Genomic DNA, 72,089 nt, shown 5'->3' with positions numbered 1-72,089 from the left:
TCCCGCCAAATGGGGAGCATGACTGCACTCTGTCAGAGCTGACTGGTTTGTCACAAATGGGCAAACCCAGAAGAGGAGAGATGGATGGGTGAAAGGAAGTTGCAGAGCCTGGTGGTACCCTGGAGGCCAACAGTGAGTGCCAGTGTTTTTCCAGATATTGTGCCTCAGCAATGACTACGCAAGAAGTCCATTTATGAATGTATTAACAAGCTGATGTTGAGAAAGATGATATCATTATTTTCATAAATGTTTGGAATTCTCCAAAATGAATTTGTCATTTTCCTGCCCAGTCTCATAGATGGTAGAAGACTGGGAGTGTCAGGAACTGAAAAGGAAAATTTGAGGAATACTAAGAAGGAAATTAAAAATTAGACATAAATCATGGTAATGTTTTCTTACCATTAATGTATGAATTAAAGACACCTTGAAGTAGAAATAGTGAATTAAATCCTCTTACTTTAGAGCTATTGCCAATTAGTTATCTTACAAAAACTGACACAGCTTTGTCAGTGTGATTCTTTTAAGGGATAGCCACTTAAAGGTGTCTTATTTTGGGAAGGATGCTGCCCACCAGATCTAAAGCAGTGTCCTCTGTTCCACATACTGTCAAAGGCTGATTTTTCATCAGTATAAGTTGTGGTGGTGGTTTCACTTCATGCCTACCTTTCCTGAATCCTTTTATTGGAGAGTTTTACAGGTAGATACTAAAATCCTTTCCCCTTCATTTAGTTTATACCTATGACTTGCAACTTTCTGCTCAGGTACAACTAATTCTTCTGCATTTAGAATACATGAGACTGGTTCATATAAAAAATCTGCCAGATGCAAGCAGAGTGTATTCATCCTCAAATCCAGCAATTTTATAATTTGTTAAAGAACCTTCTGAGAAATAGTTTTGCATTATGAGGCTTCTAAATGCTCTGCTTCTAATGAATATGTGAAACACAACCTGCTGTATATACAGGCTTCATTTTGTATATGGGATGATATATATTGCAAAGGCAATTTAATCAAACATATATGACAGACAGATAAAGCAACTGCACTCCACAAAAAATAAAAACGTATCTTCTTTCTAGAGCATTTCTTCATTAGCTCCTTGATCTTTTTGCTTACTGGACTTCAGGTCACTCTTTAAATGTTAGAGAAATTTAAACTGAAATAATAAACTTAGTGTTTGAATAGCTATATTCTTTAAAAGCTGTGATCAAGCTGTCTGTTTAAAATAAATATGTTGCATGTAGATCTGTTTAATGTTTCACTAGTATATCATTTTAATACAGAGTAGCTCCTTTATAGGGAATTCAGCCTGTCACTGGATGTTTAAATTTTCAGTGTCTGTTGTCATGGCAATATGAATTGGCTCTGGTACCCACTATGCTCAACATAAGTTAATTTAAAGTCATAGCATCTTGTTTTTCCTTAGATTTATTGCAGTAAAAAATAGCTATACTTGAAATAGCATTAAAAATACAATAATTCTCAGCTAATTATTAACTTTATTTTCAGAATTAAATACATTGATCTTAATAAATAATATTTCCTTCATTTCTCGTGGAACTATACTTTTCAAATAATATAACTGGCACATTTAAACCATTCTTTACTTTTGAATTCTTGTGTTTTCAGTTGCAGTTTCAGTGCTTTCCAATCTGCCTGTTGGACTGGAAAGTGAATTGTTAGCATTCAAGATTTCCTCTGATTTCCTGGTTCTTTTTGCAGTATTGTCATGCTTCCATGAAAGCTGATAACTTATGTCTTATATTTAATTTTATCTTAATATGCTTTATGAAAAAAAAATCTGTAAAACAGAGCTATATGTATATCAAAAGGAAACAAGGAGAGTCATGTGTGTGATCCTTTGGGATTCTCATGGTTCTAAAGAGGATTAAGAAGAGATATAAAATGCATGTGGAAAGAGAGGGAAAATTGTTCCAGCAGGCATAACAAAAATATTTTTTCCTCTTGCTGTTTGTAAAGTCAGTCACTCACAGCCTAATCTATCCTCTAGATAAAACAAAATAGCTTATGATGCATGGTATTTGTCGAGTTCCTCAGTGCAGGAGACTCTCAATGACTCTGTTTTGCATAACATTGACATTTTAAGAAAATTCTGTGGTTTAACTTTCCTGATACAAGCAGATATTACATATTTTATTCCTTATGGCTTGTACAGTACAGTATATGTCTCAAAGGACTAATGTTGAAATAGTCCTTTGAAAGAGTGTTTCAGTTTTATTTTATGTTGAAAAAATTATTTAATGATTTTATAATTTGTGTGAAAAAAATGCCATCCTTTCTGAAAATGTAGGCATCTCAAAAAAAAATTCAATTTGAGTAAAGTGAGTGTTTTGTAGGTAATTAAAGCCTAATTTTTTACTATTTATTCTGGAAATCTTAAAAAAAGATCATGGTTCAGTACGAACAATCATCTTGTAGATACTGAGTTTTACATAATGAAACACTGCAAGAAACCATGCCGTTCACATTCTATTTAATTTCTGTGTGGAAAACACTGCTAATATTTAAGGCTTTAAAAAAATCACTGCTGAAATTCAGATCTTAATATCTAGTTGTGTCTCTGTGTCTCTCTAGCAGTTGTAACCTTGCCATATTGACACATGCTGTAATGAGATATTTAAGAACACAGAAATCTGCTGCAGCTCTGCATGACTCATTTGCACCACCCTAGCACATTCATTAATAACACAGCAGAGAGAGCAAATCTCAGTCCGAGGCTCTTGTGAGGATTTGGGTTGCTGCATTTTGTACAAAAATGTTAAGGGTTGCAATCTTTCCTCATTTGGATTAAATCTCCCAAACACCTCTATTTCCTAATAAGTATGTGGTCATTCATTGTGTTAAATCTTCTCTAATGAACTTCAAAGGAGAAAGGCTCAGATCGCCCTTCTCGTCTGACACTGATGAGACAATTACAGCACTATAAATGACTTCATTTTATAGTCTGCTTGATTCAAACTGGAAGTGAAATAGAATCTTCTCATTCCTGGATTACTGAGAGAGGTTCTCTTTTCAGTTCAGTGAGCAGTAAGTATCACGGAGTTCATGATAAAATTGTAGAATCACAATGGTGTGTTCTCACACAAATGTGGATTTAAATATCACATCAATAAATGTTTTCCATAACATAGAACTTTATTTTGAAGTTCAACAGAGACACCTGGTTGCTCAGTTGATGAACTCAGTTTGTCAAGTCCCTCTTTTCCTTGGTGAGAGAACCAGTTCTTTAACATTAGCCAGGTCTTGCAGTAGGAATTTACAGGCTCCCTCAACATGCCATATAATCCAGTATCTTTTACTTGTGCTGCATTACTTTTTAAGATATCTGTCTAATCTGGGATCTTTCAACTAATTAAGTTGAGATTTTCTTTAAACTGCTTAATAATCTTAAATTATCTTCCTCTGTTACAAGTAGATGTGCAGGTGTTGCATCTTTCAGATAGGCAGATTGTAATACTGAAACATTCCTTTTATTACAGATATGATTTTACTAAATTACTATTTTCATACAGCCAAAGTTCATTTTTGGGAGCCAGGATGATTTATCTAGCTCCTGGCAAATAGTGTATAGCTTATCACACAGCTTAGCTTCACCAAGGAGACAGTAAAAACAAATTAGTAATGAAATCTATTCCCTGGGAGAGAAGGCATACCATATGCCTCCAGCAGAATTTTTGCTATGACTTCTTTTCACCAGTGGAGAGCAGAGACCAAGGCTTTTCCAGAAATATGGAATGCTATTGCTAGGAATATATACTAGTTTTACTTTTTTTAATGACTGGCAAAATTTCTTTAAATAAACCATTCTGAATGTCTTTGCTATTACCCTAGGTAAACCTTTTGCCAACCACACGTGTATTTGAATCCATGCAGCTAAATCATATAGCAGAAAGCAAACTTTCAAGAACAATTTTCAGTTATTTGAAAAGTGAAGACTTGCCAAACTGTAGTTTAATGAGGTTTTTTTGATCTGTTACTGGGGACTTTGTAGAGATTGATGTTATATTTTTACACTCTTACAAAAGAAAAAAAAACAACTTATGCTCACTTAGCATGAGCATAAATACTGATGGTTTTGCCTTAGGTCAAGACTACTGACTTTTGTAGTGTTCCTAGTTTCTCCCACAATCACTGATATGTTTTATTTTTAATTACTGCTTAATATTGCTTCTTTCTGATATTTGAAGCACATCAGCTGCAGTGAAAAGGACAGTTCAAATTCAGATGTAAGACAGCCAATTTATTTGCTACAAATAAAGTAGTTTGCCTGACTGCAACAATTCCTTAAGAAATTCTTGAAATTTGTGTCTGAGTTTGCACTGATCTTTCTTGGACACTTGCTGATGAATCTCTAGTCTCGTGGCAAAGCTCATAATACATTCTCCTTAATCTTGAACTGTATTTTTTCTCCAAGAGTCAGTGAACACTCAGAGAACTAATAACACTTGCCGCTTGCTTTGTATTTTGACTTTTCATGGAAAGAAAAAAGAAGTGTCATCTTGAATTTAGTATGAGTTTCCTGGGTTAGTTTGTCTGGTACGGTTACAATTTTGTGAACAGTGCAGTCAGGAATGCATTTAATGCCCCAATGCATTGCATACTCTTAGGATAGTAGTCCAAGTTCTTTCAAACGTGATTTAGAACAAGATTTTGATCTTCTGTGAAATGAAAAAATCGCCATATAAAATATGAAGGAGAAAAAAAGTTTGTAGCTGTAAAATCAATAGAGGTAGGCAGGAGACTGGGGACTCCTTGTCTGTTTTGGAGTGACCTGCTGTGTGTTGCAATGATACCTGCCTGTGTTAATGTTTGACTTTCTGTGCATTGAGATTCAGGGTCTCATTTGAACTTTCCCTCCCCTATGTAATTAGCATTTATACCAGGAGAATGCATTTAACTTTTTTTCACTACAGGGTTAATTTTCCTCAGCTTTCTTTGAACTCAGTGAATCTGATTTTCATTTACATCAAGAACCTTTTAAGCCACTCCGTTAACTTATTTCCATTTTAAAGGGCTTTTGTACTGTCAGTATGATGGAAAAGGTCATAGTGCAAGTGAAAAATCAAGGTTAGTGAGGTTTTTATAGATCTTGTTTGTGTCTTTCAAAGCAATCATCAATAAGAAGGGAAAAATATTACCCCCAGTTACTTTTTTTCCTTCCAAATATTGAACCTCTCTTATTTTATATGACTTCGAAGCTGTAAAAACATGTTTTGAAAGCTATTAAAAACAGTTTCTGTACTTTCAAATTGAATGACATCTGTTAAAAAGCATCAGTTTATTTGAAGTAAAAGTTTCAAAATTAAGTTTTACTTATGTTACACATGGATTTCTGGCACCGGGAACAGTTTATATGGTGAAAATAAGTAAAAAAAGGAATACCCAGTTTTCAGTTTATATAATCTACTTTTTACCCTTACAATGGTGATTGATAAGTCTTGTATACTAAAGATGTGAAACTGGGCCCATTGAAGACTGTGCAGAACTCACACTGAATTCATAACAAGCACCTCTTTCTAACAGTTTCACAAAGCTGTATTTATCAAAAACCTGTTTAGTTTAATTGGAAGCATCTAAGGTAAATAATGCAACATTGCTTTCATGTGGAGATTGTTCCACAGTCTTGCAAATCCTCTGGTTAGGAAATTTTTCCCAGTGAGACAGCCTATATTTACCTTACAGTCACATTAAAATATTTCAGTTTCAGTCCTTTTAAAAGATTGATTAATGCAATGATATTGTCAATGACATTTACAGAAAACATGAAAACTTAAAGATTTTTGAAGAAAGTCTAAAAGAGGTACATGCCCACTTTTTATTCATATGCTTTAAAAGAAATATTTCAGTGGTAGGATCAGATCGGCAGATCAAACAACTTCTGGCTTCTTTGTCCCAGTTCTTTGCTGAGGTATTTGTTGGCTTCTTTGCTGCTATCATTATTCAGGCAAGCAGATTTACTAATACAGTCCATGACTAAAGCCTAGATTCTTGAATACTAGGCTTATCTATGGATAAAATGGAGATACTTCTTTCAGTAGAGACATCGCAATACAAATAGCTGTAAATCATATGGAAACATGCAGATATTTAACAAACAGTCTGGAATCTTGCTGGGATGTAACACAATTAGGTCCCTATTTACATTGGATCCTCTCAAGCATTTGACCTCAATAAATAACAAAGCAGACCCACGTGAGTAATTTTAAATAGTTAAATCAGATGGGCAGAAGCTCTATGCAGCTATATTGCAAGGCTGTAGATCAGAGCTGAAAATAGTACTAGGAAAATGACAAAAGCTTTTGTCAAAGAAAGGCAGCCTTTAGGATATCTTGTGGTCCACAGTCAGAGCCTTTTACTTCTATTTTAAGTAGAAAAGCCTTTCTCTGCAACAAATAGTATAGGGAGGAGTTTCCTTCCTGTGGGCATAGTCTGGTTAGCAGTAAACAATTGTCACTATGATGTATCCATGTTCAGTGACCTATTTCATTTTTTGAACTACCTGCTCCAACAGAAACAGTTGAAATGAAATTATATCCCAAGGATAATTGTCCACTCTTTGGAAACATTTGCATCTCAGTGTTTATGTTGAGTAATTGGCTTTCTTGGCTTTCATCCAGTATCAGGAGACTGTTATCCTGGGACAGAGTTGTATGATAATTACATTATTCCTTAATTAAAATATTGCATGGACTCCAAAGCTAAATGTTGTGTCTGTCCTATTTTCAGGCTGAACTGAGTGACCCTGTAATTCAAAGGGGCAGCTTCTGTACATCAGAACTGCTATCTGCTTCACTCTTGACATGGTGTCATTCACCATCCCAGTGGACCCAGTCCACGGTTTACCAAATGCATTGGAAATACTTCTGCCTATTTCACAAGGACAAGAACCAAATCCAACCTAAGGGAATTGAATTTGCTTTTCAGAGTGATTATGTTTTGTGCTTGCTTTTCATTTTCATATTGCTTTTGATAGTACAGAATATTTTGCCAGAAGAATAGCCGTCTCTCAATCTCACTCATCTATATAGAACAAAAGAATTGCATTCTGCCAAGTGTTTGATTAAAAGACTTACAATTAGCTTTTCTGTTTCCATTGGGGTGGAAACTGACAGTTGTGTCCTTGTCATGTTAAACAAAGCAGACATAACAATATTTATTACAGATTTGGTGATATGGGAGATCACATGGTCTAAGTAACTACATCATTTCCTATAACCTGCTACCTAAAAATGGTCTTTATTTGTAATACAAATTTTCTTAGTTGTTCTCAATATAATGCTAGTTATAAAATTTGTTACCATCTAAGATCAAGTATTTTCAAACAGAAAAAAACATTTACACAATCTTTAACACCGATTAAATTCAGAATAGACTCACAGCTGAAGAAGATGTTTTTTCATTCATAAATGTCTGTCATGGTTTAAGACCACCTGGCAGCTGAGCACCACACAGTGGAATGGGAAGGAGAATCAAAAGGAAAACTGATAGATTGAGATAGGAACAGTGTAATAACTGAAAAAAATTAAAATATAATTACAGTAATAAAGAAGAAGAAGAAGAAGAAGAAGAAGAAATCTAAGTGATGCGCAATACAATTGCTCACCACCCACTGGTCGATGCTCAGTGCATTCCCAAATCCCACCAGACTCCCTTCTGAGTGATTCCCCCAGTTTATATACCGGGCATGATGTTCTGTGCTGTTGGAATATTCCTTTGCCCCATTAGGTCACCTGTCCCAGCCATACTCCCTCCTAGCATCTTGTGCAGCTCCTCAGTGGCAGAGAATGGGCCACTGACAAGTCCTTGACTCAGGGTAAGCACTACTTAGCAACAGCCAAACCATCAGTGTTAATATGCGTATAATGTAATTAACATTATTCTCACACTGAATCCAAAACAGAGCACTGGATCAGCTACTCAGAAGAAATTAACTCTCCCTGATGAATCTAGGATAACATCAGACATCAATTGCCCTTTCTTATTCTATCTCTGTTTCCCACTTAGAATCCCTTGTTTTTTGCTGAAAGAAACATAAATTCCAGTGGTGAAATGCTGTAGTTACATATCTCCAAAGATATAAATGATTGTGAGAAATATTTGCTTACTCATGCAGAGATACTTGCAAGTGCATGAGTAATCAGTAAATAAATGTAATTCTGTGTTGTCATTTGGTGTATAAGGTTGTCTAAATATAGATGATATGTGCATTAGTTCAACTGAAAATGACACAGTTGTGTTAGTCACAAGCATCAGAAGCCTCCTGAATCTTCTGTCAGTCTCCTGATTTTTATTCTTTTCTTCTGCCTCTCATGCTGAGCCTTTTGTTTCTCGGTAGATATCCAAAGAATCAGCCACAAATATTCTCTTTTTCAGCATGAGCTATTTTATCCTTTTATCTAGGATACCGATTTTGAGGGCTTCTACTGAGATACTGTGCAGCAGATAGATCTGTTATTTGAAGTCTATCCTGTTCTTGATCCTTAATATCCAATGCAAGGTGTGGTGCTGGATTTTAGAACAATAGGCTTCTCAAACTGGATCCACCTTGCAGCAACCAGTACTGTCAAAGGTTTTACCTGATATTAAGTAAAGTTATCTAACAATAATAGGAATAACAAAAACAATGGCAACAAAACCAACAACAGCTGCAACAACAAAACAATGATAATGCCGATGATAATAATTATAAAAATCGTAAAAATTATACCCATAAACAGTAGGCGAATCTAAAAGGGGCAGAGGGCAATTCTTGGTAATTCCATTTTGTCTAAGAAAATGTAAACCAATGAAGAGCTCTCAGATATTTGGTAACAGTCCAAATGTCCTTTTACTTCTATATTAAAAAAAAAATAGTGCCTATTATATGAGATATTCTCAGTTTTCATTAATGCAGTTGACAAAAAGGCCAGAATTGCTGTCCCACAGAGCTAAGGAGAAGAGAAGCAGAGTATCTCAACACTATATAACTATAACAGCTCTAGCAATTGTAAAGAATATTAAAGGAGATGGCACAGGCTGTTCTTAAAACAGGTAACGGATGTCTGCTCTCAGGTGCCTGATTTATTAACAACACCAATACTACCTTTCTCCAAAAAGCCCTATTCTTTAAAGTTTACAAAGATATTTTTAGAGGACTTCCCTTATTATCCCTTTTCAAATGAGAGCAATGATTCTGCATATTCTCAGTTATAGATTAGAGTTTCTCCATCTCTGTTATATTTTTGTAGGATGGGTAACGACCAAGCCTGGCTTGGATGATCAGTCCCTGTTAACATTCTGCAACAGTCTGGACAATACAACTGGAGTGTTATAGTGGGAAAATCCCAAGTCCTGAGGTTTGGATAACCTCTGAAATATCAATACAGTTATTTAAACCAATTGAAATGGTTTCTGTTGCTCTAAGACTCTTTTGACTTCTCCTTTCTCTGTGCGCATTTCCTTCCCTCTCCTTAACTTTCAACAGTTTTCTTGGTCTTTTTTACTCACATGCTTACAGCAAGATTTCTGCTTTCCTAATACACCCCCCATAGAAATGGTCTTTGTGGCAGATGTTACTCTCGAAAGCGTTACTCTGTATCTGTTGCTACTGGTCACTGAGAGCCCAAGAAAGGCCCATTGAAAGACTTTTAAACTTTTAAAGGAAAAATACAGTGAAAATAACCCAGAGAAACTTTTTTTTTTTTTAAATATAAGATTCAGAGTCCAAAAATTTATATGGCTTTAGAAAATCTGGAACTGAATTCAAACTGCTCAGTTGAAACCTCTTTATGGTGAACTTGCTGTGGAGCAGGATGGAATGTTATGACAATCCTGCTGCTGCAGTTTCCTTTGAGTGTTTAGCCATATCCAATAACTTATCTCTTAAGGCAGTAGTGGTAACTGAAGCAGTGTAAATATGATAAATTTTAACATCATGGTTCTTTGCTCATATTTCTGGAACCAGTTTACTACAGAGCTCTCCAAGTATTTTGTTCAACTAATAATTTTCTTCATAATGCATTGTTAAATACAGAGTTTATTTTGAGAGCTTTAGCATTTAGTTAGAAAAATACATACAACTTCCCTCTTTCAAACTTTCCCTAAACCTGAGGACTACAAAAGCAATTCTTTAGCTGAGAGTCTCCAGCCATTACAAACTAATTGATGCCATCTTGTGGCATGTCAAGAAAATAGAAAAACAATCAATCCATAGTCTTTGTCACATCTTGTATAATTGTGCACCAAATATTTTTTCTTCTCTTACCTTTTCTCTACCACTACATGAATGACATTTTATTACAATTTGAAGTCTAGCTCAATTCTATGGTTGAAAAATGTTACTTTAAAATAATAATTTAAGGAATCTTCTGAAAATGAATAGTCTGTAATACTGCTTTTAATAATTTATAAATATTTGTAAGAATTTAATTATAATAAAGTTAAACCAGGAAATATAAACAGTTAATATTATGAAACTAGCTACAGCTTTCTTCCTTGACACTTTTAAGATAAAAATAAAATTATGGAAAGGCTCTGTTTGGTGTTTGCATCACTATGGTAGGACAAAGTATGGCAGAGACACACACTCAATATTCAGTAGAAGTACTTGTCTTTGATATTAACTGAAATTCCCAGTGCCCTTTAACTTCCATCTTCATATTAGAATGAAGTTGAGAATTTTTTCCTTGGAAAATTTCGTGTCTGTTTGGCCATCTCACCTATGACATGGTTTGATCACTGGAATTTGCAATGCTACCTAATGGACAGCATGAACTGATTTGGAACATTTATAGTATGTAATGAAATTTACCTTCCATCTGACATCTCAAAGTAGAATCAAAGTCCCACTGAATCATCACACTGTCAGAATTCCACCCTGATGTTTTTCATTGTGCATCACTTTAGTGACATCTTTGCAATAAGGTAAGTGGCAAAAGAATAGGTATTGAAATAGTGTATGTTTCCTTTAAGGGATATCTGGGAGCCATGAGACTCAGCAATACCATGAAGACCCTTATCCTAGGCTAGACTATTTTGTTCCATACTAAATTTATGGGAGAATATCATATATACGATTACCTATGGAACAGTTGCAAGAGAAATAGAGAAAGCCTGACCCTTCTGGTGGCAGGCTTGTGACACATTTTGGTTATGCATTTCCATCTTTTTAATCTTGTTTGTACTCCTTTAATCCAGTTTCAGTATCAAATCATACCCTAGTTGTTTCCAGGATATCCCTTAAAATTGTGCCCTGCTATTCCAAAGTAGCAGTGGAAAGACAAGCTCTGCATTATGCTCTTTCCTTTACAAATGCTTACAGGAATGTTGTGAGACAGAGGTAATATATAATCCCTCTGAGCCTAGTCAACATTTTGCTAGTTCCAGTAGCTTCCCAAAGAAAAGCAGCGGAAGCCTTAATTTTGTAAAGGGTACAAGGCAAGGGCAAGGGGGATGGCATTTTCATATTCCCTCTGGTCAGAGCTTTCTCCCCTGCCAAGAACACTCAATGTCTCTTTCACAACACTCCATATGACACAGGACCTTCCTTTCTGTAATTCTGTGGACCACTCCATCTTGTGAAAATCACTGCTCCTCCTGGTTTTCATTCTCTGTGAAGTCAAGTGACACAGTGTGAATCCATGACCTGAAATTGCCTAAAACACACAACAGCTAATTTGAAGAACATTTCAGGTCTTTGTGCTCACTTAGCTGTGTGTAGTAAATGGTTTCTGAATAGCTGATTGAGGTTGTCAATAGGAAATTTTCTAATCAGGCCCCTGCACCTAAAATGTACGTACTATCCCATCTTACTCCCAAGAATTTTAAAGCAGATTCTGACAGAGACTTAGACTGCTGCAAAGCGTCTGAATATCTAGTGATCCTTTTGTTCCTAGAATATGAAATTTTCTCTCCAAATTTACTTCTTAGTCTCAATATCTAAAGTGTTTAAATGGAAACTGAATAATTTAAACTTTATGGAGTATATATCTAGTGGTACTACAGTCACCAGAGGGAAGGAAAGACAGAATATATTTCTCAGCTGTTTTTTCAAACTGAAGGTCAAAGATGAATCCATATTGAATAGTTTTGCCTTTCTTTGCCCGTGCTGAAAAGTCCCATGCCTGAATGGGCTAAAAATAATTATGAAATAAGAATCAATGTAGCAAGCAGTTGCATGAAAAAAACAGGGATGATTACGAAAATGTGAGGATTATTTGTTCTTAATGTTTTTTGGCAAAAGCCTTCAATTTTTAGTTTCAAATAGCATCTTTCATTAAAAATTAGTCATAATTTCACACAACCATAGGGCTTTTAACTCTAGTCAGATGTCACATGATCTAACTGTGCTCTGAGTCATGTTAATTATACCTTTAGTATGTCTAACTAAGGTTTGCTTAATTTAGTCCTAAGGAACTCCAGTGCCAGAAACACTACAGCAATAGCAGGAAATCTGTTCTGGTTCCTTACAGTCTTCATTGTTGACCCATTTATCCCATTGTCTAGCCCAAAGCTTCCCTGTACTGAATGGACAGGTAGAACAGTTTTTCCCTTTTTTTTTAGGAAAAGCCTTTACAAATTTTAGTCCCCTTGATTTTTCTTTTCCTACAGCTGTTCAAGCTTCCCCTGTAGCTCACACTGTCTAGGCATTTGAACATCTCTGTAGCTCTCATCCTTATTGATTCACATGTCCCCTGAAGCATGGTGCCAAAATACCCTACCGGTGCCCAAATATCTCACTAATGCAGTATAGAAGGAAAAGTCCATTTAATGTCCTCAAATCTTCTGTTTCTTTCTGGTTTTGTTTTGTTTGGGGTTTTTTTTCAGCTATATGACAGGACTCGTCTGGTCAGCTCTGCAAACCACTACAAAGTCACATGGTGTTCTAGGAAACTGTTACACAAGCAATTGGCTCACATTCTGCATTTGTGCAGCTGCCAATTTCAGCCTACACTAAATTTGGCACTACAGGTTTTGTAGCTGGCTTTGGAATTTTGTCCTTTCAATATTTCTCCAAATCAGTTCTCCAGTATGTAAGACTATTGCACATTCTCACACAGTTATCCTATATACTAGAAGGTCTAGATCCTAGCTCTGTTACGTGTAATTATAATGATCATATTCTCTGCAAATCAAAGACAGTACAGAGTATTTTCAGAAAGTTAGAGGAAACCTGAAATACTACACTGTCTTTGAAAATAACCAATTTTCCCCCAGTTTTTCAGGTGCTGAGAAAAGAACCCTCAATTTAGATGAGTCTCCACATACAAATTTACAAAACTTCCTTCCTGACAGTTAGTTCTACTCATAACTAGCCTGCCTTATTAGCTGGAGCAAGCAGAGACTCTCTAAGATCTCTTTGGCTTCCACAAGTGGAGTCTCCTTTGCACTGCCAGGTTTCACTCTAACAATGCTAAAAGTCCCTGAATCTCTTCCCTATGAATTAAAAATCGGATACAGTACTGTTAAAGAGGTAGATAGTGCAATAATTTTGTGGTGTACTGCAAGTATGTTTGCAGAAGACCAGTTTTATTATTGCCTAATTATTTGCTATGCCGGGGTTCAGGGTTACAAAACTGGACAACCTCTGATAAAATTCTATAAGTGTGGGATATACCTTTAAATTTACTAAGCAAAACTGATGTGTCAGTCTTGTTTTAGTGATGCTGGAGTTTAGTGTAGGTTGTATAGAGGAAAAATAAGATTCAAAATAGCAAGTATCCTCTATGAACAAAACCGGGACACCTTGAGAACTTCTTAGAGGTTTTTAGATAATAATTGAAATCTCCTAAGTGTGGTAGAATTAAAATGGATTGTGAGGTTACACACATCTAAAGATACTATATTAAACCAAAACACAAATTTTGGAATAATGCAGTGGCTTCCTGACAATAATTTAGGAACAATGAATTTTGGGTGATGCCAGAATAACAGCATTGTCTCCTGTAAGACATAAGATATCCCTCAGCAGAAGAGAGGATCACATTTGTTCTGTGTCTGCAGACAATGAGGTGTTACATAGAATAGTCAATCACTTCAATCTCCTGGTAGTGATAGTTTGTGTTAGTATTCAATAGGAAAAGATCAATCCCTCCCATTTTACAACCGTGTTCCTTTTTGTCATTCTAACTTTTCAAACGTAGTCTATACTCCATAAAGCCAGCAGGTAACATTCATCACTTACCCTTTTGATGTCTTGGTCCACATAGTACCTCATGTGACAAGATCATGCAGCTGGAAGGCTGACACAGATTATATATTATAGTCTACAGTATAAAATAAGCAATAAGACAGGAAATTATGGATTATGCACTGTAATTCCTCATTTCAGTACAAAATAGAAACATTCAATTAAATGAAAGCTTTTGCTATTTACATTATCATTTCATGTCATATTTTCATTTTTCCACTTCAAAGCATGCTTATAGACTCCACATTAATAATATGAAAAAGAAAAATAAGCTATTCTGAAGAGAAAAAAAATATTCCCAATAAAGTCAGTAACTCGTTGAGAACTAGCTAAGGTTTTCTACCAAAACTCTTCTAACAGAAATATGAAATTGTGATTAAATATTTTTTTGTTGTAACAAACACTTATTTTTGCTGAGATATCTTCAAATAAATTTTGGCCTAAAAAGCAAATTTCTATGAGGGATTTTTCTTTTTTCTTTGGTAAAATATGAAAAAAATCTAGATTTAAGTTATTTCTATTCCAGCTAACTGCTAGGGAAAGACTACCTGCTAAAATCAGTTCCAGAAATGTAATGTGACCTGCTCCCTTTAATTCACAAAAAACTTCTAATTTTTTTTTAATGTGGTAGTTTAAGCTCAACCAGAAGACAGGCACCCACACAGCCACTCACTCATTCTTGCTCTTGTCCAGTGGGACGGGTGAAGGAATAGCAAGAACAAAAGCAAGAAAACCTATGGATCAAGATGAAGATCATTTGATAGGTGAAGGAAAGAGAAAGATAAAAAAGGAGTGATGAAATGGCAATAACTCACCGCCTCCCACAAGTAGACTGATGCTCAACCAGTCTTTGAGTGATGGATAACTTGGAAGCCAAAACCACCTTCTTCCTTATTCTATCTCCACCTTTCATTGCTGAGCCTGATATTAGTAGGGTATTGAAAATCGTTTTGGTCAGCTGGTGCCAGCTATCCTAGCTGTGCCCCTCCCAGTCTCTTGCTCATTCCCAGCCTGTTCACTGAGTGGAAAAAAGAAAAATTCTTGTCAGTGTGTAAGCACTGTTCAGAGACAGCCAAAGCATTGGTTGTTACTAACTCTGTTTTAATGACAAATTCAAACTGATGCAAATAATGATATGATAAAAGAAGCAAATTGTTCATAATAACATATTTCAAAATGTTCCATGTATCATATGGGTATTTAATTTATGGGTATCTAAAGTATTTAATACCTTAGATAATGATCACACTGACAGCTTCAACAATCTTTTTTATCTTCCTAAAGTAACGAGAAAAGCATCTTATTTCACTATGTGTTCCTGTCTGCAGCAGCTACCTGCAAATGATGTTTCTGTGTGACAAGACCCATATACAAACATGAAAAACAGCTTGTGGGTATTCTTCCTTAGTAGAAGGTATTGTTTCTGCTGATGATTCAGCTACCTTACCTTTCTGGACTGAGGTCTCCAAGCACTAGTCTTTGCTAGACAATGTTGAGGAGAATTAGGGGATACATAAAGATGTAGAGCTGAATGTTATCACCCATAAGTATAAAAATGTCTGTCCAAGTGTCTGTAGCAGACCTTTAACAAATTAATGAGTCTGTTAAATAAAAATTACAAGATGGACCCTTGTGAAATACTGAAGGTGTAAATGCCTACTAATACTCTTCATCAGTATTCTCAGAAAGGGAGCATATTCTCCCAGGATTAGCTAAGGCACTAAAGTTTCATGATGAGTACTAAATAGCTAATAGATAGATATAAATGAGTGTGATATGAGACTTTATTTCCTTACATATATCCAGACACCTAGGCAGGAAACTGGTCAACTAGAGATCTCTACCCTTACTTCATCACATTTTTGTCATATGAATGAAGTGGAAGATTTCAAGTAGATAGGCAGGTGGGAAAGGCCTCTGAGAAAAAGGTAGTTTTTCTGCTTTGATGCCACTAGTGCTGCATACTGACCTTTCCAAGGCAGTAAAGGTCCTTAACTTTATGGAAGGTCAAACTGCAATGTACACAGACTTTGCCAGTATTGTATTTGCACTGTGTAAACGTACTGCTTAGAATTTATTCCTAGCATTAATGTCTGTCTCCTTATAATGCAATCACATTCTGAAGCAATGAATGATTCTTAGTACTTGCAGTTATTGAATTACTCCCTGTGGTGGGGGGAGTGTCAAACCATGACACTCCCTCTAAGAATTGATTTTCTACAACAGATCGTCATAGCGATCTTCAGTAACGTGCTCATCATTTTGTACTTGAAAATTCACTGCTTTCTCTAATTTTATCCTTGAAAGATTGTTATTTAACTGTAAAAGTTGAAATGTTTTTTTCTTTGTGAGTCATCAAGATTAGGTTAGGTTCTTTTACAATAATACTATAAGGTATATATTCTGAAATGTTCACCTTACTATTCTTTTAAAAATTACGCTACTTTTGGTCGATTCTCTTTTTCTGCTTCTGTTTGCATAAATAGAAGAACACATAAAAGGAAGAGCAGAATTCATATGAAAGTATATGTAAATATTTGAGATTCTGTATTTCTAACTTCAGTTCTAAAATTATGAAAGTCATGTTAACAACAGACATTCCTTATTCACCTAACAATTATTATTCCTAGCATATAAATTTTCATTGTTTTTTAAGAGTCAGAAAGAATCCTGCAAATATAAACCTAGTATTTAAAATGTGTTTTCCTTGGTGTGTTTTATATTAGCTCACCAATATTTAGACTATGATATTTGCTAGCTTCTGAGATTTCAAATGCAGAGATATGGCATACAAGCAGAATTCTCTGTATCTCTTTAAGTAGACTACTCCAGCATTTTGTTCTTCTTGTGTTACCAAATTCTACCTCTTAGTCAGGTGAGGACTGAGAAAAATCCATAGGGATTGCTTTAGAATCTTCATATACTAATTACAAAGTTTACTTTTACAGTGTACTTTTATTGAACTACTTTCCTTGAGATTGAACTACTTTCCTTGAGATAGAAGTCATATATGCAATTTATCTACTTAAAAATATAAATGATTAAAAGAAAAGGAGTATGTTTCCATCTGGTGGGGAAGAGAAAAACAATCAAGTGGACCTATTCAGACAAAGGTGACAGTCTGACAGGCCAGAAAACAATCTTGTTAACAAGAGTTCCTTAGGACTAGAGTCAATAGACAAATAAACATAAGGACAGAAGATGAATTAATGACCCTTTCCTTGCAGTTTTGGATGAAAGTGAGAATGACAGTGTAACTGGGAATGGGAGCTAAGAGGGTTTGGGTGGAAAGATGGGGAATTTTCTTTTGACTCTGTAATGCGGACACACGGGAGAGTGTTTTGGAGAGACAAAACTAAGTGCAGGAATATAGTTTCCTAGTTCTGAACTGAAATCCTTTTTAAAGTACAAAAAATTTAGCAATACATCTTTTATAGTTTCCTTTTATCCAAAAAATAACCTGTCCTTCAGTAAATTAAATGGCTTCTGTTCTAATCCTGCCAGCAACAAGGAACAATTTATGATGGCAATAAAACTTCCTCAATGCATTATTGCTTAACAAAGCATTAATATTTTGCCAAAGGACTTGTAAGAAAACCAGTGGAGGAGTCTGAGCTTCCACACATCAGTAAAGAATGTAGACATTCAAATCAGAGGTGGGGCAGATCCAGCACTTAAACTTTTACTTGCTGGTAACCACAGTCTTCAAAATTCTCTAAGTAATCCTAAGTGACTTGCATTGTAAAGAGCTGTGTATTATCACTCCTTATACTAGGTGCCAATGTCCTGAGGTCACCAACAGCCCTGACTGTCCCTGCCTGGCCTGCCTGGGGCTCCACTCACCCACTCACAGCCCAGGACCCCATCTCAGCCCCTGGGACTGTCAGCCCCTGCCCACAGCCCTGCCCTGATGGTCCATGGGTTCCACCACAACTGTCCCCATTCCAGGGAGGAGCCCAATACCCTGGGCTGGGGCTTCCCATGGTGCCCTTTGCTCTTGGTTGGGGCTGTGGAATGGCTCTGGCTGCCAGGCCCTGCTTGGTACGATCCTCAGCTTCTGTCCCCTGGGAATCTGTCTTTTGCTGGGCATGGAGGAAGAATTGTAGGAGGAGGAATGAAGAAGATGCTGCAGATGGGATCAGATGCTGCAGACAAATTATTTTCTGTTGCTGACAGAGCCTTGTCAGATCTTTGGTTCCCATAGCCATTGATCCCATCCCACACTGACCTAGCCTCTCCTTGGAAGGGTTTCTATCAGGAGATTAATTTCAAAATCCAAGCAGCAGCAGAAAAGGCAAAAAGAAGCAGAAAGCAGCAACAGAAGACAAAATGCTTTTGTTAAGCTACTGTTCTTTGTTTTAGTAGACAAATTTGTCCAAAGTTCTCAGGCCCTTTTGTTTGCTTATAATTATGACATTATTAGGTATTGCATGGTTGGTTTTGTTAGAAACTGTTTCTTATTAGAAACTGCCAGTTAATTGATCACTTTTTGTATATCCTTGCAAAATATACAATAGTAGCAAAGTAGCACAGGTCAAATAAAAAATGATGATAATAGATGCAAAATGTCAAATGAAACAGTAGTAATAATAAATGTAAAATAGTTATTTTACTGAACAGTTTATATCAAACTTCAAAACTTCCTAAAGTTGCATTTGCATGCAGTGGCAGAAAGGCATATGTTCTAATAAATGCATTGCCTGGGGACTGAGGAGAAAACTACTGCTGATCACATTATAGTGCCTGGCCTGTGAATTTTCAAATTGAACAGGAACCTTCCCCAAGGATGGTATTTCTCTAGGTAATCTTTCAATTCTGTTAAGCAAACATAATACTTAAAGCACACTGGGAAACCAGTACATGACTTCTAATTGATCTGCTTTAGGATCTGAAGAAGAAATTATTTCAGGAATTTAGTCAAACTCAGACTTTCATATGTGTTTCTTCATAACATTTGCTCATGATGAATTCTTCATAATACAAAGTCTGACCATGTTTTTTGAACTCGAAGCAAAAGTATCTTAAACTCACTAACAACTGATGTAGCAACCAGTCCAGCAACACCAGTTCATTCTAAAATAATACACTGTTATAGGTTAGAAATCCGAGGGGGGGGGAATTTTTCTTCCCCCTGCCCCCACTGTAGGAAAGACAGAGTTTGAATGGAAAGGGGGGGGCGATTAGCTTTACAAAAGAACCTGGCTGGACGAACCGCATTCCTAACGGATGGCCCATCAGAGGCTGGGGGGAGAGGGGAGGAGTTTGGTGGGGGGAGGTTTGCTGGCTCTTCTCAGAAGGGAGAGGTCAGTTTTTGCTGAGCTCTCACTCTGGGATGGAGACAGGGGAGTTTTGCGTTCGTGCTTTTGGAGAGAAGGCCTGGAGGCCGGGCTTTCTGGCTTCCCACCCTGGTCAGCCCTGACTGCTGGCCTCGACTTGCAGGCAGGCTGTCTTTGTCTCTGGCCTGGACCTGCTGCGTTCTCATCAGAGAGTTTTTGTGCTCACCGGGAGAAGAAAGGAGGAGCCTTGGGGCACCGTCATCTGAGGACAACAATGAGTTTTGTGGGGGTGGACTGTTTTCCTTTCCCCCTTCTCCCATTGGGGAAGGGTCCCCATTTTCTTTTCGGCTTCTCCTGCGATCCAAGACCAACCCCCAGGCCCCCTTCCTGAGGGTGACCGCAGAGCCCGACAGCGCCCCCTGCAGGCCAACACCGAGCACTGCAGGCTCTGCCCCTCCAGTGACCCAACAGCGCCCCCTGCCGGCCGGGACTGGAACTGCGCTGAAGGACAGAGAAGTGTTCATTCAGACTTTTTCTTTTGTTTGAAGGGGACTTTTGGGTACAGGACTATTGTCCAGGGGGTTCTTTGTGTGTTCTGTTACTGTTCTTGCCAACATACATATATCTTTTAATAAAGGGTTGTTATTTCTTCTGTTTTTTCCACACTTCCTCGATTAAAGCCCCTTAATTTTGAATTTACAATTGCTGAGAGAGAGGAGTTTGGTTTGTCTCATAACTCATCCTCTCTAGTAAACATTCCAGTCTCTTCAAACTGAGACATACACTAAATATGTCAATCATACACCTACACTAACTTTCTTCTGTTTTTAATTTGAGCCAGCTTATTGTCTGTTTTGACAATGCCATTGGTCAGAGTGTCAGACGGCATAAATGAAGATAATAACATTGAGATATTCCATTTACCCTAGCTTTACTATGGTTTACTGCCTATAAAGCTTCAGGTGATTGTTTTAACTGGACACAAACATAACAGCTTACTTCTAAAACAGTGTTTCAATCAGTGGTATTGATCTTTTCATGTTTACATTCTCCACTTCTGGTGGCTGCCTCAGGAACTCTTGCGAAATTGCACTGACTAAGTTGGCACAAAACTACTCAGTCTCATCTCCAGTTTCAAGCTAAGTGAAACCCAGAGATATTTCTGGGAACAGTCATGGCATGTTGAAATAGGAGAAAATTACTTCCTTGTGGCTAAAAAAATTTAGCAGACCCAAAATTGATGTAAAGGAAGAAATTAAGATAAATGCAGTATTATTCATAATTTGGGAAATCCAAAGACACAGGCATGATTAGCATTTGAAAAACAGTATTGAATATTTCAGAGAAATGTGTAATGACTGTTTTTTAGTATAGGTGTAAAAAAGTAATTTTTATTTAAGGAACAACATGATGTATATTCTCCACAATTTTTTACTGACTTCATTGCCTGTACACACTTAAAAAGAAAATTCAACAGAAGCAATACAATCAATATTTCTGTAAATGTTAGCAAGCGTTAACCAGATCCATCTCAAAACTTTTCTGTAGCAAAAATATGAAGAGTACAGAGCCAAGGAACTGGCAGAGCAGAGATGTAAAGCCTTGAAGAGTCAAGCCACTAGGAAGGTGTGGGACATGATGGCACATCTCCTGTTGTGGGAGGATTTGGTGCTCCTGTAATTGCCACCATCACTGACATCTCAGCTGCTTTCCTGGCAATAAAAACTGCAGCCAGCCTGCCTTTTCAGGGCTTTGCATTGATAAAGTAGTCATGGACAGTGTGCTGATTAACTCTTCTTCTTCCATTAGTTATTATAGGAGCCACGTTGGTTTACTGTATTTTCAGAGATAAAGATTCTGCCAAACTCTGGAAGAGGAAATGGGAGGCAGGAGAGGCTAGACGGAAAGAGGTATTAGGAGCTTGACCAACAGCTGTCCCTGGCAGATGTATCAATACACTAAACTTCTCTTAGAGAAGTGTGCCATGACAGCTAAAAAACCAGTCTCTGCATTTCCATACCTGCTAGCAAGCACAAACACAGCTTTTGAAATATTCATGCAGTGCCCAAACACACAGCACAATAGTTTATTTATGGTAATGGCCCAACCCTGGGCAAACAAATGGGCTACTTTAGTATGTAAAAATAGTAAATAAAACTGAGAGTAGGTTTAGATCAGATATTAGGAAAAAAATCCTTTACTGTGATGGTGGTGAGACATTGGAACAGGTTGCTCAGAGAAGTTGTGGATGCCTCATCCCTGGAAGTGTTCAAGGCCAGGCTGCTTTGGGCTCTGAGCAACCTGGTCAAGTGGAAGGTGTTGCTCTTCATGGCAGGATGTAGGAAACAGATGATCTCTCAGGTCCTTTCTAATCCTAGCCAATCTATTATTCTGTGATTCTATGATTTCATGAGAATACAACATGCAGTTCCCTCTTCAATATATGACCAAAGATCTATAAAATTGCTCACATCCATTGCTTGTAAATTCTCTCTTTTTTTTTTTTATCTAAGACTTTTAGTCATTTTTAACAGCAATTTTTTTATTTTTTTTCACCTAAGTTCCAATACCAATATGCAAACAACCAAACTCTGTCTTTCCCCAATGGCGTGATACAACGACATGCTCAAGCTTCTCTTTGGCCCATGCACTAGAACACAACCCTCTAAACTGCTCTGTTACTGGCACATAACACCTTACCTTTGATAACCATCTCTTCTTGTTGCAAATTTTTTGAAGTTGTGGTGCAATTGTCTTCCCTAGAGACATACACTGAGAAGGCTGGTTTCTCCTGTTGCTTACATCACTGAGATTTCTGGGGCACAGGTAAGTTCTTAACACACTGCTGCAAGTTTAACAGGGCAGTTATTTTGCAGCTGGCTGAAACACAGATATTGACCTAAGCCCTACTGACTCATAGCACAGACTAGACCAGATGCCTGTGCTTTCAATTTACGATGAAATCATGGGCTAATAACCATTCTATAATGGAAGGTGTTATTCACCTTTAGCCACCAGGTGTTCTTAGGCTTTTAAAAGTTAGAAATTAAATTCAAATATTAGATAACTGAAAGATTTCTTATGCACTGAACTACTTCCACCTTTTTGTAAGACAAACACATGCTTTCGATTTTGTTTCTGAAAACAAATACCGTCAAATAAACAAAATTGGAAAAAGAGAAACATAGATTCTAAGGTATTTGTTTTACGAAATAAGTAAACATTCTCCTAAACACATTATTAAGAAACATGATGAGGTCTAAATCAACTTAGACTGGCTAATCAAGTACTAGCTTGGAAGCTGATGAAGACCAAAGAAGCAGCAGCATGTTAGTTACCAATGTGTAAATGTCTGTAAATAACAAAGCTAAACAAAACAGCAGTGAAATAAACAAGTTACTTCAAAATCTGGATTCATCCTATCACACAGAATATGGAAATGACAATAAACTCTGGCAAAATATTGTTTTGTTTTTCTTGCCAGTCCAATTTGGAGCCCTCTCCTCAAACTTCCAAGTATCAGGCCAAGTGAAATTTTACCTGAAAAAGCTACTTGAAAACTTTCTTTCCCCTTTTTCTGGACAATTTAGACTTTTTTTTTTTTTTTTTTTTTAAGATTTACACATTTAAACATGCATTTCAAATGCAAAGTTATAGCCTAGTTGTACTTTGGTTTTAATATGCTTCTAAATGTTCTTACAAAAAATTGATACATGCTTTATTACCTAAGGGAAAGGACATCTCATCAGGATTTGATTTAAATTTCTTTGCTTCTGGAGAGCTAGATAAATGATAGTGAAAAATGTTTGGTGTTACACCTGTTCCAAATATCAGCTGGGGCATGTGTTAGCATAACTTGCAATCTTGACAGCTAACATCAGTAGCAAAAATGGTGGAATCTTATCAAGGACAAGTTAAGAGGGGACCAGATTTGCCAGAAACTCCCTGATTTGTTGTCTCTATAAATCATTTTGGGCTGTTACATTTTAACAACCTCAGTTTTCTTTCTCTTCCACCCATGTTGCAACATCTATGTCTTGCAGGTCTTTATTTAGAATGTTTTCCATTCTGTTTAATTCCTCCTCAAAGTTTCCCTTGGATGAGTAGCACTCTTCCAAAGAGAATATACTCTAAGTGGAATCAGTTTGACACTTTCTTCTTGGTTGTAATCTAGTATTCTGAATTATTTTTGGAGTCAGAATGAATGTTAACAACTACTTAAACCTTCTGCATCTGCATGGATATGAGCTGCATGCTTGGAATAACAAAAAGACTATCTAAGATTCAAATAGGACTGCTAATAGCTTCTAGTAAGGTAACAGCTTCTGGAGGTAAAATAATAGGACATTGACACAGTTAAAAATGCGTGCCACCCCAGCTGTTTGTCTTTTCCATCTAGGCAAGGGTGTCAAACAAAAGAGGAAAAACTCATAACAATGATTAAAGAAATAACAGGTGGGAGAGATGCACAACTGGTGCCATTTAACGTGATGTAGTTTAACAAAATTTGAACAACTACTCATAACACGAGTTATTCCATAATCAGATCAGACAGCGTCTCCAGTGCACCAGCCTCTTTCCTCCCATCCATCTCTGCTTCAGGTTTCCCTGCCCATGCTCGCAACAGCTCTGATATGGTGCAGCTGTGCTGCCCCAGACTAAGGATAAGGGAGCAGAGCAGCAGGAGCTGGGAGAAGGCTGTTCCTGCTTCCCCTGGGTGATGCATCATGCTTAGGTCCCCCTGCCTGTGATGCTGATGCTCTCAGTGCCCAGCTGCCCAGACACTGCACAGCAGCAAGTGCTGCTGCTCCCTGACAAGACCAGTTACGAACATCCTTCCATCATGATCATGAGTCTAACAGTGATGGATCTGTGCTGTCTAAGCCTCAGCCACTGCTGACTTTCTTGCCCTTCATAACAGCTCCTATTATTTTCAACATCCTTTTTCTTACAACAGATTACAGAAGTCCACCCTGTGTTTCTGATGCCACATGGAAAACACTAGGGATGCTCCCCCACTTTTAAGACATCCACAATTGCTCCTGAGATTTTGACTTCCCTTTGGTGACACACCCTGAGGCACCTTGGGTCTGTGGCCCTGAAGAGCCTCATCTGAGGTCTGCACCCACCCCTCTGTCCCTTGGCCTGGGGTTCCAGGGGAGGACATGGGGGGAGGCTGTGGGGCTGGCGAGGCCCTGCCCTGTCCTCCTGGCTGTGTGGTTGCCCTTTCCTCCTGGCTCCTGGTCCCTGGCACAGCCACTGGCTCTTGCTGCTCTCTGACCTTAGGTTAAGGGTTATGGTACCTGGTTTCTCAAACAACTGCTACCACTTACACAGTTCTGTCTATTGTCATCGATTCCTCCAGGACCTCCTAAAAGTCTAGCTGTGATTTTTGCTCCTTCAGGCCTCCTGAAGTTTCACAGCCTCATTGTTCCCAGTGCTGATGTCTCCACCTGGAGAATTCAGGGGTTTTATGGGGAAATTTGACTAAGCCAGAAACAGACTGCTAGCTCATTCCTCAGCTGATCCTTAGCTATTGGGAGCTGTTGACTAGTAGCAGAGAGGTTCATAAGCTGTCTGTTCTCCTGCTTCCCTTCACAATATTCTTTTCTGAGTTGCATAGGTGAAAAGAGGATAGCAGCCTTCTGATTCGATTAAGTATGGATACCACTGCTTGTAACAAGATGCAAGCTTTGTGTCTAGCTGACACAAGAGATGGGCCTCAGGACTTGCTAGACTTTGTATGGACCTCACTTGGCCTGCCTGGAGGGTCAGGATGCTGATAGCTTGCTGCACTGTCTCCCATGACCCAAACTGAAACCCAAACTGAATCAGACTTGGACTCAGAGGATTTGTGGAAATATGGACAGGAAACCAAAGGAAGGGGTGAACATAAGAAATTTCTGCATGTTTTTTTACCTATATACAACTTGGACTACAAATTTAAAAAAAATGGTAATTGAACTAACAATAACTCCTTAATTAAACTGCTAGGACATTAATTAAACATGCAAGGAGTTTAGTTTGGGTTTTTTTTTTCACTTACATCTGCTTTTATATATTCCATGAATGAAATCCACTTGATGAACCTGATATTCAGTGGACTGCTGAGCAGGAAAATTTCTTGATTTGCAGCTAAAATTGTTTTAGGCTCCAGTGCAAATTTCAATTGACTTTGAGTTGTCATTTTTTTTTCCAAGTACAGCTTTTAATTTTCATATTTGCTTTTTAATGTTAATTTCAGTATTTTGTTATTTTCTAATTTAAGAGAAATTTAAAAAAGCAATCAACAACTGGAAAGCTTAATTTTTAGAATATTTTCTGTGCAGGGCAATGTTTAAAAGCTGAATTTGTTAATAGATTTTTTTAGTAGAGAAATTTCAGGGAGTTCATGAGCTTAGCAATTTTTATGCACAAATTCTCTATTTTATAATATACATTAATACAGTCCAGCTTTTATATTTCACATATATAATTATCATGACTAAGCACAGTTAAAAAGAAGTCTATCCAAGAATCACTCACGGAAACATTTTTGCCCAGGAGGGTAACAGTCAGTGAATGAAGTCAGACAAGTCGTCTAAACAAACAGAAGTTTTATATTTTTAGAAAAAGGGAGAACCCCTGAAAAAGCCCATGCAAGTTTATTCTGGATCAATAAAAACATGGGGCAGAATTGTGTAATTGCAGCTTTATTACACTTAATGTTAAACTTTTCCTGTAAAAGGCTAGAACAGTTAGAGATATTTGACATTAAGACACTTCTGAAAATTAAAGCAACAAAGTCAGAATTTGTGTATTTATTTGAATACATAACTGACATCTTGACAGAAATAACTAGCTAGTAAGAGGCTAAAGCACTGTGTGGCTATAATTTGCAAAACTTTGACAAACCCCATACAATCATGATCCCTAAAATTACAAAGCATGTCATATCTATTGATACATCCCTTAAAAAAAAAAGAATTTCCCAAAACTGAAAACATCCTTTTCTTAGAAAAATATGAGATTCACGAGAAAATGAATGTATCAGTTTTTAAGAGCAGAGACATCAAGTGTTGCAATAAAACTCAAATCTTACAATGATACGAATTTTTTTCACCCATTTTTGAAACACTAACTATATTGACTGTACAGCTTTAATCTTGATTGGACTTCTTTTGGAATTTATAACATACTAGCACTTTTCTTTCTGTACATCTTTCTGTCAAGGATGTTTTTTAAAAGCTCAGAGGGAGAGACTTCCTAGATGAACATTTGCAGCCATATCTTCTGTTAGTAAAGAGGAAAAGTTAATAGTAACTATAACTGTATATGCAGAATTTACTGTACATCAAAAAGCGTTACTAAGTGCCTGCCACTAGAGGCCATGTATTTCCTAATGAAACAAGCTATGAGGCAGATCCAGTTTCATTTGTTTTTGTTGAAACTGGGAACTGGGCAGAAATAAAAGAGAAGAGACTGCCCAGTTCTAGACAACACTGAAACTAGTGTTTTTGAAAAGAAATAAAATAATTAGTTCTTCTCTATTGATCTATCCATTAGATTCCAAGGGAAGGGAAAAATTCATGGAATTTACTTTGTGAAAAATCAATAGCTCTGGTAAGGGATTTGTCGCATTAGCTCTGAATATGTTCATGGGTCAAAAACCATGAAGCTTACGGAAAACAGATGAGGTTTGGTTAAAAGTAAACAAAAACAGAAGTTTCCACATGGAGGCATATTCATTAGGCAGCTTAATAAATCATGGGAATAACTATAGGAATTAATTGTAGGATATTGGTTTAATCCTTTTATTTTCACTGACCAAGTAATCAAATGAGCATACATTTAAACGCATTTCAGTCCATGATACCTTGGTTGGACTTCCCAAGAATGAAAATGGCATAAGATTCAGATCCATTACTAATATCTTAATGAAGATAATTGTTCAAGAAAGTATGTCCTTTGTCATATATTCAAAACAAGAGAAAAGTTGACACTGCTTCTTTGGGCCTATACTGGTGTCAGAATTACACACAGGGCAAATTAAGAGCTACATTATCATAATTTACATATATACAAAATGCTAAACAAGCCGCATGATTGCTCTGAGACACAATGTAATTTGGAGGTACCTTGAGCTAGTTAGATCTTACAGCAGAAGAGTACATAGCTGTAGGTTTGCTTTGTTCACTTTTAAAATAATAAGTGTGTTCAAAAGAAAACGAAACAGATAATTTTTACATAAATAAGTAGAAAACTTCATACAGGCAATCAAAATGTAGGTTTTACATTGTTTCCATGACAAACACATTATCAGGACTGGAATGGGATTAAGATTGTACCAGTAATATAAAACAATAAAGATAGTCAAGAGAAAAGATAACTAATATATTAAACTCTTGGTTTTACAAGCCAGTGAGGCAGGCTCATTTGTATTTTATTCTGACTCTCTCTGGTTACTAATATTACTTATTCCACATGCCTGTTCAAAACAGGTAAATACACTTGGTAGAGGTGTTAATGTATCTTAAATACCACAAAGTGTATAAAAAATCAAGATCAATTTTCTTAATTGGAAAAAAAAATGCAGATGCAAAAGAAGATTCATCATTAAAAATAAAAAAAAGGTAGCACCCTTTTTTCACAGCTTCCTTTGCATGAATTCTGACCTAGGTCAAATGACAGAAAATTATGTGGAGAGAGAGGTTACACAATAGTCATGAAATAATCCACAGATGAGGGATTTTACTCAGAGCGTCAAGGTATCACAAATAAAGTTGTGCAAGTACTTGAGGACTGAAACATTCAGAAAAAACTGAAAAGCTTCCTGGAAATTGTGTTCTAAGGATCTCAGGTAATCAACTTTGCATCTTAATTTATAGCTGTGAGAGTCAAAGGGAGTATTGTACTGAAAAAATGTTGTGCCATGTCTCTGGGAGATAATCTGTGCACCACTTCGCCTCTATATGAGAGGGGACAGCTGTGAGATTCTTGAAAAAAAATATTTTGAATATGTATTTTTTCCCCTATCTGCTTTATCTGATGGTAAGACATTATTGTCATAATTTTCTCAATCCCCTTCGAAATTCAGAGAATGGCAGTTCTCGGACTTCAAAATGCAGGTCTATTTCTTAAACAAAACCACAGGTATTATCTAGTACTCCCATGATCACAAAAATGTGACACACCATGATACTATGCAACAGGAGAACTCCTATGATGTGTGTGACTGCAGAAGCTGTAACTGATCAAATAAAACACTGTAAATTTAGAACATAGCTGTGCTGGTTTAAAAGTTAACCAGCAGGGGAAATGAACTCAACTCAAAACAGAGATTATAAATCAGAATAACAATTTAATAAAATAATACAATAGGTACGATTACACAGACAAGCAATTTGGTTTTAACCCACAAAACCCAAATGTATAACCCAGTACCCTGGGGCATGAACAAAGTGGTGTTTCTTGGGCCCCCCTTGAGTCCAAAGTAAAGGGAGAGGGGAAAAAACCTGCTGGTGGGAGAGCTGTTGCAGTCTGGTCAAAAGTGGTGATTGCAGTCCAGTTGAGGGTGGTGAGCTGCAGTCTGGTTGAGAGCAGTGAGCTGCAGTCTTTCTCTGGATCCCATGAGTGGTAAAAGGGTTCCAAAACTCCAAGTTTATATATTCTCCAGTTCAGGCAGGAATGCTCAGTCCTTCCCTCAGAGTGGGGAATTCCATAAAAGGGTATGAGGATGCTCAGTCCTTCCCTCAGAGCGGGGAATTCCATAAAAGGGTATGAGGACAGGAACATCTACAGGCCTCTACTGCTAACAATTTCTGGGAAATGGCATGGAAGGTTATAGAATACACAGTTTTGGGTTACACCCATGCCATGATGAACTGGTCTCAGCTGTCCTAACTAGGACAATGGCTAAATTTTAGAATTCTTCCACAAATTTAGCAATTTTTTTTTTAATATTTGTTAGTGTCTCCTCAAGGTGTTCCAGTATTAATTTTATTATATTCTTTTGACTTAAACATCCTTTTTTCCCTCCTAGAATATAGTTTCCATTCCCACTTTACACTTTGGATCGTAAAGGGACTTCCTAGTTAATCAGTTCTTATGTCTTTATCCCAGTCATAACCCCATCTAAAACTTTAGAATTCACTAAATCCATTATTAATTGGTTCCACAACACACCTCTACTGAAAATTAAAAGCCTTCTAACTTTAACAGAAAATTAGTTGATGTCAGTTTGCTCATTTGTTCTCAAATCTTCTGTTGCCTTTTTTTTCTCTTTCCTGGTTGTGTATTTCACAGAGCACTTCACTTTGCTAGATTGAACCAGTTGGTTTCTTTCAATTCTTTTTGGAAAACAAATTTCTCTAGTAATCTTTCTGCATATTTTCTCCTTTAAAGTGATTTCTGGGAAGCTGGCACACACTATGGAGGATAACAACTCTAGCAGGTATCTCTGATTGCAATATACACATAAATTGCTTCTATTTTTTCCCTTTTCATGAGCATTGTCAGTCTAGCCAAATAGATTATTCACCTCAGAGTCTATTACCACTTTTTATCTGAGCACTCTAGATCATGGCTGGGCTTCGCAAACGAAGATTAGGGAAAATTCTCTATCCACGTTTGACACAAGTGCGTTGGTGGCTAAAAAGGCCAATGCGAGACAGACATGCTCGGTTGCAAAAGGCACAGCAGAAAGACTCCTTAGGTGGTAAATTCTGCAAGGCACGATTCTTTCTGCATTGTCTTTTCTTCTCAAGAGCGATCCTGTGTGTGTTCTCAAAGGAAGCAGCAGAGTTATAGATGGTGTGTCTCCAGGCCTCCCGATTGGAGGCCAGAGTAGACCAGTTCTGTTGATCAATACGGTCGAGGCTGAGATGTTGTTTCAGGGAGTCCTTGTATCTTCTGGGCTCCTCTCATGCGGCAGCCGGAGGCAAGTTCACCATAGAGCAGGATCTTAGGGAGGCGGTGGTCTTTCATCCTGGAGATGTCTCCTGCCCATCACAGCTGTGTTCTCAGCAACACGGCCTCAATACTTGTGACTGCCGCTTGTTCTAGAACAGATATATTGGTCACATAATCTGACCAGTGGATGTTTGTGATTGTACGAAGGCAGTGTTGATGGAAGCGTTCTAGGAGTTGCAGGTGGCGGCGGTAGATGACCCATGATTCAGATCCATATAAGAGAGTAGACAGCACAATGGCTCTGTAAACACTGATCTTTGTACTTCTCATCAAGTGTTTATTTTGCCAAACTCTCTTATGAAGCTTCCCGAAAGCACTGTATGTCTTTGCTAACCTGTTGTCTATCTCTCGGTCAATCTTACCATCTGAGGAGATGAGGCTACCTAGTTAATTAAATTGCTGGACTGATTTGAGCACTGATTCGCCTATGGTGATATGGGGATGAAGGAAGACTTCCTGAGGTGCTGGTTGATAGAGAACTTCTGTCTTCTTTAAGCTGACTTCCAGCCCAAAGAGCTCAGCAGCGTCTGCAAAGCAGGATGTTAAACGCTGCAGAGCTACTTCTGTGTGAGCGACAAGGGCAGCATCGTCAGCATAAAGCAGCTTCCAGACAAGATGGTTTAAGGTCTTAGTGTGGGCCTTCAGTTGCCTTAGGTTGAATAGGCTTCCATCAGTATGGTATCAAATGTAGATACCGTCCTGATCATCGAGGTCTGCTGTGGCCCTTTGGAGCATCATGCTAAAAACGACTGTGAATAGGGTAGGAGTGAGAACGCAGCCTTGTTTCACACCATTAGTTATTAGAAAGGGCTCAGAAAGTGCATCGGCATATCTGACTTGGCTGTGCTGATCCTCATGGAGTGAGATGATCATTTTAAGGAACTTGAGGGGACAACCTAAACATTCCAAAATCTGCCATAGACCTTTCCTGTTCACAGTATTGAAAGCTTTGGTGAGGTCGACAAAGGTTACATAGATGTGCTGGTTTAAAAGTTAACCAGCAGGGGGAATGAACTCAACTCAAAGGAGAGGTTATAAGTCAGAATAACAATTTATTAAAATAATACAGTAAGTACAATAATACAAACAACAATTGGTCTCAACCCACAAAAACCCAAATGTATAACCCAGTACCCTGGGGCCTGAACAAAGTGGTGTTCCTTGGGCCCTGTTTGAGTCCAAAGTAAAGGGAGAGGGGAAGAACCTGCTGGTGGGAGAGCTGCTGCAGTCTGGCCAGGAACTGGTGATCGCAGTCCAGTGGTGGTCTAAGTCTGGTTGAGAGCGATGAGATGCAGCCTTCCTCTGGATCCCACGAGTGGGTTGAAAAATGTTCCAAAACTCCAAGATTATATATCCTCCAGTTCAGGCAGGAATGTTCAGTGCTCCCCTCAGGGCGGGGAGTTCCACAAAGGGTGTGAGGACAGAAACATCTTCTTATCTCACAGGCCTCTTAACACCTAGTTTATAGCCTGAGGAGTCAGGCTCTATGGGCAGAGGGTGCAAATAGTCTATTGACAACAACAACAATAGTCTAGTTTCTGGGAAATGACATGGAAGGCTATAGAATACAGTTTTGGGTTACACCCACCATGATGAACTGATCTCAGCTGTCCTAACTAGGACAATAGAGACCTTTGTTCTGTTCCCTACACTTCTCTCGCAGTTGTCTGAGAACAAATACCATGTCTGTGGTGCTCCTGTTGGCTCTGAAACCACATTGGTTTTCAGGTAGAATTCCTTCTGCTATAGCAGGTAATAGCAGGTTCAAGAGTATTCTTGCCAGGATTTTGCCAGTAATGGAGAGCAGAGTAATACCATGGTAATTTGAACAGTCTGATTTAATTCCTTTCTTCTTATACAAAGTGATGATGACTGCATCACGAAGGTCTGATGGTAGTTCACCGAGTTCCCAACAGCGCACCACAAATTCATGAAATTTGGTGTGGAGTGCGAGGCCCCCATGTTTCCAGACTTCAGGTGGAATTCCATCAATCCCAGCTGCCTTCCGAATTTTCACCTGCTGTATGGCCTTGAGGGTTTCTCCTAAAGTGGGGGCAGTATCCAATTCATACTTCACCGCTTGTTGTGTGATGGACTGAATTGCTGAGTCTTGGACTACATGGTTGGTACTGAAAAGAATCTGAAAGTGTTCAGACCATTGATTCAGAATGGAGGTTTTATCTGTTAGAAGTGTTTGACCATCAGCGCTGAGTAGAGGACTTTGAGCTTGGTATGTAGGCCCGTATGCTGTTTTCAGGGCTTCATAGAAACCTCTGTGATCACCCATGTCAGCACACATCGTGGTTTTTTAGCTAGACTGATCCACCACTTGTTCTGGATGTCACGGAGTTTCTGTTGGAGCTTGCTGCATGCAAGACGAAAGGCTGTTTTTCTTACGTGACAGGAAGGCAGTGCACGGTGTGCTTGGTGGGCGGTTCTCTTCTTCCTCAACAATTCCTGGATCTCTTGATTGTTTTCATCAAACCAGTCCTTGTTCTTCTTGAGGGAGAACCCTAAGGTTTCTTCAGAGGACTGCTGGATGCTGTTTTTAATATGGTGCCAGGAGAGATATCTGTAGAATCTGAGGAATGGTTATCTAGCCTAGTTTGAAGATTAGCCTGGAATTTGTGTCTCACTGTGGCTGATTGGAGATTGTTAACTTGGAGTCTTCTCCTTGGGATACTGACCCTTTCAGGTTTGAATTTAAGAATGGGGTTAAGTTTACAGCACACAAGCCAATGGTCTGTTTGGCATTCTGTGCTGGGCATCACATGGGTGTGGTGGACATCATGGACATCTGTCCGTCGCACCAAGACATAATCGATGAGGTGCCAATGCTTAGATCTGGGATGCATCCAGGTTGTCTTCACACTATTTTTCTGCTGAAAGATAGTATTAGTGATGGTGAGCTGTTGCTCCGCACAGAATTCTAGCAGAAGTCGACCATTATCATTGCAGTTTCCAACACTGTGCTTGCCTAATATTCCTTTCCATGCTTCAAAATTCTTGCCTACTCTGGCGTTGAAATCACCAAGGATAATGATCTTATCATCTGCAGGAACCTTCTGGATGAGGCAGCGCAGGTCAGTGTAAAATTTATCTTTTTCAGCAGGGTCAGCTTGGAGAGTTGGAGCATATATACTAAAGAGGACAACATGTTGCTTGTTGTGGAGCGGAAGGCGTAGGGAAATAATTTGGTCAGAATGAGCTGATGGCAGATTTTTCAGTTTGGGAAGAATAGAGTTTTTGATCATGAAGCCGACTCCTGAGAGATACTTTTCAGTTCTGGGTTTACCTGACCAAAAGAGTGTGTACCATGTTCTCTGAGGTTGCCTTCCTCGTGAAGGCGAACTTCACTGAGAGCAGCAATGTCGATGTTGAGACATGACAGTTCATGGGCAATCAGGGCAGACCGGCGCTCAGGATGTCCACAATCTGCAGAATTGAGCATGGTGCTGATGTTCCAGCATGTGAGAGTTAATTTGGCTGCACCTTTGGAGTCAGGTGTATATGCCTTTGTCTTTTGATCTTTGTGTGACTGCATTTGTAGAAGATGCTGATACAGAGCTTCGCAAATGTGTGTAAGGCCTTTGAGCCTGTGCAATGGATTTTTTAGGTGAGACACAGTGTGTGCTGAACTGAACCCTCCCTTTAATTCTAAGGTTCATCTGCCAGGGCTGAGCGAGCTTGGACGGTGGCAGCGAGGTCCTCAGGATGTAGGTTTAATTAGAGTGACCTTCTCTTAGATGGATGGCTTTACAGGGCTGATCGAGCTCCATCTGCCCAGGTTTGGAGTTTTCCTTCTCTTCTGTGTGTTCCAGGCTCCCTCTCTCATCTCCCATGATGGCACAGTCCGCTCCAGTGAAGCTCCTCCTCTCTCGCTCCTTTCCGTGCCTGGAGCCGGGCCCAAGCACACGCGTCCTGGGGCCAGGCTGAGGCCGGGCCGCGCCGAGTGCATTCTAGATACTTTCCTGGAAACCAATCATATTTTGCCATTTTTGGGTAGATTTTGTAACCAGTCTTGGATTGCCAGGAACTTAAACTTCTGTAATAGCTTTAAGTATGGTCTCAGAGTAAAGCAGTTTATAACAGCTGGTTGAATCTACTGCATTTTTCTGTAAATTGCTTTTGGGGACATAACCACTGCAAAAATACATCATATTTTATTCCCTATCTCTCTCCCTCTGTCCCTCTGGCTTTCTTCTAAAATCTGTGTTCTGCTAGCATGGTATAAATTCTCAAGAGTTCACTCCTATTGAATTTCCTGGATTATTCAATTCCCTATTTAATTTCCAGACTAGGCCTATACTGGACACCACAATGCTATCCTCCCCACTTTTCTTAAAAATGTTGGCTTTATCTGAACACTTTATTTTTCACAGTGAGCTCCCCTCACTTCTCTTTTTCCCTTCTGTTCTGTCACCTTCCTGTGGTGATAAAACCAAAACCACCAGCTGACAGCTAGATGAAGATAACAACAAACCTAGCTGTTCTGGTAGAAAAAGGGAGGTTTTCAGGTATCCTTAGTAGTATAGTAATTTAGCAATTTTGTGGATTATTCTTACTACTCTAGCATGTAGGCCCTCTAGCAAAGATCAGGGTATCATTTCTAATGCCATGTCCTACTTTATTTTAATTAGGAGGACAAAATCAATAAAATGCAAACAAAAAAAGAAAACTCTACTAAAATATTCTTTCTGAAACAGACTAGTGTACCAGCTGGCTCAGGCACATCCTTAGACCTCTCACAAAGCTGTTAACTGGGATATATCTTGATGACCAGCAGAGGAAAAACCACTCCAGATTATAGCCTGAAATGATAATAAGTTAGTTTCAGAGTTTGGGTATCATCAGTGACCAACAGATGAATGCTTCACTGGAGAGCAGCTATCTGAGCTCCTGTGGGCTTGGGAAGGTCACTGCTCTCTATGGGGATGGAGTAGCACCTGGAAGGGACCCTGTGGTGGCCAAGGAGGAGCGTGAGGAAGGCCCAGCTGCCAGGGTATTCCATGGCCCTCCAGCTCTAGCCATCACCCACTGCCTCTGCAAGATGTGTCAGAAGAATCAGAAGCAGCTGATTTCCCATTTGCAGTTTATCTATAAGAATAAACAGGCACGTATTCTCTTGTCTAAGTTACTTGTTATCTTTTACAGAAGGTCATCTCCATGTTGTTTCTGTGCTGCTAATGAGTACTTGAAAATGTGTGCTTGTCTCCTAAGAGCAGATGGATGAGAATTGAAGAGGATGCCCTGGCTTTCACTGTGAAGCCAAGGTCACTGATGATATCTCTAGTTTCAATCTTGTTTCACCTGTCTCTAAAATGTAAATGACTCTTAAGAGGGGAAGGACTTTTCAGGACTAACTTCCACTGCCCAGAGATGAACACCAGCAGTGACAGTTAATTGATCCCCAGATTCCCTTCCCAACTGTTCTTGTGCAGATGAGTAAAATAATTTACACTATATACAAACAGACTTGGATTTTCTTATACATTTGACAAATTCTAATGGTTGATGTCTGCAGCTGAATTAATGTGTTCAATGACTGGGAACTGCTGTATGTGGAAACACTCACTGGTACAGGAAGGGAATAAGTATTTTCAAAGGATGACCTCCACAAATGTCCAGGGCTTTTGCTGTGGGTGGGTCACGTTGCCTGAAGTGGGAAAGCACCGTATCTGGTCCATTTTGCAACCTTTCCCTTTTTGCAACACTTACGTAAGGACATTTTGAACTATTTTTTTTCATTTCCAGAAAGAAACTTTCGTGACGACTTTTTTTTTTTTTTTTTTTCCTTTTCTTCTCCGCACAGAACGAATGACGCTGGACAACACCCTCTCTTGGGCTTACAGCGACCCGCCGGTGCGGGGAATTTCCCCAGGAGCGCCGAGGGGCCGGCCGAAGCCGGGGGCCGGGGGCCGGGCGGGGGAGCCAGAGCACCTCCCGCGGGGGCGGTGCGGGCCCGCCGGCCCTGCCCTTACCCGCTCGGCCCGGCCTTGCCCCGTGGTTGTCCGGCGGCGGAGCGTTGGGCTCGGGTGCTGCTCGCAGCCGGGGTGGCAAACGGCTTCGGGCGCCATGAGCGGCGGCGGCATCGAGAACGCGGCGTTCGAGACTCCCAGCCCCAGCCTCGGCCGGCAGCGCCCCTGGAACTCCGCCGGCTCCAGTGCCACTTCTAGTGCCTGTGCCCCCTCCGATCCCGACTTTGAGGAGGGGCCCTGCGGGTGGGGCAGCTGCACCCCGGCGTCTCTGCAGCTCTGCAACAACCCCGAGGGCTACCTGGTTGTGTACAGCCTGCTGGCCACCTTCCAAGGTAACCCGTCCCTGTGGGCCCTCTGGTGCCCGGGGCATCTCTTCTGCTGCTTCTCTTTCCTGGGGGGAAGCCGGCCGGGAGCCTGGACTGGGGGAGGCAGGAGAAGCATGATGATGTTTTAGGCAGTGGGCAAGGAGAGACAGGGTTCTTCTAGAGACGGTAATGGCTTTGCTAGGGGAAGAAAGTACAGTAATGCCTTGTATAGGGAAGTTGCTCGTACAGTGTTACTCTCTCTACTTCACTCTGTTCTGCCTCTTCTTTTCCCACCTACGTTACTGGACACTGCTGAGTCCATGGTCCCACCAGGTCTGTGCTTCGTGCTCTTGTCAGTGCTGCATCCACGTTGCTCACCCTTCACGTGCACTTATGGGTTGGGACTTAGAAGCCAGGGAATAAAACACCAATATAAACCAGTAGACAAAATTCTAGTACCCGAGCATGTACTGTATTACTTCCCTGCTAACTAAGACAGTATCTTGGCCTGGTTGGGTTAGGACTTTGGGTAATTAGGATGGCTCTGAAGACAAGCAAATGAACAACATGTTCTTGTTCTGTGGATCCCAGTGCAGCCGTCTTCCCAAAACTTAATGGTTTTACTTGATTGTGGGGGAAACCTAAAGTTTAGCTTGCCCTAAATTTCTGCTGTTCAGCTTCAGAGTTTCTTGTCCATAGTTTTGGTTTTGTGTAAAAAGATTTGTTAGGGCCTTAGGAAGTCTGAAGCTTAGGAAGCAGTAGTAGTGACTGGATGGAGGAGAAACATTAGTGTACCAAATATACAGTCTTGAGGTTTGTCCTTCAAATGCAGCTATTGGATTAATGTTCATAACCCTTCAATTTTATTGGGCTGACTAGAAGTGAAAATGTGTTTCCTGGAAAAATATGAGGCTTTAAAGCTCATTGCTGTTGCTCCTAAAGAATGACACCGCTGTAGAAGGGTGAAGGGAGATGTTGGAGATTTGATGCTACAGGAGCTGGCAGCCTTCACCAAAGATATGCGGGATATGGATGGCTGCATTCCTACCTGGAACTGCACTGAGGTAACTGGGGTGGTATGAGGAGAACTGAACAGGAGGTTCTGCTTAAAACCTAGAAAGATTTGAATGCTGTTTGTGTTGCTTGGAAAGTCCTTGAAGGACATTGTCTCTCAGTATGTGTTTCTGTGAACTTTTTCTGATTTCAACCTGTTCAGAATCTAATCTTAGCATACAGGTCTTTGTTAGAAAAGAAATATCTAGGGAGTTTTGAGCAGAGCCTGTTATTTCTTAATTGGATTTGAAAAGTCATGCTACAGCTACTAGGATCAGGAGGTGATTACTGTTACAGTTGTCCCGCTGTTAGCTCAAATTTATTTTCTTCATAAATAAAAAGAAAGGTAAAGGTGGAAGAACTTCTTACATAGCAGATTTCAATGGCAGTTGAGTAGTAGAAGACTTTTAGAATACACGTCTATCTTTTTTTGAGTGACTTAAGAGTACTAAACCAAGTGTCTTGAATATTTCCAGCACTTCTAAGTTTCTTCAGATCTGGTTTGCTGTTGTGATCTGGTTCCTGAGCTGATTAATAAACTTCGTGTCATTTAAAATTTTTCTCTTTTCAGTAGTCTGTGTAGGTTGCCAGTCATAAAAGCATCTTGTATCATAAGAATTTCTGTCCCCTTAAGAAGGCATAAATGTTGTTTGTGCTGCTTATCCAGCTCTTGGTCCTGTTATCTAACTTTATATATATTCCAGGTAACTAATCTAGTTCAGGTTTAGGGCCTTTAATGTAAGGAAACTTCTGATGTTGGTTTTGGAAGCTGATGTAAGTGTGGCTATCACAAGTCTTGTGGCATTCCTGATGTTGTTACTTCGATTTTCTGAATAAGAGCCTTTCCTTTGGTTTAGAACACAGAAAGGAAATTGGGTGCTAAAGACTCAAGCTGCAATTCTTTCTGAGAGGCAGGAAAAACAAGAGTCCTTATCAGCAAGAAATTCAATGTTGTGTATGAAGCTTTGTGAAAACATTCAAGTCTGTAGCTTCAGACTTTAGATAAAAGCACACAAAATACGACTGGAATTTTGAAGTTTTGTGAGCTAATGCTGTGTGGTGGTTTTGGGTCTAATTATTTGACTTAGCCTCCAAATTACAGGAACAATCATTGAGGAAGATAAAATATATCTATTTAACTTGCTAGCACACCTCTAGAAAAGATTATAACGTAAGGTATTGAAGACTAATGAAGGCTTTTTACGTGAGTGAACATAGTGGGTGATTATCTGCAGTGACCTGGTGCCTGTGTGTAGATTTCTGGATGTATCCAACTGAAAGCATATATTTGTCAGGTTATTTTCTAGCTGCTTTAGAAAAGAGATTATTGTTAGCACCTGATGTGCTGTATTTCAGCTTCTCAGAAGATTCCAGGTGGAACTTGTAATTTCTGGCTGTTTCTGTGCAAGTATGTATGAAACCTGTATTTCCAGAATAGAAAACAATTTGTGTAGAATGTTGTTGCATGGCTAATACCTGCTTTCTGTGCAGCACGTGGAGTTGCATAAATGTATGTTGTATCTTGTAATACAGTAACTGGATGTGCTGCAATTCCTAGCTGTAGTAGGAAACAAGGTAGAAATTATCTCACTATTTTGAGTACAAGAAGGACTGTCAGTAATTTTTATTAAACAAAATAACAAAACTGCTGTTTGAGGCTGGTTCATTCTAACATGTCTAAAAAAATTGAATAGCACAAATATTTTATAGGCTGGTTAGGCCTTTTTAGTTTTTTTGTTTGCCTGCAAACTACTGTGTTAAAACCACCATGCTTATAACAACTGCAGAGCAGTTTTGTTTTTTTTTAAGACAGGATAAAGAAAAAATACTCATGTGTTTCACTAGAGCAAATTAAGTTGGTTTATAATTAATCTGGATTTTATGGGTCAGTACCCACTGAACCTAAAGCTCTAACAGATGTAGTGGGACAATAAAGTTTTGGTTTAGAAGAGTTGAAAACTAGCTTCTGTGCTACAACTTTAGAGTGTTGAGATGGCCTTGCAGAACTTGTTTTTCAGATCAAGTATTAGCCAGGTTCCATCTTTCCTAGCGATTAGTCACTAGATGATGCCATTGGAGGAGTTATGCTGCCATTCATCACATCTGGGTGTTTACAGATGAAATCTAATTATTCAGTAAAATTAACTATGAGGTTTTATGGCTTTTAGGATGCAAATGAAAGGTGATGACTTAAACTACAGTAAAAGACAATGCCTTCTAGCTCTGTAATCCACTTACTGTGTAGCACACTTGCTTCATATGAATGTCTCAAGGCCTTAGTAAATGTTTGAGATGCTGGCAAATGGGGGAAAAAGTTGTTTGTTCATTCCTTCATGCTATTATTGTTCTTTGGTAAATGCTTCTTAATAGGAAAAAGTTGCCAAATGTATAACCAATGGCAGTGGAGGAACACTGTAATACTTCTGTTATTGACTGATAGGTAGAATTGTCAACATTAATAAAGAAGCCATAGGGTATTGGAATTAAGATTGTGCCAAGAGCTGCCTCCTTATAAAAAGCTGAAATGTTTACCTGTGGTGGGGATTAGAAAACAACTGGCTGATTTGGAGTAATTTTTTTCAATATGTTGGAGCACTTGAAGGAGATGTTGAAGTTTGGCCTCAGTAGTTGTACTTCTGGATGGTACAATGCTTGTTGAAAAGTAACTTAAGCCTATTGCTGTTTCCAGTCCTTCTGTTCTGGTTGTAGAATGACAGTAGAGAATCATGTTTGAATTTTAGAAGGAGTAAGAATAACTGTAGGGCCTGTGTCATGAGAGAGGCTCATCAGTCATCTATGAGGTTACATAACTCCAACTTATTTGCAACTGTGACTCCAAGACTTCCTAACTTCTTTTCAGGTATATATTTTATTATGGACACAGTTTAATTAGACTATGATGAAGTTGCCTGACACTGTTATGAACTACTGCTATTAATCACTTTGGTGTTTTACACAGAAACAGAATGTGAAGCAGGATGGGAGATTCGAGTTAGAATCTACAGACAGTGCATTTGTAAAAATGGACATGCACTGGCAAGCATTACTTGCTTCTACTTTGGGATAATTTTTATTTTTTTGAGGTTCATCTGGGCTTCAATAGGGCAGCTTGTGCAATGCCTTTTTTTCTGGGTCATTTCATACTTTTACTTCTGGGAACTTAAAGATTCAGAGGACAACCTTTTTATTTTTCACTTAAAGTAAATCATCTCAGTTGCTCTAGAACAGTTGTGAAGTATTTTTAAATAGTTTTTTTCAATTATAGGGGAAGCATGTCTATTCAAGAGCCTTCTTATCTTCCCTTGTGGTGGCAGGGAGGAACTTATGTTTTTTGACAGTACTTTGAAAGCTATGTCCTGAACTTAGTTTACTTGTAGCTTGTATTCTAGTGCAAGCCATAACCTTGACTAATTTCCTTTTAACTTGTACAGTATCTTATGATACTGTAATGCATTCTGTTTGGAATCTGTGCTTCAAACAGAATCTGGAACCTTAATACATGAAAAGAGTTTGAGGCATGGTATATTTCTGGCTTAATGCTTGAGTGTCCACAGGGGAATAAAACTGAATAGGTCCTGTGCAATTTCGCTGGCTTAAGCTGGCACTGTATTGATCTACTATATACCTAGATTTTAAAGCTAATAAATACTTACAATGGAGCTTTGTAAATATGCTAATTTCATAGCATTGCAAGGGTAAACTTACCATTCTGTGATGGAAAGGTTAAAATGAATATATCTTTGACTAATTATCTCTTTTTTTGGTTTTGTAGGTATTGTGGTAAATGGCCTGGTTAACATTAGTATTTCAACAATTGAGAAGCGTTATGAGTTGAACAGTTCCCTGACTGGCTTAATCTCTGCAAGCTATGACATTTCTTTTTGCATGTTGTCGCTGTTTATATCTTTCTTCGGAGAAAGAGGGCACAAACCACGATGGCTTGCTTTCTCAGCATTTATGCTAGGACTGGGCTCCCTTATATTTTGCTTACCACACTTTAGTGTTGGAAAATACCATTATGGAGCTAAACCTGAAGGTAAGCTTATCTTTGTTTTGAAAATTACACACACACACACACAAAGAATCTCTGTAGTGACTTGGTGCAGCTCTTTATTTGGTACAATGTAACTAACCTCTGTTAAAATCCTAAAATAAAGTATTATCTGTGACACTGAAAATAATGATTCTGTGAAATCTGCAAGTTCAAGAAGTTACAGAACTCTGCACAGTGAACTTTATTTAACAGAAGTGATCTGTCAATATCAGTTCTTGCTCATAAGCAACATTTGAATAAAATGCCTTTTTTTTACTTGCACTGATATATGCAATTAAAATTCACTTTTGAGAAAAGTATCTGGCATCTATTTGTGAATTGGAATCAAGTTAGATCAGTGAGGTAGAATAAGTGTCAAAGTTAAGCTTTGACTGTAGTAAAAAAAATTAGACTTGCCATTTTGTTGAAAGGTGGCTACTTTTTGCAGTTCTTTTGGGTTTCGAACCATTAAAGACATCTTGATTCATTCGTTAACAAGTTTCTAAGTTCCTTTAAAAGGTGTTGATTAAAACTTGTAGATTTATTTGAAATAGAGGCAACAAGCAGTACTGAACTGTACTGAACAAAGCAGTATTTAAATCATGGGAGTAGTTAGCTCTCAGTTCTTACATAACTTTTCTCATAAAAGAAGACTTCAATGCAGTGTGGTTAGTGCGGTGTGGTTTGTATTTCAATTTAGTGGCACACCTGTAACTAATACAGAAATATTCGGATATGTTTAAAGCAGGATGACTTAATCTTAATTATTATTGCAATGTTCAACCAGACTTATGCCTCCAATGACTAAGCATACTAGTGTGCTCACTTAAAAAAATCAGTAGATGTTAAGCAACCTGATGAAAGGTTTTGATTCTCAATTTCTTTAGTGTTGATCATGTCATACACTTGCATAAGCTGTCCAGACATTAGTTAAACAAGTTTGGTAAGCTATTTTTCCCCTATCTAATAAATGAGGATCTGTAATGGAAGTTAATTGAACATTTAACTGAACAAGGCCAAAAGAAAACGGTCTTCAGTGTTTGAGGGCTGTGAGCAGATGATTATTTGCTACCTTTTAATAGAGGGGCAACAGGTTACTTGCTCCTGGCTCTGTTACAGTCCCATTTCTCTACAATTTTGGTTTCAGTATTGTACTTCCTCCTTCACTGTAGTATGGAAGGGAAGCTGAATTTGATATATGTTTTAACCTGATTGCAGGGTTTTTTTTAATTGAAACAAGATACTGATAGTGTGGGAGAGAAGACCAACTATCACAACTGATCTCTTTCCTTTCAAACAACTGTAGTTGAGATCTCAAAGAATATGTTACTGTTTTATCAGACATCTACATGGATGTAGATGTTGGTGCTTCATTAGGAAGATGTTCTACATGGACTTTTAAAAATTCCCCACCACTTCTAGATTTCAAAAGGAATGTGTCTCCTTCACCATGACACTGTCAGCTGACAACATTCCTGCTGTTTTGACTGTTGTAATGCAGGTGCCTATGCTGGGACTGTGGTGAAAGACTTAGCTGACTTAAACAAAACACTATTAAAGATAAATGACTAAGTGTAGGGAACGTTTGCACTGTGACAGAGTCAACATAAATCTTCAGGTGCTGTGCAATGGCATCCTTTAACTGTCAAGTACAGGATCATGGGATGTCTGGTTTAGCTGGTTTAGTTCTGATGTTGATGAAGCATCTTAACTATACAATTGGTTGTGGAATTTAATAGCACCACACCCCTAAGACCTTCCTTTTTGATTATTTGTTTGAATGAGTAGTTAATAAAAAATACTAAAGTTTCTATAAAACTTTTATTTGATGCTTTGTATTAAAATCTACCACCTAATTTATTTCTGAACAGCTCGTTTTACTAGTTGGTTACTTGATTATTTATGTTTGTCTGCTGTATGTCACTACAATGAGTTTTACCTGCAGGATAATTTCAAGTACAGTTCAGTGCAATTTTTAATATGGCTGCCAGGCTAATAAATAGATCTAGACTGGAATACAAAATACATATAACCTCCAGTGTAAGGCTTACAGACTTCATGGAACTTACTGTTTTACCTTGGGATATTAATTTACTTTTATTCTGAGTATATACATATCCTACTCTACAAAACGACTTGATTGTTTATTTATCCTAATACCACTTTTTAGAAGTCGTTTAGTTTCATATTGAAGAAGTTGTTAATGAATGGTCTCCCTATTATTAAAATTTTTTAGCCATAGCAAACATTTCTTTTCTAATCTCCAGAAAGGCTTCAGACTCCGGTTTGTAGCCTAGGTGTGACCAGCTGTTCTGAACTTTTCCAGGTTGCAGAGTCGCCGGTGCCTCAGCTGGCTCCGATATGTGCAGTCAGGGGCTCCACCTGGTGGTGTGTCCGTAGCAGAAGCAGCCGAATTTGATTAATCAGAGATGGCAGAGGGGACTGTGAAAACTGCAGATGCTATAAGCAGTGTACCTTTAAACTTCTGTCTCGGATTTTGTTTTAAAAATTTAAACATATTTCAATATGTCTTTCACAGCAAACATGAATAGTAGTTTTTCACTTGACACAAGGAAGATAATTTCATTGTGAAGACAGTCAAACACTGGGACAAATTACCCAGGATTCTTCTTAAGTGCAAAGGAAGGAAATCTTTGACTCCTCCTCTTGATGTGAGGTTTTATTATCCCTTATGTTGGCCTGTTTCTGTGTAACAGCACTGTATCACCTGTTGTGAGCTACAGGGAGTAATGGTAAAGTCCATGGATGTATTTATAACATCAGTGTAGACAGTTTGTTTAAATATCTGCTGTGTGGCAAGGACTGCCTTGTACTTTGTTTTGTGAGCTCAAAGTGTGGATTGAGCTTGCCCTTTCTTTGCTTAAGTAAAAAGTGTTTTAAAATGTAAAAGGACCTGAGGAAGAAAAAAAAAATGTAGTAATTTTGTGGCAAAGTAGTGTGAATGAATCAGTCTGCTTGTTGCATCTGAAGGATGTTTTCATATGTCTGTTCAGTGTGGCTTATTCCCACAAAACTGATGAGTTTGTTGTTGTTCTTAAGGTTTCATGCTCTTCTACGGAAAAAAAGAAACATGCCTCTCTTTTATCTCATCACTTGGCACTCTTACTGAAAGTGCAGTGATAGCAAGGGGAAGGAGAAGAGAACACATACTCCCTGTCATCAGTTCCTCTTTTCTCTTCCCTCCTTGTAGTGCCAAACAATACAGGAGCAGACACAACCTTACACTGCTGCACCACTGCTTTCCTCTTTGTGTGCTTAGGTAGAGAGGCTTTACCTTAACCACTTGTTCTGGAGAGGTGGCAGTGTGTGTGCTCTATGAGAGGTAATGGTGTAGGTTTTCAGGGTGGGTTTTCTTTTCTCCTAAGGAAACATTTCTCAAGAGTGAATGAGAAGGGAGGATTATCTTTGCTAGTGCCTGACTGCACTTTCTAGCAGTCCAGCTTTCCTTAGGTTGCTCAGGCTGGTCTGTCAATTGAGTGGAAGTTGTTAGTGCTCCTTAGAATCATTATAACATACAAGAACAAAATGAAGTGTGTTACCCAGGAGTATTCACAACCTGTGGAATGACCATTTGACAGATGGTTGTTTGTTTGTTTGTTTGTTTTTTCCGTAAATCTGATCAGTAATGCTTTCAACAAGGCAAAGCATTTTAATAAGGCTATTTCATTCATCTTACCTTCCTGGTGAGGAAATAAGAACCAAGCCATGATAGTATTTCTTTTGGGGCACATAAACCTTGGCACTGCCATATGGGATACCTTAATAGGTGTGAAAATTGAAGTGGGAGCCTGACATAACAGCACTTCATTTGTAGTTTAGCTTTCAGTACAGATTTTTCTTCAGCTAGACTGTGATGAGCTGGGTATCAGAATTATAAAGTCTTGTTATCTCTGTTTTTCAGACACTTGTCAAGCTCCAGAAACCGTGTCTGCTAATATAACTTGCAATGCCAGCATGAAGTCTTCACATCACAATTATATGTATGTCTTCATTCTGGGACAGCTGCTGCTGGGAGTTGGAGGAACGCCGCTGTATACTTTGGGAACAGCTTTTATTGATGATAGTGTCCCAAAACACAAATCTTCCCTTTATATAGGTAACTTTTAAACTGTATATAACATATCGTCTGGGTTGATCATAAACTACAATACCTTCCAAATGCTTTTATGAATTACTCCAAAAATCTTGTAATTGTTTACTTATGTGCATAAAGTGTTTCTACATCAGTTACTGTGCAATTTAGGTATTAGTCTGCTTGAAGTATCAAGTCTTTTCAAGTTTTATTTTGTAGAGCCTGATAAAGTTACTTTGAGCACATCTCCTGTTACTTTTTGATGTCAGTAACTGAAAATGGTTGTGGTTAATGTAGCCTGTCTGTTAACAACAGAATAGGCTGTAGCAAAAACTTGCTTTTTAGTGTCACAGGTGTTGAAAAATATTGCATATCAATTAGTCAGTAGCTAGGTCACATTGTATCCTTTAACAATTTTATTTACTTACCTTCTGTTAGTAAGCTGTCCGCTCAGTACGGAGACAGTGCTGTGCATTGTGTGATCAGTGCAGTTCTCTAGCCACGTACAAATCTGGCACTTTAGGAGGACATACTGGAAGTATCTTTCCTTCATTCAAAGCCATAGTATTGCTTTAGGGTTAGGGTTGTTTAAAAACTAGCAGTAGTTTTTAACTTTTTTCAGTCATCATTCTCTGGGTTGTGTGCATTTTTACTGCCAAGTTCATTGTAGTTGAAGTGTGTTTTCTATGGGTTTAAAGATATTTGCTTCCCCACATTTTGTGTGTAAGCTGATAGAAGCATTTTAGCTATACTGATAACTTGTAGGAGGAATTCAAGGCACCTCAGATTCCTGAACTTGTTTCCAGACTTGATTTTATGGGGCAAAATTGAAATCATCACCTATTTGCATACAAGTCTTGCACATTTGTTCCAGGCAAGCCACTTCATTTGATGCCAACAAATACAATAGTTGCATATGATAAATCTAAAATAACAAAAATGGGTTTTATTTTTGCTGATATTGTACTTTTTTTTTCATTTCCCTCCCCCCATCCCTGCCCCTGGAGCCAATGAAATAAATAGAGCATAATTAGGGCTGTCTGCATGATTGGGGGATTAAGTAGTGACCTGAAAACTTAGGAGAATTATGTCAGTCTTCATACTTAAAAAAGACGAGTACAATAAACTAATGTATGTACAATCTTCAGGTATCTGAGTTCAGAAGAGCAGTGTATTCTGCCTAATATAATTAAACTGAAATACAAGTGAGTGGGCAGGTAGCTACCTTAAGCCTTAATTCTTTTTCTTGCTTTTATGCAGTGTATTAAGGATTTAAAGTATATTGTGTTGCCTTGCCTAATGCAATAAGGCTTATACAAGGCAGCAAAAAACAAAAAAACCCCTAAAACTTTCTGTAAATAGCTGCTAGCATCTTTGACTATAGGCTTGCAACTCAAAAGTTGATAATTTCTTTCTCTTGTAAACTGGGTGCATTTTCATGAGGACTGTTCTGCTCTTGCTGAACTGGGACATCAACAACTAAAGCCACTGAAAAGTTAAGCAATTGCAAATGGTATTTAAACTGAGTGATGTGTAAGAGGAAATAGGCATCTTTTAAGCTTAGTTTGAAATTCTGTAGAATGAATGTGAACTTAGAAAGTTCTGATAGGCATGTCACTATTTCCAAAATACAGGAAAACCTGGGATATGTTTACTCAGTATTTATTTTGACTTGGGTGTCACTTTTGCATTGGTTTCCCCTCTCGCACCCTTCTCACCTTCCTGCCTCCCCCATCATTTCCTTTTGCCATCTAACTAGAGTGAAATTAATACTAAGTACTCAGGATCCAGACATTTTGGAAACATCAGAAATCCAGATTCTTCAGCCTGGGGAAGCAACATAGAATATCAGCAGTAAGAATGCATGTTTATTAATTATTTCAGATCTTGTTTCTGTTAGTTGCAAGCCTTAATCTGCAGAGTGCTCCTGATAGCAGTGAGTGCTAAACTGCCACAGAAATCTGTGGTAGGTCAGGGAGACTATTGTGATATTGAAAAAGTCTTGTACTTTTTAGCAGGATACGGTTACATCTGCTACTTTGCAGGTTAGGGTTTGTTTTTGTTTGGTGGCATGTTTTATTTTTTGGCTGTTTTTTTTTAGATGGTGTGTCTGGATTTTTGTTGATGTGTGTTGTTGTTGTCGGTATTTGTGTGTTGGTTTTTTTGTTTGTTTGTTTTGTTTTTTTTAGTGCTGTCAGACACTGTCAAGAGCCTTGGCTTTGTGTTTTAAGGCAGATATTACTCCAGTCAGACATTTTAATGGAACCTTGTCTTTTAGTCTTGAAAGATGTAAAAATACTTAAGACTGAAAAATATCAAGAACTAGATTCTTAAAGATTTTGGTCATGTACTGTTAACAACTGGTGCTCATACTTTCACTTCAACTTTTTCCTTAGCTAGCTCTTGAATGTAGGCACAAGAGGTAGGTGCAAATGGCAGTCTAATAATACTTGAAGATGCAGTCAGTGAGATGTTTTTTGCTGAACCTCTGAGTTGCAGCTTTTAATGAGAGCTGCAAATTTCCTTGTTGAGGCACAAGTATAAATTTTGTCTTCTTCATGCTGTAGTTGAAGTAATGAGAGTGAAAAGAACAAGTTGAATTATGGAATTTTGATCTGAAGTTGATTTAAGAAAGCTTTAAAAAAAAAAGCTTAAGTTATGGTGGACTCGATGTATTTTCTCTTCTAGGAATTGCCTATGCCATGTCTCTGCTGGGTCCTGCTATTGGATATGTTGTAGGAGGGCAACTGCTTAATGTTTATATTGATATCCAGATCCCAGAAAGGCAAGATACAACTGAATTTATTGCTTTCTATTTTCTTTTCCTAATAATTTTAATTGAAATCTTCAGCTTTTCTTCCTGTGAGAAAGAGTTTTTGTTCAGAAAATACTGCATTAGCAAGAGCTTCATTGATTTGTAAGCAAGTTGCACTCATAACGGCTTCAAGTAAGTGAAGTACTTCCCACAGGGAGTAGTGTGACTCCATTATGCGTGCAAGTTCCTCTACAGTGCAAATATTTAGTTCTAGCTTTTCAGATATTGGCTATTTTAAACCTGAGTAACAAAAAATGCTTTGTCTTCTGTTTAGTTGCTTGTTTAGTGTTAAACTGCACCTATTGATTTCTTGTGCAGAAAGTTTCCCTGAGTTGCAATATGAGAGGTAGGATAGTGCTGCTTAACTCCTGGCAAAAATCTTGTGAGAAAATCTAACAGGTTGAGTAATAGTCCACTATTAAAAAAATGTTATAAACTGTACTACTGTTCAAGCCAACAACTTCATTTAGATTTTTATTTCCTGTGTTTTAGAACAATGCAATGGCATTCTGAACTTCAGAGTTGGCTTTGACATAACTCATTGGTTATGAAGATTCTGTCTAAACCCAGCTTTTTCAGTATCTTAGTAATGCTTCAGGATCTTGAAGTCAGGGCCAAAGAGTAGCCTCTAAATCAGAATGACATTTACTAATGAGATGAAAGCTATATTTGGTAGAATGCAATATTTTTATAATAGACCCTGTGAATGTGCAAAGAAGCAAACAAAAAACTTAATACATGTGGAAAACAAGAAAATTACAATATTAAAAGGCTTTCTGTTAAATCAGTTTTAAGAATAAATATTCCAGCTCATGAAGTCTGAAATTGCTGATTGAAATTCAGAATGATAAACCTGCTTTTTCTGAATTACTTTTTCAGTACAAAGGTGGATCAAGATGACCCACGTTGGCTTGGAGCATGGTGGATAGGATTTCTTGCATGCTTTTTTGCAACTTGGCTTCTTATAATACCTTTTTCAATGTTTCCAAAGCACCTGCCAGGTAAAGGTTTAGCAATACTGAGTTAGTTTGGAAGAGGGATTTGTTTATACTTGTGGTTTATAGTCTGCTGGACTGGATGTTTCCTCTTTGATTCCATTGTTTGGTTAACTTAAGTCTTTGGCTAAAATCTGCTAAATACTTTCCCCCCCCCCGCCAGTATGTAGCCTTTAAAATAAGGCAAATGGACTAGAAGAAGGATCTTGTTTATGGTGTCCCCGCCCATGGGCAGGGGGTTGGAACTATATGAGGTGTGATGTCCCCTTCAACCCAAACCATTCCAGGATTCCATGGTTCTTTTCCAGTAGAACTGGAAACAGGTACCTGAATGTGGAGACTGATGGTCAAATTTTGAAGACGCTTCCATCTAACTACCCAGAACTGTATTTAAAGCTGCTGTGTTATCCACCAAGAATAATGTGGAAACTCTAATGACTTAACTCATGCACTGTTGTCTTTCTTTTTTTCATTAGTTTGGATGGAATAATAAAGCATGAATCAAAGTATCCCAGAACAGTCTTCTAGAGAGATACTTAGAGTGTAATCTCTGTTCAGAGATATTATCTAGGAGTCCTTTGGAATCCAAGCATCCAAAGGAACTTAGTATACTAATATTGAAAGAGAAATGATGGAGGAAAAGAAACAATGAAGTAGGGAACAGGGGAGAGTGTGAGGATGCTTTAAAAAAAAATCGAATGGGCTTCAGCATACTCTGAAGATTTTAGGATATTCCTGGTAATATCTTATTGCAGCCAAGGTATTCCAATGGAAGCATGATGCTTTCAACAAAAATCTCCTTTCAATTTATTATTGATCTCTTTATAAATCTGTACCAATAAAACACTCAAGAAGACCTGCAGTATCTGAACTACTTTTTCCAAGTAAAGGAAACATGAATTTTTCTGCCCTTTGGACATTAAGTCTATGAGCACAGGTATTCAATGTTTTCATTGTCAATAAATATGACTGTTTGTAGGAACAGCAAAAATACAGGCTGAAAAAGTCTCTGAAACTCATGATGATGGAAGTGAGGCCCTAGTTCGGATCAAGAATATTGGAAAAAATTTTAAAGACTTTCCTATATCTCTCCTGGTAAGAAAAATCTGAACTTTGCTAAAACTGGTATTCTGAGGAATGAAATGCTTTTTTATATAATCTATAGATATTTAGAAAGGTAATTGCTTCTTTATTGTGTTGTGATAGTGGTCTCCAGTGCTACTGATAATATAACAGATATTCATTTTGTTGATACCTGAGGTTGTTAAAGCAGAAAAGCATATTACTGAAGTTCCATTAGACTATCTACTTTAAAATATAGTGGCTTCTACTTTAGTTGGTACCAAAATCAAATGATTTCTGGAGCATTATGATAATTTCTCTCCATAGATACTGTTGAGGAATCCAGTGCTTATGTGTCTAATAATAGCCAGTTCTTCAGAAGCTTTAGTTACCACTGGATTTGCCACATTTCTACCAAAGTTTATAGAAAATCAATTTGGAAAGACATCAAGTTTTTCAGCAACTCTTGGAGGTAATGTGACTTTTTATTTATAAATCTTAGATATATTGTATTGGACACCTCATTAACATGGTGGAAGATTATATGGGTATCTTGTTTGCCTGAGATATTTGTAAATGTGATTACATGGAATGCAATTTCACATCAGAAACAGTATTTTTGTTATTCTTGCCTGCTTTGTGAAAACTTAAGTTTTAATGTATAAGTTAATACTTGTTAACTTAAACTTAATTCATCAAGGGTGCAAATCTACTTGTCTGTAGGTTTTTTGAAGACTGTCAATCTCATATTAGAAGTAGAATGAGAAATTTATGTGCTGATGAGACTGTAGTTTATTCCTTTCTTATTCTTGGTGAAAAACATTTAATTTTCCTTACTTAAAATCAGGTGAAGTAGCATTAGTATCTTAGTCCCACTAAAGCAATCAAGATAAATGGCAGTTGGAAATAAAGCAGTGCTTATTGCAAATAAGGGGTTGTCTCTTCCCCTCTCTTCTTCAATTCTGCAATAATGTTACAGTGAGATTTATTTACAATAAAATGACTAATCAGGATATGTTATAAAACAATTATGTAACAGCTTCTATAGTTGGCTTACTGTCACTTATTCCTATTATCTGATATGGAAAAGTAATAGGCAGAATTCTATGAAAAGCTGAGTATTAGAGAAACAGAAAAATTGGGTGGAAGAGCTGCGCTCAGTATGGTGCCGTGATTCACTCTGACACAACTTCTTCCCAAGAACAGCAACCAGATCAAGGCAGACATGTCCATAATGTCCCACAGATGCTTGCAGTATGGCAGACTCAATGTTTCTAAACATGTCTTGCCAAGCTGTAGAGTGCTGCAATATAAGGATGAGGTAGCTGAGCTGCTCTTTCTCCAACAGATATGTTTGGGAGAGACTTTCTGACTAACTGACTTACCACTCTGGACAATATTAGATATAGTACTGTCACTATTCCTGGCTTCAGAACAAAGTATCTTCAAATTTTGCATAGAAATAGATTGGAATACATACTCAATTGTTAAACAATAACCAGGGGTGAAGCAGAAAACTGAGTGTTGCATTTTATGTCCACAGACCTTATCTGGATGCCTTTGAGTTGAAAATATCGATAGGGCTTATTAAATGCACAACTTTAAAGAAATGGCTACGCTAATGTTGAAAGCTGTCTGTACCTGAACTGAGCTAGCTAGTCTGTTACCAATGACCGTGAAAACTACTAAAACTACCTTTGACTATGATTGATTGTGACCTGTGCAGTTTTGCCACTGTACTTGAACTGTCTCTGAAGTTAGCTGTCTCGGGTCAGTGCAAGTTATACTGAATTCTGTGTTATTTTGTAGGTTAGCCAAGTAGAAATGCCCAGTTATTTATCTGGAGTACTAATAGAGCAAAGAGGATAAATCATTGTGGACTATATGGCCTCGGACAGCAAAACTGACTCACTGACCCAGATTTCTTTAAATCTTTCAGTAGATGCCTCATTGCTTCTTGTGCTGTCTCTTGTATAATAGTGGTTATGTTCTTTTAGTAACAAGTTCAGTACACATGTATAGCAAAGAAATGTGTTGAAATTTTTCACATATGGACATGTGAAAAAAGACACTGAAGCAGTGAATGGGCATTTTATATTTTCTGAAGTGAAAAGGCCTACTGGTGTTCAGGGATTCCTGCCCAGTATATAGTACTCCTAAGGCATCGAGTTTGACTGTGGTGAAGTCGGGTTTTGGACAGCTGTAAATTATGCTGTCAAGGTAAGCTTCTGGAAAGGCTAAAGGTCATGTAAGAATAGAATAAATGACTCATACAGTCAGATTCTGATAGTATAGTTTGAAAATGACATCATGTGGACTGCAATTTACAGGTAACTGTTTTGATTTTTTTTTTCTTAGTATAAAATTGCACTCTTAATTGCTTCACAATTATGTCTTGCATTTTTGTGTCTTGTTTTCCTCTAGGACTTGTATTAGTTCCAGCAGCAGTACTAGGCCAAGTCATAAGTGGCATCTTGGTTTCCAAGTGCAAAATGGATTTGAAAAGCATAATCAAGTTCATGATAAGCACTTGTTCAGTGGCCCTGCTATTAAACACAGTCTTTTTATTTGCCAAATGCAGGAATGAACCTTTCGCAGGTGTCTCTGAAACATATAATGGGTAAATATATTTTAATGCACTATGGGGTTTGGTGTTAATGTTTAAAATAAAAAGGTTACATCGTAGAATATAAATCCTTTTAAAATGTCATATTTTGCTTCTATGTATGAATGTGAAATGTTTTATGCAACTTTATAAAGCTTTGTTTTGGAATCTTCATGTAATAGATGAGAGAAGGTATGGATGCCTTGCCTGCAAAATGTTCTGAGCAGTCAAGCCCTACTTGACACAAATCTCAAGCTTCTGTAACAATTTTAGGTGTGGTAGGCGCATGGCATTGACTACACCTAATTTTGTATTGCTAAAAGTAGAGTATTTTGTATCTTGTTTCATTTAATCAACTCTGGATAATCTAAACAGTTTGTTCCGGGAAGGAGTTGTCAATTTTGTGAAAGGACATGGAAGTGCACTGCAACTCACACTAATTGCAAGTTTTTCGCTAGGAGAGCAAAGACATGATTGTAGCATCAAGTTCTAGGGCACTTGGCCTCCTTGTGCAAAGGGGCCTTTCTTTTTTTTTTTTTTTTCTGGTCTAATGGCTGATAGAGGTAGAAACTTAATGCAAAGAGAGAATAACTCAGTGACAAAATTTGAGACCAAAACTGGTGGAGTAACATGGTTAATTGAAACACACTTAAAATATTTTTGGCTAGCATGTATACAAAAGAATTCTCTAAACTCAATGTACTTTACTTTCCCTTAAACAACATAATTCTGCTTCCTAATGAGAATGTAGTCTATCACTCATTTTTAGATATTTGTAGTAATTGTAAGAAATTCTAGGATAAATTCTTCCTGTTGCTGTGAACAAAATTTACTCTGGAAGCCAGTAGGGCACTGAAGGAAAAGAAGTCAGAAAAGTGAAAGCAAAAGGAAACAAAATAAAAAAGAAATGTTTGCAAGGATAAACTTTCTTTAAATACTGAAGTTTTAGGTCCATACTTGAATAAAATGAATAACTGAATGTGATCAAATCACCACTGTAGACACTGTATTGTAGAAAATGCCCAGTCATGCTTTGTTAAAGAAATAAGTAGAAGATCATAATGTTTCAATTCTTATAGTTCTAAATAGTACAAACTTCTGTAGCACAGGCAGTGTTTAAAAGCATTGGTGTTCTAAAACTCTACTGTCAAGCAGTTGGTTACTCTGTCGTTAATTAACAGAGCCAGAGGCAACTCCAGCTATTTGAGGGTCTGCCAAAGAGCCAGATAGTGCTATGCAAAATAACTCTACTAGGCTGGTACCTAGGGGCTGCTAGCTACCATTTGGAAAAGTCATAATAACGAGCAACTGACTGAATAACTTCCCTGTACCTTTGTATTGTTTTCCCCAGTCCCCCGTTTTAGACAAGAGTTAGGTACCATTATCTTGTGCAAAAGCATAATCTGAAAGTTCTCCTCCCGTGGAAAAAAACATTGAAACCTAAATAGGGTGGGCAAGAGGAGTATTGCACTTTACTGCTGCAATAGCATGAAGTTACCATGAAAATGCAGAAGATGGGTTTGGGCGCATATTGCTTTTGTAACCTCCAATGCACATGCAAAGTGGTAGAAAGTAGAAATGTAATGTCGTGATACCTCAATAATTAATATGTATTTCCTTTTCCAGAAGGTATGCAAAGTGAATAAACAAAGTTTTATATATTGGTGACCAAAAGAAAAATAAACTTACCACTCATTCAGATTTGGTCTTTACAACTTGCTGTAAAAATTGACAATATATTTAAAGACCACTGTTGAAATCTGATGCATAAAATATGGCTCTGCTTCAGTGTCAGAAAAAATTCTAGCAGCAAGATGACCCAAACAATTCAGGACTGTGAAAACCAGAATTCAGACTTTGGTTTTAAAAAGGTTGTAGTTACATACTGTGCAAAAGAATCTGTATTCATCAATTGAATACTGAAGAGGTGGTCTAGAAAATATAACGTGAACAGGTTGTATGATAATGAGCAGCTGACAAAAGGTAGAGCTGAACTAATTTTCATCTGAAGTTAAACACAGTTAACTTGTATTTAACAGTTTTGCGTTGCTTTGTCAGTTATGTACATTAACTGTTGCTGAAGACTGCTTGTCTACAGCAATTTGGAGATAACCAGTTCTGAAATAACTCTCTTGCCTCAGTATCCATTATAAAAAGTGGTTTAGTTTTAGTTAATTCAATGTTAAATGTTGAACTATACTATATACTGGTCACTATATACATGTGACCTGCATCAGAATAGTTAGTGGCACTAATACAGTGCCAGTTCTGAAACTGTATAAGCTTGTGGAAGTAGAGCCAAGTGTCTGACTCTTGCTTATACTACTGAACAAATGGTTCTGAAAGAATAAATTATGAAACTGCTCTGAGAACTGACTTGGAAACTTAATCAGATTCATTTTTGTGGAGAATTTAAAGAAATCCTTCATCGCAAGCATTCTCCTTCTATTGAGAAATAACCTAGAGGAGTGAGGAAAGCTTTTGTAGGCTTAGTTCCAGAACCATACCAGTACAGATTCACTTTTGAGTACATGTGTTAGTGGAAATAGTACACAGTTTGTAGTAACACTGTTCATTACTAAATTAGGCTATCAGCAGAACTAGCATGGCTTATTTTGTTTTAACAAGCACTTCAAAAGAATTGTTTTTGCCAAATTTAATTGCCCAATATTTCATTGAAAACTTAAAGGAAGAGAAATGCATTAACTGTTTATGTAGTTCTGTTCATTTCCACGTGTCTTTGGGATTCCTTTGCTGTGAAAGAACACCCAACTGATAGAGTTTTTAAAGAGCATTTAATGGTCTCATCTGCTAGGCTTTAGAAAAGCAGTGGTATCTTTTTTCAATGTTTTTCTCTGACCATACATACCTAAATGTTCAATCCCTCTTTGAAGGTCGGGGAAGAGAGACATTGTCTGCACATTTAATTGATTAAATATTTCTAGCCTTTGTGTACCTTGCAGGCTAACAAGGCACTGTATGAACAAATTTGTAATTAGTGAATTTGCTTATGGTGCACCATAGTTAATTCTTTGTACATAGAAGAATGACAGTTAGTTTGCTTAGGCTTAAAGCACTAATGTAATTTAGAAGGATTCCACTGTACTACAACCAAATGGATTCTATATATAGTTATGATATCCCTAATATTCCATTTGCAATTTGAATTCATGTAAGTTTTCAGCTTAATTCCTAGATAAATTTTCTCCTACTAGTATTTTTATTATCTTAAATTCTTATGGAGAAACCTGCTTTTATATAATTAATGTGGAACTTTTATTTTACAGTACAATATTTAAACTACTGGCAGTGTCGGAATCCTGATTTTAGGTGATGGAACTCTTAACCTGTTAAACTTCTTTACTTATTAATGAACTACTATTAGAAAATCAAAGGGTGTTTTTTATTCTCTCTAGTTACACCTCAAGGCAATCCTCACACATCTCAAACTGATTTTTCATACTAATAACATTGTGGGACTACTTCAAATACAACTAGACTATGGCCTGTTATTGGAAGTAAATGCCTAAAATGAGAGTAGATATAGTAAGCAAGAGTTTAATTTAGCTCTGTTATTCATTAGTTATTCCCCAAACAGCCAGGAAAAAAATGTTTCGGGTCTTCGGGGTGTAATAAGACTAGTTTCTATGTCATTGAACTCTGCGGTTAGCATATGCAGTTGTCTTGGTGCTTGTACAATTTAGATGCCTGCATAGCAGTCTTAAAAATAGTAAAAATGCATTGGGTTTGCAACTGGACTTGAATCAAAAATGGGGCGAAACCTTGGAATATGATCAAAAGAATAAACAACACCAAATAGTGTTTTTAATCTTGTACTTTTTTTTCTTAAAATTGTAAATTGAAGAAATTCAAGTACCGAAGTGTGTGGGAGGGAGAAGGTGGTATAAGATAAGAATTGGGCTGATATGCAGAATTTTGTGATCTGTTTTGTGAATGGAAACTGCAGGGATAATCTATGGAAGGAATAATAGCATAAAACCAACTAGGTGCACAATAACTAAAAATTCCTGGAGATGTAGCTACTATGAATATAACTTTTAAAATAATCAAGTGCATCAATAACCTGACTTAAATACTTTGAGATTTATTATGCTGTAAATCCTGCTGTACTTATTTATGTATCTTTTGTTTTTCAATTACTTTATTAAAAGCCTGTTAACTTCTGCTTTTCAGAACAGGCATGCTGCGTAACTTGACAGCACCATGCAACGCTAACTGTGGATGTTTGCGCTCTATGTACTACCCAGTGTGTGGCAGGGATCGAGTTCAATACTTTTCTCCCTGTTTTGCAGGATGCAAATCATATCTTGTTGATAGCAACATGACAAAGGTACTTTATGCAATGAATATAGCTGACATGGTCTGTTCTGTTCTGGTTTCCTGCAAAATGCATTGTATTTCAAAAGCATCCTTCCCTTAGTATGACAAGAAATTGCAGTATTTATGAATCTAAGTCGTAGTCACTACAAGAAAAACTGTTGGTTTTTTTTAACTTACGAGTTTAAGTGGAATGAATACTGATATGTGTCACAGTCCAGTACACTCTGACCAGGTGCTCTTAGACATTCCACCTGTAGAGGTGTAATGTTTAATACCAAATTTACTTGATAACAGTTGATGTTACATGGGATTTATGATTTAGCAGAGTGGTGCAAAATATGCTAAAAACATAACACAAATGTAAGTTACCTTTAGCAAAATACACCAATTGCAATACATAGTTCAGTTATGGTACCAGTGTGACTACTGTTGCTGCTCTCTAATGTGTTCACTGTCACAATGCTGGTCTTCCTCAGTTGTTGGGAAGGCATATGAAGCCAGCTCAAGCCTATTGCTCTCTGATTTTTTCTGGTAGTTGTCTGGCTTTTTATGCTTTATGTTGGGCTGAGCCACACTTCCCAGCTCCCCATGCTGGTCTGGCTAATTCAGAGAAACATTCCCACTCTCTTAATGAACTCAGGGAGAACCATTTACACCATTGGTTGATTGACTCAGCTGTCACAGCTGTTTCTTTTCTGTATGGCATTCTTTGCAACAGCTCTGGTCATTCACAGTCTGCATTGTTCTGTGAACTTCCTGGGCATATCCCTCTTTCCCATCTCCTCTGAGCTTCTTCCCTGGTAGGAGTTTATTGGTCAGTCACAGTGTTTCTCACTTGTGTGGTCGTGTAATTTTGCAAGTATTACTTCTACTAGACATTCTGATGCTGAAAATGAGGTAAATCTAAATGTACTTAAATAGAATTGTCAATCAGAAAACTAGAAATCAGCAACTGTTTTGACATTACCTACAGTTCTTTTCTACTAGATATTAAACTAGAGTTTAATACTGCTTCTGTGAAGTTTTTAAAACTTGAATGTCAGTTGCCCCTGATGCAGGAATGGTAAGCCATGAAATTGGCTGGTTATCAAGCCCTTCCAGAACTCAGAGGCTTTCTGTGCTTGTCTCTACTAGTATAACAAACTCTTGAGCAGGGATGTGGGAGGACTGTAGGAAGATTCTAAAGACATGCAATCCCCTAGATACTTTTTATATCAGAAGAGGACAGTGTTAAATGAGGAGGTATTATCCATAAGAAACTATAGGAGACTGACTTCTGCTTGCTATGAAAACTTCACATTTCACTGGCATGGGTTTTTTTTCTTAGAAAACAAACTTGTGTGGATTTAAAAGAAGTGCATGTTCCAGTTGTTCCCCTACTTACAAAAGCAGTCCAATATAGCTTCTAGTCTTTCCTGCTTAAGTCTTAAGAGTAGAGCTCGCCTCTCTCCCTGCATATGATTTGCCTTTAACTTTAAAATCTTTAGTTTCAAGGGGGTTTTTATGCTTGTAGGTAAAAACTTGCTACAAAATGGAGACTGTCACTGTCTTTTTAGGTCAAAAAAGTAATAATAACTTTTGCTCAGGTGAGATGGATCAGTCAAGTTCTGATGAACTACTTTTAAAAATTAGGGTTAGTGTCATCAGGAAATGGACTGTTTCCCTTATAGTAGGGTCAAGGTTTATTCTTGTCTGATGCAGACCCAATGAATTTTTACCAAAATAATGTCATTTTGTGTCTTTCTTGGAACTAAATTTTGTCTTCTATATTTGTAGATATACCACAACTGTTCCTGTATTGGGAAACCAATAAGAGAAAATGGTTCAGAAGACTTTCTCTTTGAAGCTATCTCTGGGAAATGTCCAACACAATGCAGATTTTTACCTATATTCTTGACGATCTTCTTTTTTGCTGTTGTTTTTACATTTATGGCTGTTACTCCAACAACTGTGGCCATTCTCAGGTACGTTTTCTGGGCTGAAAGACAGGTAGCATTCTTCTGAAAGCTCGGATCAGTGAAGTATTTTTATTTGTTTTGCTTTGGAATGTGTACTTCAACAGGAAATACCTTGTGCATTAGTCTAAGTACTCTATGTAGTAAGCAGGCAGTACTTGAAAGAGAGGAGAGTCATACAACTGTTCACTCTCTCTTTAATTACATTTGATTAGTAGATATGGTTTGAATCTATTAAAATTTGCCTGTTTCTATCAAAATCCTTATGGGAGCACTCTTGACTGTTTTAGTTAAAGCAAGAAGGAATAAATATGCCATGTGTTTGGATGAAGAAAATGTTTGACTAGTCTGTGTATCAGTAGTGTCAGGTCTTCAAATTGTATCAAGAAAAGAATAAAAAAACCAGTCTTGCATTCTCAGCTTTTGTTTCCTGTCTCAGTTCAGAGTTCTGGCTTGAAAAATTGACCTGTCAAAGTCTATGGACTACCTTTCATGATGTTGATGTTGTATATATGGTGGTCACAAATATAAAATGTGATAGCATGTATGTTTATCAGTGGTTTGGCTGTCTTTCAAATCGCTGAAACTGATACACGTGAAAGCTAGACTATTGATTTTGGTGTTTGGTTTGTTGGTTTGTTTTTGTTTTTTTTTTTACAATGTGGTCCTCATTCTGGGTGTAGGGCTGTTTTCCTGTACGATGAAGTCTGACTTGTACCTCTAATACTTGTAGAGAGAAAATACCCATGATGCATACGCATACATGCAAAATACACATGATGCTTTGTGAAGTTGTGGCTAGATGCTCTTTGGCAGGGGCTTGAGGACATAAATGATATACTGCAGCAGTGCCTTGTAATAGCCTCCTGTTCAGGGTAGGTGTAAATTTGGAATTAACACCTTGTCATATTAGTGCGGGGGCAGAATAATGTGAAGTGTTGCATTATCTTCAAAACTGAACTGGTGTAGTTTTATTTTGATAATTCTAAGCAGCAGCATTTGGATATTTGATTACTTTCACACTTCAGCTAAAATAGTGAGACTGTTTTTATGGAAGAAAGGACGATAGAGTAGTTTAAATGTTCAAAACGTAATTTAAATAGCTAAATGTCAGATAAGTTTTACAGTATATTCTGATATCTTTTCAGCTGGCCTATTTTATGCAACTTTAAATGTAAACTCACATGCTCATGACAGTGTTCTACTGCTAGATATAATGACCTGCATGATGTAAAACTCATTCTCCTTTCCTTACCTGCCTTTTGGGTATTGGGGTCCTAACACTGACTGCTATAACTGCTCGTCTTTGATGTTTTGATATGTGACTAATCCTCATAGATAATCCAGAATGTGAAAATAACTTCTGAATGTGTAAATATGATATTTTTCAATACTGATAAAGTTTATTAAAGAAAAGACATGTTACAGTTTATTAAAGAAAATAGTTCTGAAACTAAATTGTATAAATTAAGCAAATTAGGTTGTATTTAGCCTTTATAGTAGTATCGTTAGGACACTGTCCTGAAAACATGTTTGTTCCCAGAGAAATATCTGAAAAAAATGGGGAAGAGGTAAGGAGGTAAATTTTGCTACTTACTAAATCACTATATTGATTTGTATAGCATAGGCCAGAATGGTTTAATTGTAATGTCACGTAATTATATGCAAAGGTTATGAGAATACAACATGTGCTCTGCTGAAGCCTGGTCTCAATTCATTTAGTGCTTCTTTAGGAGCTCAGGATTACAATCTAGCACTTTTTGATTTCCTTGGTTGTTCTATGGAAAAAAAATTCGACAGTATATCAGGGTGCTGGGAGCAAGCTACCTTTTTATTTATACTGCTTGTTAAACTAGTTAAATCTAAAATTTTTTGATGGGCTATGGGATTTTTCTCAGTCTTTTGTCTAAACAGCATTTGAAATAGTTTTGTTACTTGTTCTGCAGGCTGGATTTCTAAACTAAAGCATATTCACTGAGGGACACAGCAGAGAAATGAAACAGTTAAAACTTGTTTACTATTCCTTAAACTGCAAATCTTGTTACAGGTGTGTGCCACATAAACAGCGGTCATTTGCTCTTGGAGTACAGTTAGTGTTTCTACGACTACTGGGTACGATTTTCTTGTTGAAACATTTGCCTCTGAATAATCTTCTTATTTGACATTTTTTTCTAGACTTTTAAATAATGCATTAAGAAGCTTTCAGAGGAGCTTGAAGCAGCCTGTCATTGGCTTATAGGATACACTTGTTGTAAGGTACCATCTGGATTCAAATTCCTTGTTAAATAGGGCATTTGTGCTCGTTGTAGCCTTTCTTGTTCTTATCAGCACAAACCAGATACAGGTAACTGTCATTCAGCAAAAGGCACCTGCTGTTATTTTCCCCAGAAGAAGGTCTATTAAGAAGGTTGAGATAAGAAAAACTGATGTAATAGAAAACAGCTTCACGTAGTTAACATCTGAAGATCCAGAAGTTTAAAGAAAGTGACTGTCATACACTTGTATTCTTATTGGCCATGCCAGTATATTTCAAAGTGGATAGATGGAGTCTTCCCTCCCCTCCCTTCCTTTAAAATTCCTTTGGCTAATTTTGGCATTTATTGAATTTGTAGACACTTATACATAAATAATTACTGAGTTTTAACATGGGAAATATAACACTTCTAAATCTAAGCATCTTCAGCATCTCAATAAGACAGATGAATCACCTTAAAAAACAAAACAAAACTAAATGTAGGTATATTCTGATCCACACTGACCTGAATTTTCTCTGGCATATTTTAAATTCTTGCTTTAGTAATAGACAGTTTTTAAAAGGCATATTTAATTCAAGACTGGGACAAGACATGGTTACTTATTTGACTTTTATGTCAGCATTTAGTACTGCAGCCATTCCTTCTCCTTTGAAATCAAATATCTAAGTGCGAGTTCTGCTTTGCTCTACCAGTTGAAACCTCAATTAATCTAAGTCATTCTACTAATACAGCATAATAAAAGCAAACATCCTCGCAGGTAAAAATTAGCTGGGAGGTAGTGTTGGGTATTATATGAGGGGGCTTCTCTGTTTCATTTTACTCAAAGTTAAGATATTTATGTTAGTCTTGACTCCTAATTTCACTGTGGAGTGATAGAACTTTTTGCACTACCTGTGCTATGACTGAAGAACTGCAGCAACTAACAGCATTACTTAGCAGCTGCTGTAGGCTTGAGGAATCACACAGAGGTTCTAGGCAGAAGACCTAGTGAGGACATAGCTATTTGTTAGCTCTAGGACAATTTAAGGCTTGGGTAGGTTAGGTAGATATACAGTGATGTAACTGGGGTGTTCATTATAAAATTGGCTATACCTGGATGCAAGACACTTGTACTCTATAAAACACTACTGTAACAAAAATCACACAGATCTAATAAAATCTACACAGGAATAATTTTAAACACTGTGCTTTTTTTTTTTTCTTTTTTTTGTGAAGTTTTTTCCTGGAAGCTTGGCTACATCTGAGGGATGGGAAGAAATAAGTAGCTGAAAATACTAATATAATAATATTTTAGTTCTCTGCATTTGGAACAGGTTAATGAATATGATCTGAAGAAAGACTATTAGTTAAAATCCTGCTTCCTTGATTAGCTGCTTTCACCCCTGATTTAAATCATTTTTTTTTTTCAATGAAAACTGAGGAAGCTTTAAAAAACTCAAGTCTTTGAACAAACTTCTTGCTTAATAAAGTGAGAGCTGTATAAAGAATTAACTGGCACTCTATGCATCTTACCTGTTAACTGAGAGCAATGTTTAGGTGCACACTTGCTATGTAGTATGAGCCCCATGACTTTGTTTAAAATGTTCTGTTTAGTGTTTGGTTCTCCCTTTTTATCTTTCCCACCAGTTTGGCATTTCACTGTATGCACAAAGACCAGGTAAGACTGTTCCAAGTAATTCAAACATTCTAACATTTTACTGTATTTTTTAGGTACTATTCCTGGGCCAATTTTGTTTGGTGTTTCTATAGACAGCAGTTGTACTCTGTGGGATATCGATGAATGTGAAACTAAAGGAGCCTGCTGGGTATATGATAATGAAAGAGTAGTTTATCTGCTGATGGGCATGAGTAAGTAATTTCTTTATATTAAGTCCGTGTACAAGGTAATAGATATACTGACCCTGACTGCTAGATGGGAATTATTTTAAAACAGAACCTTACACTTTTAATCTTTAGCAGTAGTGTTTTAAATTTTTTTTCATAAATAATAAAAAGCAAAATATTGTGCAAGGAGAAAGACAACATTAAGTGACTCTTTAAAGGTTACTTAGAAAATATTTTAAATAATAGTACAAAAGAGTTTTACTCTTTAGTTTTCCTTCATTGTCACACTTTATGTACTGAATTTTAAGGGACTGGCACCCATCTCAGTCTGGCCATCAAGATGATTAGGGACACAAAGATGATTAGAGGGATGGACCTCTCCTATAAAGAAGAGGCTGAGAGAATTGGGATTGGTCATCCTAGGAAAGAGAAGACTCCAGAGTGACCTTATTGTGGCCTTTCAGTACCTGAAGGGGAGCCTACAAGAAGGATGGAGAGGGACTCTGTCAGGGAGTGTAGTGATGGAACAATGGGTAGTGGATTTAAACTCATAGAGGGTGGGTTTCGGTTAAATATTAGGAAGCAGCTCTTTACTGAGAGAGAGGGTGACCAGGCACTGGAACAGGTTGTCCAGACAAGTTGTGGATGCTCCATCCCTGGAAGTGTTCAAGGCCAAGCTGGATGGGGCTCTGAGCAACCTGATCCAGTGGAAGGTGTCTCTGCAGGTGGCTGGAACTAGATGATCTTTAGGTTCCCTTCCAACCCAAACCATTCTGTAGTTATCTGGGTTGTGTGTTGAAAGCTTAAGGTCTGAGGAGCTTTCTTCTTCTTGTCATATTTCAGTTCTTTTCTCTAAAGTATATAAAGTTCTTGTAACTATCTCTGAACACTGGTAAAAAAAAATTCCCAACTTGTTTAACAGTCTGTTCCCTTCAACTGCGGGAACTGTGTGTGCCTGTGGGAGAGAAGACAGGCTAAGCTTGCATCTGTGATAACTGTACTTGTCATGTCTTCTAGGTACTTACAGTGCATAAACTGAAGTACCAATATCTAATCCTGAAACTGAAAAAGCAGTGGTCACAAGGCCAGGTTTCAGTATCTCCCAGGCATGTTTATGATACAATACAATCCCTCCTGTTTGCCCTATCCCCTTGGCCCCCCAGGTTGCACAAACATCTCCATGTAACCTTTTTAAGGTAGCTGATGAGAGAACTCTTAACAGGCACTCTATGTGGGAAGTTCTAGATTGTGGAAAAGAGACCATTGATACAGCAAATGACAGTACTGAAACAAGGAATGATTTGCACTTCAGGCTAGAATGGTGTGAGGAAATACAAAACTGAAGCAAAGGCAACAGCTGCTGCAAACAGAAACTCTCAGGCCAGTGAAGTTCGGTTGGAAGACTGCCTTTACCTGCCCTTTGCAGTTCATGTAAAATACATTTAAATGGATGCTGTGCATTTCAGAGTCTTACAGTGTAACTCCTCATGTGAAACTTTATAAATGACTGAAACACATTTTGCTACTGGAGGTGAATGCAATAAGGACTCTTTTATTCTTTGCATTCAGGTGCTGCTTGCAAAATCATCACAATCGTCTTTGTGGTCCTGGCAGTGTATTTCTACAAGCCTCCACCACTGAATAAAGCACTGTCGCCAAAGGATGCAGAAATGGTATCTACTGTACACACATGAATTATGAGCAAATCAGGGACTTTTGAAAGAAAGCAGTAAGAATAAGCACTTCTACAACAGTTGTACCAAAGTTCTTGTACACCCTTGTCTGAATATAAAAGATCACATTTAACATCTGAGCAACTTAAAATATTTGTGAACCTGCAGTGTTCTTTAATTTGCTAAACATTACTTAGTATTCCATTGTGTATATCCAAAGAAATGGCACTTTAATTTGCAGTCTACTTTAAAAAGTCTAGTTTGTAACTTAATTGAAACAAGTTGCTTACTCTGACTGAGCCCCACTTACCTCTATTTGTAACTGTAGTGGGAGAAAACAAGTAACTTGGTTTAGTAAAGGGAACTATGTAAGTTCTGAAAGGATTTATTTTAATGTGCTCATAATCTGGGCTAATGCCTTTGGGGATTTTTTTCTATAGCAACACTTGAGAATATGCAAGTTTGGCCATTTTTAAAAAATATTTCTACATGTTATTTTAGTGGTATAAGTTCACTTTATAGTATTGTAGGAAATTGTAAATGGTTATATGTTGTATATGTTATATGTAATATGTTAGCTGGGTTGTAAAATCAAAATATTGCTTAATTTGAGTGTTTGAGTTTCTATCTGGAATACATATAGACAGTTGCTGTTCAGCTGATTTATTCAAACATTTTTAAAATGTTTCTGTAAATTTGAAGAGAAAACCTATTTTTTTATAGTTTCTGTGTATGCGCTGTCAATTCCAAATGACTGTGTTCTAGGCTTCTCAACTCCAAGAAGCACAATTCTGAAAGCTAGCAAGAATGTATAGGGAAAAATCAGAAGTAGAAAAATATAGCTTTAGTTGTTCTTTTTGACATAATAAGTAGTTATTCAAGCTGTATTTGTATAGCACAACAGGAGTGATATACAAGTCAGCCACTGTTACCAGACATTAAATTACAGTGCCTGCTACTGAAATATCATTCAATGTTGACAGGAAATTTTTAATGAGCCAGATATCCCACGTTTGTTTTACTTTGTTAATAAACACTTCTTTTTTGTTGCACTGGCTGTGCATGTCATTCTTATGTAGCTGTGTGCGCCCTCTTCATTGTTACAAAGACTGTACTCATTGACTCTACCAAGATTTTTAAACAAGTGCTACAGCAAAGGATTATGCTTCATCTAATTCTTTAAATGTAGCTGTTGAATTAGGTAAAGGTTAAGTATGCAACTCAAGAAGATCCTGTGTAACTACTTGTAAGTTTTATTTACAGGAAATATTTTATTCAGGAAATAAAGCAAAATCAACTACACCCTGTAACACAACACTTGAGGTCTCTTGAGGGAGAGAAGGAAAGGGGCAGAATTTGCTTGCTCCATATAGCTGAAGGTCTCCTGATAAGGTCTGTGATTCATTCCTGATAAATGGGCTCAGAGCAAGATTGGTAAAAATCACTTGAAAGAATGAAATAGAGATCTTCCTTAAAGTTTGGGAGTGCAGCCTAAAATTCTGAAATAATTTTCATTTTTCAGCTCTGAAATGGTTTGTGTGAGGTATAACAAATCACTTAATCATAGTAAAGACATGTAGTACTGTAGCTCAGCTATTAAACTTGCTTCTCTTGCTTAGACTGAGATCATAATTTCTGCTGCTGAATGTGGTTGCACAGACTACAAAACCTGGGGGGCAGAGTAACCAGAGTTTGCTCTTCTGAGGAGGTTACCCACACTCTTACTTGCACTGGAGTGGTTATTTGGGTGGGGAAGGAAGGAAGCATTGCTGTTGTAATTTATAACCTATCCTGTGACTTGTTAAAGATTATGCTTGCTAGTTTAGGAGTAGCAGCATAAAGACTAGAAAGACAGACCAAATAGAAGTTTACCGATTTACCTTGTGTCATAGCCATGTTAAATTAATAGCTACAGCAATAAATAGTGGAGGAAAGTAGATGTGTCAAAGGTTTTTAGAAAGTGAGGGTAAACATCACAGAAAAGTGCATCTTATGTGTGTGGACAGGGAGGGGTGAATTAAAAACTGCCCCCATGACTGTGCCTGGAATGTCAAAGCACAAAGTCCAGTTTGAGTCAAGTCACTGGTGCTGAACCCCACAGATCAATTCTGGGGCCAATACAGTCCAACCTCTTCTTTAATCACCTGAATGATGGGATAGACTGTGTTTTAGAGAAGTGGCTGATAGACTGGATGTTTGCTGCCCTCTCCAGAGAGACCTTTAAAAGATTGAGAAATAGGCAAACAGGAACCTCACGAATTTCAACAGGGAAGTACAAAGGCCTACACCCAGGGAAAAATAATCTCAGGTTATTTTTGAGGTGACTACCCAGCTGAAAAGCTGCTGTTCAGAGAAGGCCCTTAGGTTCATGGTGGACAAGCTGACCACAAGGCAGTAATATACCCCTTCTGCAAAAAGGCCAATAATGTCTTGGTCTGCTTTGGGCAAAGCGCTGGCAGCAGGTCAGGGGAAGTGATCCTGCCCTTTACTCAGTGCCGCTGAGACCATATCTGGAGAGCTGGATCCAGTTCTGGGCTCTCCAGAACAAGTGTATTACGGACTTACTAGATGGGCTGTGGTGCAGGGCTACAGAGATGATTAAGGGTGGGAATATAATTCATACTGAGAGAGCTGGGGAAGCTTGTTTTAGCCAGCAGAAGATCAGGCTCAAAGGGTTCTGAGCCTTGAAGAGGTGGAAACCAGACTGTTCTTATTAATTCCTAACTCTATGGACAAGAGGCTGTAGACACAAAGGGAAACATGTGAAATTTCCTCTGAACTCAAGAAAACATTTGTTAACTGTGAAGGTGGTCAAATATCGGAACAAGTTGGTCAGGAGTTTGTGGAGTTTGCCATTCTTTGAGGTGTTTAAAAGTATGATGTGTAACTTCTATATGTGTTTTTACAAGGGAAGACCTATCTGTTCTTGAGCAGTGTTTTTTGATTCCTTTTTTTTTATTGGTTTTGTTGCTGGTTTTTTTTTTTTTTTAAAAAAACCTATCAGCTTGTTTCTCATATTAATACTTAGCAGCTAATACTTTGTGTATGTCTCACTGGTTGATATTAGTTCTTTTCTTGCTAAGAGTGATAAAACATTTCAAACTGAAGTTGACAGTCTTTCGTCATTTGTACATGCTCTGTGAACTACTGTTTAGAGTGCTTGGACCGCTAAATTTAGGGACTCATATCTTTGAGGTTGTGTCAACAACCACAGGTTTGGGGTTTAAGAATTTCAAATACTGTCCAAAATAAGGGCGATTTAAAACTTTTTGAAAGTTGTGTCTTGTAATGAGCATGATTATTTTTAGAAACATATCCCAGTGCAAATGAAGCTGTCCCACTAAACATTGTAGTAAAACAAAAGTTTTAATTCATCTGTGAACCGGAAGTAAGCTTCTAAACCTAAGTATATTGCCCTGTATGTCTAGTGCAAATGAATTCTCCAAAACTTTATTGGAGCCTCTATGCAGTAAATCTGTAAGATTCCAGGATGCTTACAAGGGAGTGACAGTAATTAGCTATTAAAGTTGAGACTAAGTCTTTTTGTTGTTGTGGGTTTTTTAATCTTAAAACCAAGACTGCAAACTGTGCTTTCTCTGTCTTGAAGAGGAAGGACAATGATAAAGTAATCTCAAGATCTGTTTGGACAGTGAAAGCTGGAGCCCCTATTAAAGTAAGCTAATTGTTTTTATTTTAGAACTTCTTCAAAGTGGATAGCTTAACACCAAAATTCACTTGCCATGGCAAGAATACATTCTTTCTGGCATCATGAATACTGAGAGAGGGGAAAATATGAATTTTGTTTTGCATGTGGCTACCACACTTATCATCACTTAAAAGTAATATTTTGTATATATACCTGGTTTGTGGAGTCTTTTTGCACATGGTTAGAAATATCTGAACAAAATTACTGAAATGTATTTATTGTAAAAAGAGCAGACCAAAGTACATCTACTGGCAGATTATGGACAGAAACATAGGAACCTTAGGAATGCTGCAGCTTTTTAGCTGTTTTTACCAGCTTGAAGTTCAGTTGCTGACCATTACTGAGATAATGACAGTAGGACTTGCGCTGCTTCCTGGTTTAAAATATATTACAGGTAGATCAGGTGCAAGTAAGTGTAAGACAATTGCTGAAAAAACCCATCTTTTAAGTCTGAAAGCCTTTAAAAGGTTTTGAATTGAGTAATATTTCTGTTTAGCAATGAATAACTATAATATACTTATTTAATCTTTTATTAGAGTAGCAGAACATACAGTTATGATATATAACTGGGATGAGGATTTTTGTGTGTGTGTGTGTGCTTTTTTTCCCACCCACCAGATGGCTCTGTTTCTGCTAAAAATTATCAAATTTTGTTGGTTTTTGTATGGAACATTATGAGTCTTTAAAATGCCGAGCAAAAAATATGCAGCTTTTGCAAAAATATTCTGTTAATGGAAATGTGACTGGTGCCTTTTGTCTGCTTGATTTCTGATTTTGCAGTGGCAGTGACTTTCTTTTTGTGGTAAATACATGAATATGCCTGTTTGTGATTTATTTTCTTTTTATGACATGTCCATGAAGCATGATGCAGCTCTACTTTTGTATGGATCCTTGTGGAGTTTTTTTGCTGAAAGACAGAGATCTGCAGGTAAAAAAGATCAATGTTAGATTAAAGAAGCTTTAAAAAAATACTGAGGAAGACAGTTAATCTTGTGTCTCAGTAATAAATGATGCAAAAAATCCGGAATAAATTATTTGTCTTTGCTTCTATGGAAAATATACCCAGAAGAGTGAGTCTGCTATACAAGATTCTTATGAATTTGGGCAGCTTATTGTATGCCTTTCCAAATCTGTATAATGAGAGTGTTGAGTGGTTATAAAACACCCATTCCTCTCCAGTCTGCAGAACACCTTAGTAAATGTCCCAAATGGAAGTCCCAGTGTCACATACAAAGTTTTTTTTCTGACCATTATTAATCTTTGAGCATTCATATTGAATATGTGAATTTTTAGTATGAAATGGCACTCTTGAGCAGAGGTGAATATAAACCAGCAAAATCATATTCAAGCTGAGTATGGAGATCATAATTTCCTCCGAATTATTCAGAAACTTTAAAAAAAAGTGTCTGGGCTAAATAAAGACCTGTTTTGCCCCCAGTTTTTTGCTCTGAGATTGTCTTTAAAGATACAAAATGAAGGAAATATTTAACTTGTCTGGAAATAAAAACAGAATCATAAAATAGGGTCCATTGATGTGAAGTCAGAGAAGGTTTTGCTGTTTATTTAAGGGGAACCAGGGTGCTTAGACAAATTGCAAGACAATTCTTTGATGTAGTTACAATGTATCCAACTGAAGGAAGTTCTTCTCACAGAACTGAAAGGCTTTAGTAACCTATAAACCTTGTAAGAAATGACTGAGCTATAGCAGAAAATTAGTGCTTTTCAGAATTTTTTTTCCTGCTTAGTCAAGTTTTAAAGATGTCTCGCTTGTCATGCTTTAATTGGCTAGATGTAGAGATTAGTTTCATAGTTTCGGAAAAGCATGCTGATTAATGCTAATCCACATCTCCACCTTTGCACTTTGCATTTCTCAGGCATCTGTTGCCATTCCTTCAAATGGCAAACTGTCAGGCTACAGATAATGGAGGCTCCAAAACACTGAAATAATAACCTGCAGTAAGTGAACAGAAGCAGTTCCAGCAGGATATTGGCAAATAAACATACTAAACCAGCTATATCAGGAGACATGACATGAGACAGAACAAATGCAGGCTGAAAATGTAATACAGGGAAATACATAGAGGAGATGAAGAAGATTACATTGCTATTGTATTATTTCATTCTAGTCAAGGTTGCATTGAAGAGCTTTGTAAATCAGTTGATTGTGCCTACCAGAACACAAGGACATCCAATGTTTGGTTGCAAAGGGACATAATCTTTTGGAAACAAACCCTGGAAGCAAATCTGATAGTGTGAACATTGCAGTATGTGGTGGGTGTTGTGCTTTAACCCCTCCTGGCAACTAAGCCCCGCACAGCCATTTTTATACTCCCTCTTGGTGGGATGGTGGAGAGAATTGGAAGAGTGACAGTGAAAAAAACTTGTGCATTGGGATAAATTAAGTTTAATAAGTAAAGCAAAAACCACACATGCAAACAAAGCAAAACAAGGAATTGATCCACCCCATCCCATGGCCATACAGATGTTCAGCCACCTCCAGGAAAACATGGCTCCATCACATGCAATGGTGACTTGGGAAGAGAAGCACTATCACTCCAAACATTCCCCTATTTCTTCTTCTTCCCTCAGCTTTATATGCTGAGCATGATACACATGGTCTGGAATATACCTGTGGTCATTTGGGATCACCTGTCCTGGCTGTGTCCACTCCCAACTCCTTGTGCACCCTGAGCCTCCTCACTGGTGGGGTGGGGTGAGGGGCAAGGTCCCTCTCATTTTCCTCTTCTTGAGACTAAACAAACCCAGCTCCCTCAGCCATTCATCATAAGACGTGTTTTCTAGTGTGTAGTGCTGCATGGGGTGTGGGGTTTTCTTTTTTTTCTGTTTCAAGGCATGCAATCTGAAAAGCAGTTGAAATTACATGGGAAAAGCAAACAATACATTTTTTTCCTAGAGCTTCTCGCATTACACTCAAACAATTAAATCATCTACAGGAAAAAAACATAGTATCAAAAATACTGT

General features: G+C 37.7%; 1 protein-coding gene across 3 annotated transcripts; it reads left to right on the top strand.

Annotated features, from left to right (window-relative positions):
- The first annotated feature begins 36,441 nt into the window (after positions 1–36,441).
- SLCO4C1 (solute carrier organic anion transporter family member 4C1) lies at positions 36,442–66,493 on the top strand. 3 transcript variants are annotated; one of them, XM_018072938.2, is made up of 13 exons: positions 36,442–36,724; positions 41,523–41,786; positions 45,706–45,900; positions 48,565–48,661; positions 49,571–49,692; positions 50,666–50,781; positions 51,076–51,220; positions 53,173–53,368; positions 57,548–57,704; positions 59,471–59,658; positions 61,697–61,761; positions 63,615–63,752; positions 65,298–66,488. In XM_018072938.2, exons 1-13 carry the CDS (start codon positions 36,490–36,492, stop codon positions 65,420–65,422), a joined length of 2,043 nt encoding a protein of 680 aa, XP_017928427.1. In that variant the 5' UTR covers positions 36,442–36,489; the 3' UTR covers positions 65,423–66,488. The 3 variants fall into 3 exon arrangements, with proteins under 3 accessions (XP_017928427.1, XP_017928430.1, XP_017928429.1); XM_018072941.2 differs by lacking the exons at positions 61,697–61,761; positions 65,298–66,488 and adding an exon at positions 61,825–61,905 and having other exon boundaries at positions 63,615–63,727; XM_018072940.2 differs by lacking the exons at positions 48,565–48,661; positions 49,571–49,692 and having other exon boundaries at positions 65,298–66,493.
- The last annotated feature ends 5,596 nt before the right edge of the window (positions 66,494–72,089 follow it).

The sequence above is a fragment of the Manacus vitellinus genome, unplaced genomic scaffold (genome assembly GCF_001715985.3).
Source record: "Manacus vitellinus isolate BGI_N305 unplaced genomic scaffold, ASM171598v3 scaffold_23_pilon, whole genome shotgun sequence".
Taxonomy (NCBI): Eukaryota; Metazoa; Chordata; class Aves; order Passeriformes; family Pipridae; genus Manacus; species Manacus vitellinus.
This window is presented reverse-complemented; position numbering and strand designations above follow the sequence as displayed.

What these genes read in the sequence shown, in the direction of transcription:
- SLCO4C1 (XM_018072938.2), top strand. Translation starts at nt 36,490, where the DNA reads ATGAGCGGCGGCGGCATCGAGAACGCGGCGTTCGAGACTCCCAGCCCC. An exon ending in TTTTTCAGCAACTCTTGGAG is followed by an intron (nt 51,221 to 53,172) that starts GTAATGTGACTT and finishes GTTTTCCTCTAG; the next exon opens with GACTTGTATTAGTTCCAGCA. An exon ending in TTATCTGCTGATGGGCATGA is followed by an intron (nt 63,753 to 65,297) that starts GTAAGTAATTTC and finishes CTTTGCATTCAG; the next exon opens with GTGCTGCTTGCAAAATCATC.